The sequence below is a fragment of the Lates calcarifer genome, unplaced genomic scaffold (assembly GCF_001640805.2).
Source record: "Lates calcarifer isolate ASB-BC8 unplaced genomic scaffold, TLL_Latcal_v3 _unitig_630_quiver_968, whole genome shotgun sequence".
Classification (NCBI taxonomy): domain Eukaryota; kingdom Metazoa; phylum Chordata; class Actinopteri; family Centropomidae; genus Lates; species Lates calcarifer.
In genome coordinates this window covers 1-51,296 of record NW_026117860.1, presented here as the reverse complement: position 1 = coordinate 51,296, position 51,296 = coordinate 1, and the positions used below count along the sequence as shown (strand labels likewise).

The following is a 51,296-nucleotide window of genomic DNA, read 5'->3' as shown; positions in this document are numbered from 1 at the left end:
CCCAAACATGGACTTGGCTGCCTGCCCGTTCATCTGGCATCATCCTGGATTATAGACCCCATCTTGCCTGGCAACACCTTGGGATCCCCCCGGGGAGTGGGTAGAGGAAGTAGCTGGATAAAAGGGGCTGGATAATGGAGAATCTGATAGGGTTTGATTAAATCTAACCCTGGATCCTGTGCTCAGTTTGTGCAGTTTTCCCGGACTGCAGCCGGGTAAGAGGAGGGCAGGAATCGATGGGATCCATGACATATACCAGACCCTATACATCAGGAACACACACATGACTGCTCAGTTTGCTGCAAACGAGTGCAGAGAACTTATAAAATCAATATGTCCCTGCTGTATTACTCCTATACAGCTGGTTTGTGCAGAGCCAGAGGCAGAATATACTGCAGCTACATGACGGTTGGTTTGATAGCTGTGGTCAGATGTGGCCCTGAACCAATGACTGTGGTCCCCCCACACCCCCACCTCATGATTAGAAGTATAGATAATGGTTTCCTACAGAAATAGACCTTTTTATTTTATTAGACCAGAAAAAGTCATTTTGTCAGTACCAGACTCATCGACAAAAACAGGAATTTTTACCGAGCAGGACAGGAGAGTTGCTGTCTCAATCGGTTAGATTGTTTGTGTTATTGTGTGGTACTTTTACTTCAGTAAAGTATCTGATTACTTCTTCCACCACTAAATGTCACACAATAACACAAACAAACTAACAGATGGAGGCAGTGGTATTCCAGTATTCCCGTATTCTGCTCTGTAAAATTGCTGATTTTGTCAATGGAGTCTGGTACTGACATATAATGATGTTTATGGGTTCAAAAATATCCGAATTATCCACCATAAGCTGCAGCACCACAACCCAAACTACAGTTCTGTTGTTTGTAGATTACAATAAAACAAGATTCTTCTGATTTGAAACAAAATCAATAGATCAGTGATTGGTGCTACAAATAAATCAACAGATCAGAAAACTGATCTTGTGTCAGCACCAGGTGTGAACTGGGTCCTGTCTTTGTTTTTGACTTTTTCTTTCATCCTCTGGAGACCAAGAGTGTTGGAGTCTGTCTCTGCTGAGATGACAGGAAACTCCTCTGGGACCTGGTTCAGTCCGCTCTGAGATAAAACAAACCAAACTGAAAAGATTTCACTGATCGACCTCAAGGATAAAATCGAGAGGCTTTGGGAGGAAACAGCTTGCTTCCACTTTGCTGCTATTGGTGGAAATGAGCTCTCAGAGTCCTCTTTGATGAACATAAACACACATCTAAATCAGTATCTGACTCTTTAACCTCCGGATGGACGTCTGTCAGCAGGGTTAGAGAAGTATGGACGGTAAACGTGTCAGTGTTCATTTTCAACAAATGACCTGTTAGAGGATGTAAAAATAACAACATGAAGGCAACTACACAGAGGATAAAAAGTAAAGAGTCCTTTATCTTTATCAGCATCAAAGTCCCACTGAGAAAACAGGAATATTTTACCGAACAGGAGGAAACAGGAGCTGCTGGAATACCACTGCCTCGATTTGTTAGTTTGTTTGTGTTATTGTGTGACTTTCAGTAATGGAAGAAGTATTCACGTCCTTCACTGAAGCAAAATATCACAAACAAACTAATAGTGGTCTTCCAGCAGCTCCTGTGTTCTGCTCTGTAAAATTGCTCTTTTTGTCAATGGAGTCTGGTACTGATATATAGCTCTATATATGACTGTTCGATTAATCTAGAACATAACTGTCAGATTAACTGATAAAGACAGGAAATGTTATGGCTGACTGACATGACCGCTGGAGGATGTGACGCCTCTCTCTCCCTCCTCTGAATGTATGAATAAATAAATAAATGAATGAGTGAGTGAGTGAATGAGTGTAACGCCTCCTGCATCGCTGCAGCGCCGCAGGCTGCAGTGCTTCAGACAGATGGCGGTGTCACTCGATATCTGCTTAAAAGATGTCACCCTAAATCCCCTGCCTACACACACACACACACACACACACAGGCAGAGGTGTGTGCATGCGGTGTGTGTGTTTGTGTGTGTTATGCATGGACTTACGGAACCATAAACTACTCAAGATTAAAAGGCAGGAGTGTGTGTGTCCCTGTAGTGTGTGTTTATGTGTGTGTGTGTTAATCTGGTCGTGCAGAGCGAGGTAGATGGTTATGTATGTGTCAGCAGCAGCTCTGAATCAAACCACAGAGAGAGAGGCTGACTGGGTCGGACGCTGTCGGGTGCAGCGTGACATTTATGCCTCGGCCCGTCAGAAACCACGATCCAGCTGCTGCACGGCTCGACGCCGTCTCCTCTTAACGGCACGAAATTCACAATTTTAGTTCAACCAGAAACATCACTGTATGTCACTACCAGACTCCATTGACAAAAACAGGGATTTTACAGAGCAGAACACAGGAGCTGCTGCCTTGGTCTGTTAGTTTGTTTGTGTTACTGTGTGGCTTTAAGTGGTGGTGGAAATATTCAGATCTTTTTTATAAGTAAGTACCACACAATAACACAAACAAACTAATAGCAGTATTCCATTAACTCATATGTTCTGCTCTGTGCTCTCGGTGTTATTTCCACTGCTGTACCCTGTATGTACAGAATAATTATAGACTAGTGTGTAATTATTTTACTTCCTTCCAAAATGACCAGTTGCTACTTCCTTGTTCTCCATAATTAGTCTTATTTGCTTCCTCTGTTTGTAGAAACCAGTGAAGACGACTCTGTAACTCTCTACTTGTACTGATAATGTAAATAAATCCATTAAAAAAAAGCCTCCTGGATGTTGTGAAGCCTTTTTCTTCAGCGTATTAAGCGTAGGTAAATCTGCATAAGTCACACTGCTGTGGGTGTTAACGGTGCAACGGCTGAATCATTAACTGTTACTACAGCTGAAGCCGTGAGTCATCTGGATAAAACACACATTTCTGAGGAGGAAAAAAAACCTCCTGAGTTTTCAACCAGCGGCTGAACATGATTGTTTTATTCTACACTCTGGACACATGCGGAGGATTTTCAGAGCAAACACTGGTGTGTAGTTTTACCTTGTAGCCCATGATGGTGTGTGGTGCTGCACGCTGTGTTGCTGCTGTTGTTGCTTAGAGATGAGCTGCTGCCTTCAGGTTTCCCCTCATTGCCTCTGTGGACGGAAATATAAATATATATATATATATTTACACACACACAGATGAAAACAAGGCTCTATTTTAGAAAGAGACTTCAGAATAAAAGCTCATTATGAGCTGAAAACACAAATTCATCATTTTTGCATCTTTTTAAGCAAAAATGTGCCAGTTTTTCTTTGGTTTCAGCTCGATTTATGATTAGAATCACAGTTGGCTGCAGTCCTGTTTTTCCACACTTCTGTCGAGGTAATCAAACATACAATCTGTTGCTCTCTGGCACCGTAAACATGACAGTTACTTTTGATTTTTACAAACTTTATCTCTTTAATTCAAAGGTGAGACCTCCCACCTGGACTGTTGGACCACACACCTGCAGGACAACTGGACCAAACTCCATTTATTTAACTGATAATCAACATTTATAACTTGTTGCTGTAGAAACTTTTATCAGTGATTTATTAACATCTATAATTGCAGGTGACTTATAGCTCATCAGAAATTGAGGAACCCAACAGCCTTTATTCATTTCATACCAGAATTTATAGCTGCATTATTAGAAAAACGTGTTACTACCGCCTCAAAATGTCATAAAACAGCTTTTACATCAACATTTTACATTAACTGTGTTGTTCTTCCTACATTTGTTCGATTATATGTTTTGTACGCAGGTCAACAGCAAGTCACACTCAATGTAGAGCGGCGAAAATCAGTTGATTAGCTAAAGCAACCGTATGTAACGTTTGCTGAGCAGTGGAAACAGCAGCCTCTGCAGGCAGAGGCAGTAACTGCAAGACGCTAGTGCATTAAATTTTGTTCAGATTCAGCGGTAAACACTGTTAGCAGTGTATGTTCGGAAAACAAAGCCAACAAACACAAAATTCATCGAAGCAGGTTGATAAATGAAACAAATTATTGCCTAGCTACCTTCTTCTGTCTGCGATGTAGTGGTGTAAAAGACTGCGCACTTCTCACAGGAGATCGTATCTGCTCACTGAATTTACGAAGAGCAAGAACAGGTGAAACAGTTAGATGTTGTTGTTTTAATATACTTAAACTAATCTGCAGCTATTATGATAATCAAAAAAATTGCGATTTATCTAAGCAAAATCGTTATAATTCAGGAATCCTTGCTTCTCAAACGTGACTATTATATGGTTTTCTTAGATCTTTATGATCGTAAACTTTAATATGTTCGCGTTTAAAAAAAACTAAACATAAACTGTAGCTGCAGCTCTGACTCTGCAAATTAATTAATAAATTATTCTAGTTATAATTAAATGTTAAAAAGCAGTTTATCAATTGATTTTTGGTTGATTGGAGACGTCTCACTAATAAGTTAAAGAGCTAAAAAGACGGAGAGAAAAATCGTATTGGAGAATGATTTCCTACAATCTGGCTTATTAATGTCTTATAAATAATCAACAGAGCATTAGTTAATTATTTATTAACCATTAATTATTGCTTATAAACCCTTGGAGCCAAATCAGAAAGTGGTGCTTGGTTAATTTTAAATATTATACCATAATAAAATTGAAAATATGATGAATTACATACTGAAATACAGCATTTGATGAATGTAAATAACGCGGTGTAAGATACATTAGAGAAAGGCCATCATTAGAGACCATGCGAGTCACCACAGGATCAGTAAAAGAAAAGATACATGATAGATAATAGATAGATGATAGATGATAGATGATCTGAGGGTTTACGCTGCTCGTCGTTGACCTGTGTTAAGTGATGCTCCTCCGTTACCAGCCCGCCAGCCGCGTCGTTCCTCTGATTTATCGTCGCTACGGTACCGAGCAGGTTGTTGTTCCCGCCGCCGCCATGTTCCCGGTGAGTCCCGTGCGTCGCGGTCCCGCTGTCCGTCCGTCTGCTACGTCTGCTCCGCGAGGCCGCCGTCGGTGTCCGGTGGGACATCGGGAGAAGTGCGGCCAGGAGCTGCTCCCTCTCTATGCGACCGCACAGGCTGCGGCACGTTACCGTCCAGTTAGCGTCAAGGTGAGAAAAGCGTTTCCGGTGACGTTTTCAAAGTAAGAGCCGGATGATGTGTGTCGACTGAAAGAAGCTGCACAAATAAATAGATAATAAATACAATAATTAACACAGTTGTTTGCCCCTTTCAACCACCAGCTGCTGTGAATTACTGAGTTAGAATTACTGACCCAAAACATGTGACCTTGACCTTTGACCCCTGACCCTCTAGGAAGTCTTGAGATATCACTTAAAAGAAGCCCAAAACATTTTTTTATTAAAGAGTAAGATCCTTTTTGCTTAACCAGAAACATCACTAAATATCAGTACCAGACTCCATTGACAGAAACACTAATTTTACCAAGCAGAACACAGAAGCTGCTGCCTCAGTCTGTTAATGCATTTGTATTATTCTTTGGTACTTTTACTTATATAAAGTATCTGATTACCTCTTCCACCACTGAAAGTCATATAATAACACAAACAAACGAACAGATGGAGGCAGTGGTACTCCAGCAGCTCCTGTTTTTCTGTTTGGTAAAATTCCTGTTTTTGTCAATGGAGCCTGGTGTTGATTTATAACGCTGAAAAATGCTAATTACTAATTATTTAAGTGCCTGTAAAGTCACATTAAATAACCACTCAACGCTTTTACAAAAATAGCTGTACTTGTCACTGTGCTGCACGTTTCTTTACGTTTTATTTTGAAGGGATAATCACCTGACATCCGGTTGTCTCCAGGTTAAATCGGGGTAACTTCACAGATCTCTCTGCAGCAGCCAAGACACGCAATCTCTGCAGAGGAGGGAAGATACACAAGAGAGAGACCAGAGGGCAACACCACCGTGTCCTGTAGTAATGACTGATTTATTTTAGTTTCACTGTTATTCAGTACTGATGTTTGAATGATATTAAATTAAATATTCATGTAATTGTTGCTATATATATCATGCATTTCCTTTTTAAACCTACCTACATAAGTCATATTTTGTTTTTATTTATCTGTATTAAATTATATGTATGTGTCTTATTTTTATTCATTTATTATTATCTTTTACATACTTGATAGTATATATTATTTTTCACCTGCTGGTCTGTACATAATGTATAATTAGATTTATTTATCGTTGCTCAGCCTTGTTGTCTTTGTGTCCTGGTAAACCTCGGCCTATAAAGCTGGTTCTGGTTGTGAAACTTTTCTTGCTCGTCTACATCTTGTGGTGTTCTCGTGTCTTTTCTTAGCCTCCTCTGCTCGGTGGACTTCACTTAGCTTCATTTTCACTTCCTCAGTCTGTGGTTGTTACACAAGAGTCAAGGAAGTCAAGTATAAAACACAGTAGAAATCATTTTATTATGGTGCAGCTGAGATCATGCTAATGCTAATGCTAGCCAACTATCAGTGCTAACATGATGCTCTTAATGGACTTTAAAGAAACAATACAACATCAATGGGAAATGCTTACTTACGCTCTTCTTGCATTAGCATGTTGACTTTAACATGTTCAATCAGTGTGTGGTCCTCTCTCTCAAAAAAAGTCTTGTTCCCTGACCGGGAATCGAACCCGGGCCGCGGCGGTGAGAGCGCCGAATCCTAACCACTAGACCACCAGGGACAGTTAACATACGGGCCTTCAACCTCCATTATATAGTAACACTCAATGTTAGCTAGTTAGTACTCGACAGTTTTGGAGCGACTTTAAACGAAGTTATTTCGTGTACGTCAACCGTAGCTCAGCGGTTATAAAGTGCGCAGTATTCCTCCGCTCGTCTCGGAGATGGCTAACCCGGTTACCGTGTCCTGAAGTTAGCTAACTGACCAGCTAACGTTAACAACCGGCAGCTAACGGCAACTAGTGTCGTGTGTTACAGTCGGCGTTGCCGTTAGTTGGCAAGTAGTTGTCAGTAATGCCGCGTGAATTTGACTTTATCTCCACACCTCGTCAGTGTCAGACATGTTTAAGGAGAAACAGCTACAGGTGAGTTTGTTCCACACGCAGGCGTTAAAACACGACTTTCCTCCATTCAGCTACATATTAGCATAACATTAGCTTGAGCAGCTGTTCTCTCCTCTCTGATGTGATGTTGTAGTTAGCAATGAATGCTTAATTGCAGAGGTTTATAAAACATATCATTAAATAACATTAAGAATATTCATTGTTGTTGTGAAGTCTGTTGTTATTCATATACCGGCATATTGCCCGTACAGGAACGGGACCTCGTGGCGCAACGGTAGCGCGTCTGACTCCAGATCAGAAGGTTGCGTGTTCAAATCACGTCGGGGTCAAACCTTTTCTATGTCATTTATCTAGTTTTCAATAATCAATGTTAGTGTTTGATTTATGGAACAACAACTACCCAGTCAATAGTGGACTAGAGTTATTTATCAGTAATTTAAAATCACTGCTGCTGTTATGACAGTAGAAGGAATTATGGTCTGTTTTGTCCGAACATCATATTCAGTTTATTGTCTTAGATGACAAAGAAAAGTATATTTTATCTTTATTTAAGAGGCTGGAACCAGCAAATATTGTAATGTGGGATTATAAAATATTAAGTTATGTGTGGTAGAAACAAGACATCTGTTCATTGCCAGACAATGAATCAACAGTAATGATATTGATAACTGATTAATTGTTATTCTTTAAGGAAAAACATTCACTTGTTAAAGCTTCTGATCCCAAAATTTGCTGGTTCTCTTAGTTTTCTACAGTGATGGAAAGTAACTAAGTACATTTACTTGAGTACTGTATACTGTATGCACTCACAGGGGACATTTTACTTTTGATATTTAAAGCATATTTTTCTGATAAAACTTAACTTAGGTACTATTTACTTATTTTTAGTGTACTTATTGTGTGGTATCTGTACTTTTACTTAAGTAAAACTATAGTTCTTTTAGTTTTGGCCTGTTAGGGTGTCGAAATGATACAACTTGGGATCTGGGAATCAAACATTGATCGATTTATAAAGAAAACAATTACCTGATAACTCAATAAGGAAAAAATAGTCAGTAATTGCAGCACAGAAGCCGAGGTAGAAATAATAAGAGATATGATAAATGAAATAATACTGCATGCTTTCACATGTACAGAATATGTTTTTCCATATTAACATGCAGTTTGAGTAATTAATATTTAAATTAACAGGAAGTGTCTTTATTTTGAAGGTATTTTACAGCTGATCAGAGGTGAGATGTTCTGGAAACTTCTGATGTTAAAATCAACTTTTTTTTTTTGTCCTCGACCTCATTTCTAAATGTGCCGCAGGTTGTTGACGTTGATGCTTTTTAAAGACGGACCTACATTTTCTGTAACCTACATTCTGTCCCACAAAAAACCTGGAAAACCTTTGTCCACTTTGTCTTTTTAGTGTTTAAGAAAGTCCAATAAAAGTCACAGGGATTATTTTATAAACTGACATATTTAAACTAAGATTGAGTTTCTGCATCTTTTCAGAGGAAATCACTGCTAATACCTTATTTTTATCATAAACTGAGACTAATTTAAAGGAACATGTAAAGCTGAAATTAACCAGCAGCTATTTTGATAATCTATTGATTGTTTCAGACATTTTCCATTGCAGGTTCCAGCTACTAAAATGTGAGTTTTTTTCTTTGTAAATCAACTATATTTGAGTTTAGTTGTTTAATTTAGACAAAACAAGCAACTTTTTTTCTGTTTTTATCATTTCATACACTAAACTGTCACTTGATTAATTTCTTGGTCTGTCGTGACACTGGTCAGACTTATAGATAATGAAAATAATTATTAGCTAGAGCCAGAGAAATATTAAAAGAGAAAAGCTTACTGTGTTGTTTTTTTTATTGCATACATTTATTAAGCAAATAAATAAAAAAGCTCTACAGTTTGCAAAAGTCAGAGGTCACAAACACAAATATTTTCTCAGTAAAACTTTTCTGAACAAACACTGCAATCAAATGAATTCACCTTTAACTAGGAACGTACTCTTCATTTAGCTTCTGTGGACACCAGCGAGGTAGGGCTGAACACGTCAGACTAAAGCAAAACAAAGTTAAAAATATATGCGTCTTTTGCAGTTTTTTGTCATTACATCACCTGAACGCATAGCTTAGCATAGCTTAGCATAGCTTAGCATAAAGACTGAAAACAGTGGGAAACAGCTAGCCTGGCTCTGTCCTACAGTAACAAAACTCCAGCTACCAGCACCTCTGAAGCTCGACTGACAACTGCTCAGAGTCAAGAAAAAGTTACATAAACTCCCATAAGATGGAGAATTGTTGATTTTCACTTTGGTCCAGATTAAATTAATGAGATATAATGCGTTATTTATTGAGCCAGGCTGCACAGACACATATGTCAAGATAATACACTTAATGATACACAGGTTCCTCTGGAGAAAGCCAGGAAGCTGAACCATAATGATGCTGCTTTCTTCAGATAACGTCACAAAACAATACTTTTAATAATAATTTTCAGAGGAAAATGGGATTTTGTGGTTTGTTGATGCGTCTGCGCCACAGTGTTATTCTTGATCTGACCATCAGATGGTGCCAAAGTAAGGTTGTTGGGTTTTTTTTAAAACCTAGTGGCTCACAGTGGCTCAATGAATAACTCTGTTGATACTCTATATTTGTCTTCTCACCAACAAATCCCATGAAAACACCAAAACAACAAATTTTGTGTGATATATCTTATTCCTCTCAGCTCTATTTTAGTACCAAAATTATTAAATCAGAGTTGCACTGGGTGACGTGTTCCTTCATTAGTATAAACATACACACTGTTCTGCCCTAAAAACTCACTATGGCACCAAAGGTGGATTAATCCAAAGCAGAAAATAGTCCCCAACAAAAGCATTGGTTTCTTCCTTTGTCTGAAAAACTACAGTTTAGCCTTTTACACCAAATCAACTCTGGTTCTTGAACTGGTTCTGTTCAAGATTGTTAGAATGTGAGATGGTGCATCACACTGATTATCTTTGAGCATTAGCAGTTTATAACCTAATATTTTTTGGTTCCAGCTGGGAACCGACTTTTCAGCTTCCAAGCCATTTTATTTTTGGTTGAAAAGCTCCAAACCTGTTCCATGTTAGGAAATTGCTGTTTTTTTATATTTGTCAGATGTTTTTAAAGATTTACGTCCTCAGTTGCAGCCATAAATGTTATTGGTTTTGGTCTCTTTATGGGACTTGATGATAATAAGTAAAATATAGAATAATACCGGCCTTGTTCTTTAAAGTCTCAATTAAATATGGAAATAGTTTCACCTTATTGACCATTTCCACTCCTTACAATAAACTGTCATGTAAGAAAATAGCTAAAACCCACTAAATCTTTCAAGCTCTCAAAAGGCCATTTTGTTGTGACTCTTACGACATAGGATGAGTCCCCACTTTAACTCCCGGAGCTGGAGCGTGACTTGTGGATGCTGACTTTCTTGCGGGTGTTGACGGTGCAGCGCTCCAGGATGAGTTCTGGACTCGGCCGGGGAGGGATGACCGGAGCCTCCCTCTTCAGCTCGCCCTCTGAACTGGAGTCCGACACCTTGGGGATGTTGTCTGTTGGTTAAAGAAAAAACAAAATGATTAGTTTTGTATGTGCGTTAGGTGGCTTTGTGGGTAGAATTTTGTGCCAAACAAACTGTAGTGTGTCTGTATCAAGAGGTTTTCATTACTCTGGTTTTTCCTCTCCCTCAGCGGGGACTTCGCAACGATCTTGGAGTTCCTGCCCTTCTCCTGGAGGTATCGACGACTGTTCCTTCTGTAGGCGTCCTGGCTGAGCCGCTGGCGAGACTTGTTGTGGATGCTCTTGGCGTTTCTGATGGTGGATCTGAGGCGGCAACAAGGACACACACAGATTCATACAGGTTAGTCTAGATGGTCAGGTTCTCTCAAAACCCTCAAAACCCCAGAATATGTATGCTACAATATGAGTGGATACTTAGAGACTTAGACTTAGATCCCTTTGGGATCAATAAAGTCCGTACAATATGATCTCCCTCTAACTGAGTGATAATCAGCGGCTTAAACTGCTGGAATCAGGCCCAACAAGTTCCAGAGTGATGCTGAACTGTAGATCAGTTAAAAAGGCTTAGAAGTCATTAAAAACCAGCGTTCATCTGATATCCAGCCAGGAAACTGACAGAAATAATAAGAATTATGAACAGAGTTTGGTGTGTTTGTCACAGTCACAGCACTTCCTGCTTCTGAAACCGGGGATCATGGGTAATATACACTGCTCGGACCGTGTTCCAGTTAAGTGAGTAGGACTATTGATACACTATTGATAGTCTTTGTGTTCTGCACATGAAAACCACTTCAACTCAAAAATAATCAGACTCAGGGTCCAGCAGAATTAAATGCCACTCCACCAAAGTCAGATGTAATTTAGTGCAGGTTTTATGTGCATATCTCTCGTCCGTCGGCAGGAAAGAGAAACGAAATCAGAAACTCTGGTGCAACAGAGCAAGAAAGTGAAGACAACTCACTTCCCTTTTTGTCTGAAGTGACACAATAAAACACCAGAGTGGCAACAGAGGAGCTACGTGCAAACCTGCACATTTGTGATTATCAGGTCATTAGTAAATAATTTAGTTTCAGCCGTAATGTTTGAATGAATCCATTGTTTTTAGTGCGGTGTACCTGCGAGGTGGTGGTTTCTGTCCCTTCAGCTTCGTCCTGCCTGCCTCATATTGCTCTTTGTTGCCGGCCCTCTGCAGGAACATGGAGGGGAAATGTCCAGTCTCTTCTCCTTTTCTGCACCAAAAACAAATCAAAATCAATTAGAAATATTCATGGAAACAAATGTAATGAGTACAAGTGTAGAATATGTAAATAACCAGCCCAACACTTTGGTTCAGGGTCAAATATCTTAACTTTTTGAACGGAAGTTATTGTACAAACATTTATGGTCGCAAGAGCGTGAATCTTAAAGTCTGTGGTGACCCTTTCACTTTACCTCTAGATTTTCCCTTTGTAACCAGTTCAGTTTATGTCAAGGTACAACTAAACTACCACAGCAGATACATATTGTAGGACATAAAATCCCTGGCTGTATTATGTTCAAATGAAAATGACACATATCCAGAGATTGTGTTACTGTGCAATCCCAGAATATTACAGCTGTGACCTGAGCTATGAGCCAATACATTCATTCTACAGGGAGTTAAACAAAGAGGGATTTTTGGAGGACTGATGAATATCTGTCCATATGTTGTCGCCACTTTACAACTGGTTTGCAGTTTTTAAGGAAAAGAACTTGGGATATATTCCTCAATGCAACTTTCTTTATCTCGTCAGGATCAGTCTGTTTGCAGCAGCTTGCCTAAAAAAAATCAGAACTACACTGTTAAATGCTTGTCAAACAGCTCCAGAAACCCCCTTCCCCATAACACACTTCTCCTTGTTAGTATAGTGGACAGTATCGCTACCTGTCATGCAGAAGACTGGGGTTTGATTCCCTGATGGGGAGTTGATAGTATTATTTGCAAATTTCAGATTAATAAGAGGCCTTTCACCTGGATCTGTCTACACTTCACCTCAAAGTCCAGTTTCTATGATTAGCTTGCGCTCTCCCAACCCTACCAGAGCCAACCTTGTAGAACTGCTATTTAACATGGAGTGTAGTGTAATAGTAGTAGTAGTGTAGTTTTTGTGTTTATCGTACCTGACAACCCACCAGCCGTCCAGCAGCTTGTGAATGACCTCGATGGTTTCACCCACCTCCAGAGAAATCTCATCCTCCTGCTCGGCCTTGTAGACATCAGTGGTCATGTACAGCTCTCCTGTAGGGAAACACAGGCCTGTTAATAAAGACTGACTGGCTTAAGAATAAGATTAAGAACAACATTTAGGTAAGAAAACTATGTTAACAGCTTGCCTTCATAGTTGGGTTCGGCTTCCTCAGCCTCCTCTGGGTTGTCCAGAGGCTCCAGGTAGGACGCAGGAACCCAGCCTCGTTTAAACTCGCACTGGCAGAACCACCAACCTGAACACGAGACCAGGACCAGAGCAGATCAGAACGTGACGACAGCGACAGTAGCTGTAGCAGCACATACGATCCTCAAGGTTTTGGGTTCTTGAAATTAAAATAAAGTTTGTCACAGTTTTTTCTCACCGTTCTGATTTTTCTCCACGATCTCCACCAGGTCGCCGGTGTGCAGATTGATCTCATGTTTGGACGTCTTGATGAAGTCTGCGATCACTCTGTAGCTGTCCAATATGATGGGGCCAGAAATGTCTGAGAGGTAAAAACACAATATTCTTTTTTAATTTAAGGATACAACCTCTGACATTAACAGGACACTGATCTAGTAGTCCAGTAGCCGGATTTCAAAGTCTTGCTCAGCTTTCCTCGTTAGTATAGTGGACAGTATCTCTGTCTGTCACACGGAAGACCAGCGTTTGATTCCCCAATGGGAAGGAATCATTTATTATTTACAAATTCCCCCCGTATTGGACCTAAAAAGTTTGTCTTATCCTTTTTTCCAACATCAGAATTGGAAGGCTCAGTCGGTTTGCAGGGGTCTAACTCTACCGGAGTTATCCTTTAACTCAGAGAGACAAGGCTGCGCTTAATCTCTAACCACAAACTATAAAGACTTTAAGACTTGAAATATAGTTCTTAGTAACTCAGTCTCTCATTTGAGGCCTGGAATCAGAGAGAAAGAATCTTTTTAAAAAGGAACTCCTCGATCCCAGTGAAAATTATCCTTGACAAACAGTTAAAAATGTCTCTTACCAGACGCGTTGCCTCGGTTCAACTCCCTGGACACCACAAATGTCTCGTTTCTTTTCAGTCTGTGGGGGAAATTTAACAGTTAGATCTGTTTTGAAGTGATGCAACCTGTCTGGTCTAACATATTGGCTGTAATGCGTGTGATACTGACGTGTTCGGGGCAGGTGGGTTTTCGTCCTCGGGTCGGACCTTGAAGAAGTTGGTGAGGTGTTTGCAGCGGGAGATGTGAGGCGGCAGGTTGACGAGCGAGCGACAGTAGTCGGCCAAGGTGCTCTGCCTGGTTTCTGTCGATTTCTGGGTGTCAACCCACCGCGGCGCTGAACACACAGACACATCAATTTATTAAACAGTCGCAACCGTTTTGTTTCTTTAGGAAAATATAAAAAAATGGATGAGTTAGTAGAACCTCAAATGATACAGCAGAAGGAGGTTCTTTACTGAGCAAGTGAAGACATTGTGCAGGTGTTTCTTCTTCCTTACATGTGTCGCCTACGCATCAAAGATCATCCAAGCGTGCAAGAGCTTTCTTGATGAGTTACAAATATTTTCCAAAAACTGCAAAGTTATAATCAGAAATGATCTAGTATCTGGAACATATTAAATGCATCTGTGTAGGTAACTGCTGCTGCTGCTGCTGTTGCATCAGCTCAGAGGTTTGGTTTTTGCTTCTCCTTCTCCAACTTGCAACACATGTTTTTGTAATTAATGTTTCATAAGGAGGAATGTGCAAAGTTTGAGTTCTGTTTTCATGAACAGGAATTGATGTGGTGAGAACACAGACCTGCATCATGTTTAATTTTTTTTTTCCGTTTGTGACACCTGGATTTTTTTTCAAGTGAAAGGAAGAAGTGACTTTAGCTGCAGCTGAAAGAAAACTTTCAGTTGGCTTTCAGTCAAGTGGGAAATGCCCCAAAATCCACATGTTGCAGTAGTTCTCAAAAGCTAATTTCACTTTTAATTAGTGTCTGTTCTGAGCTGTTATTCCTCTTTTCTCAGATTCAGATTTCTCAAATTTTTTCATTTAATTCTATAGTACCTGTTGGTTTTTGGAACTTTGTGGAACAATGAAACTTTTCCTCGAGCTCCACAAATAAACAAACTTAATAACCAGTTTAAGACACTTTAAAGTGAAGCATATTTTATATTTTCTAGTGTCAATTTTTTCTTAAGAGTTAACACAACTTCTCTTAAAGCCTTGAGCTGTTTCCTAGTTCTTCTTTTCTGGTCTCGTCTGGTTTATCTGTGTCTGGTTGTAAACTCAGTTCAGAGCCACATTTGGACACAGTGATTACAGCCTCGCTGTTGCCTTGTTTATCATTGCTTCAACAAACCATACAGAGAAAAAAAAAGAGAAGTGGACATGTCCACATGTGCTCAATAACCACAGGTGCTTCCTGAAAGAACATTACAGCATGCAGAGGGACTTTTAACTTTTTCCCTTGTCTTTAAAAGGCCTCCTCTATGACTTCACACTTATTCTTGATTATCTTTTAATGCTAGTCTGGGATTTAATGTGGTGTCATGGAAGGAAAACGAGCACCAGAAAGTGATGTAAATCGTATAAACAGCTCAAATATAATGAAAATTATTCTTGTTTCTTACCTGGTAATGAAGGAATGATTCTGTCCTTCCTTTCTATTTGACCAGCCTCGATGGGAAACATCTCCTTCAGCGATTTCTGTGACCAAAACAAAAAGTAAATCTGAGTACAGATCCAAAAGCCGCATTTTTGTTTTGTTTTTTACATCAGCTGGGCTTTTACTTTGTAGTGCAGAGGAACTCACGTGTAAGGTGTGCATCTCAGGATACGTCCTGTAGATCAGCTTCTCTGTGAGGTCGCTCCATTTCACCATCAGCATGTACACCTGCAAACACAACAGGAGACTTGACGGTTTTCAGAGGCTAAATCCGCGATTTAAGCTTCTTTGTTTAAGTCCTTGATCACCTGAACTGAACCATGATGCAGGCCTATTGATTATTTTTTCAAAAAAGTCTCAAAATGTGAAGATTTAAGGAGGATTCAGAGCTCACTGAGCAGTTTGTGAGGTGAGGGGTTTGAGCCTTACGTAGTGCTGACTCGGGAAGTCTCGTTTCTCGAAGCCCAGCAGCTCCACATGCCTGACGTAGATCTCCTCCATGACGAGGTACAGACGACCGACAGAGTCAGAACTGAGAGTAAAAGCAGCAGTAGAGAGGCTTATATACTGTGTGTGTGTGTGTGTGTGTGTGTGTGTGTGCACAGTACCATCAACATACCACAAGAGTTACTTCCTCTTCACATGTATTTTTATCCTCAAGCAGAAGACTGGTTTAAATCAGTCACACATATTTTAAATTCAGTCTGTGATCACTGATAACAGATTGGCAGAGTTAAGGGAATTGGAGATGGGGATAAAAGTTGGTGGTGCACATTAACACCCACCCACACAGGTGTGTTTTCATCTAAAGCTGTGATAATGGACGCACAGGTGAGAGTTTTATTATGACTCTGTCCTGGAGACAGCTTTGGGTTTGTCCCATTCTCATGAAGGCGAGATCTTAGCAACGCCTCGAGGGAATGTCTTCAAATTTGGCACAGAAGTTCACTTCGACTCAAGGATGATCTGATCTGATTGGATTTTGGTGGTCAGAGGTCAAAGGTCAAAGTTACAGTGACGTCACAAATTACATTTTTGGCCATGTGATCAAGATATCTCAAAAGCGAATTTTTGACTTTGATTCTTTTTTCTTTATATCCTTTAGAGACACAAACTCAAAGAGTTCAGCTTTGTTTTACTCTGAGCTGTGAGTTGTCAAATACACAAACACACATGACAACACTTAAAGTATCAGAAGTAGAAACTCTAGTAGTCAGTGAGGTATTATGTTCTCGTGTTGTCCGTCCACCCCATTCTTGTGAACGCGGTATCTCTCTAACACCTCGACGGTGGGTATTAGGGTATTAGGCCAGAACTGGGGAATCCCCGTGCTAATTATGTTACAGTTCGGCTGTTTCACCCCTGGTTCCCTTTTAGTTTTCCTCTGTGTTTCCCCTCCATTATGTGGTTTGTTTGACCTTGTTTGTTGTGTGTGTGTGACTTAGATGCAAGTGACAGATCAAACCAGTTATCATTCTGTGAAATTCATTTGTTTTATCAGCAAAACAGACACACAAGCAAACAATACTATTGTCCTCATTGTCTCGTTTACTCAGAGACGGTGAGTTTACGGAATGTCCCTGAACACACCATAGTCACAGCAGTTTCCGTAGTGTAGTGGTTATCACGTTTGCCTAACACGCGAAAGGTTTGAAACTGGGCAGAAATACGCCTTTATGCTGCTCCTAACCTCATCAACGCCACCCGTTCACTGCAGCCAAACTCTCAGTTTCTGCTCTTGCTTATACATCGTCTCCTGTGCTTCTGATTGTGCTATTTAAGTTAAAAACATTATTTGTGGGAATTTGTGGAAATTATCTTTTCTTAGTGAGTTTACCTGCGTTTAAAAAAACCTGCATATACGCACTAATTTTGGATTAAAGAGGGTGTTACATCAGGGTCAGTAGGGGTCAGACAACTCATTTTCACCACATGGCCTTCTGGGAGGATAATCCAAGCGTGAGTTCAGGAGCTTGTGGAGGATTTGTCACAGTCCAAAATTATAAATGCATGTGGGAGGAGAGGCATTTCTCTAAAGCATAGCATTTCTCCAAAATGTTTTGTCTTTTTTTTTTACCTCAAAGGCAGTAAGTGGTCAAATTTGAAGAAATTGCGCAAGTTAAGAATTCCCCTCTGAAGTGTTTCTCAATCGTCTGTAACAAGGAATCACCATGATGACTTCACCCTGCATGTTCACACCAACTCCCATCATTTCACACACAAAAACATGCAGAATATATGTTTGTTTTTAATATATTTTGGCAACTGCTTGTGTGTCGTCACTCGTGGGCTTTCAGAGGGGCTTTCAGCTCAACTTGTAATTTCCGAAACATTTGCAACAGACAAGGAGGAACAAAAACAGTGTAAAAAGAAACACAAACAAACCCACATGGGTAATACTTCCTCAGTGAGCGCGGCACAAGATTTTTTTTGTTTGTTTTGCAGTGAAGGTGTTTATTTCTGGAGAAAACAGATGACTTCCTTCCACTGCCCATGAGACATCCAGGGTCACATTACTGTCACTGAGGGAGCTGATAATGACTCACAGCTTTTATTACTAGTTAGAAACACACACACATCACCTGCTGTGTGTATATTTGTGTTCATATGTTAAATTCAGCATAATTTCTGAGGATGTTTTCCTGGATAGAGCTGTATATATATATATATATATATATGTTCTCTGGATTATCTGGACTTTGGTACCTCGGATTACATATAACTCTTAAATGTTTACCATTGTGTTTTATATTTAAATGAAAAACAAAAATTATGTGTGTTAGCTGTGGTTTGGTGATAAAATGCTTTGTACATCAGTAGTAGTGTAGTGGTTATCACGTTCACCTCATACGCAAAAGGTCCCTGGTTTGAAACCGGGCAGAAACATTAATGCTATTATTAAATCGTTCCCTGTCTTTAAAACTCTGCTGAACCTGAATTATGAGGACATTTCAAATAGAATACAATAGAATAATACTTTATTGATCCTTGACAGGAAATTACTTTGTTACAGCAGCACCAAATATAAATTGAGATTTTTTTTAAAAATTAGTGAAAATTTAAAAAATGGAAATAGAAAACTAATAAAAATAGTTTTAAAAATTTTGAAAGCAGGGAATAACAGGTTACCGCCCTCAGTCTTTGAGTAAGTAGGAAGTAAATGCCCATTGACAATAGAAAGGTTCTTAACCAGTTTATATAGAAACCATTGTTGTGCACAACACAGTGCTTCTCTACAGTATACCTTTACTGCCATCTAGTGGGCACTTAGATAAATACATCACATGTCCAGTGTGACACAGCCTGCAGTCAATAGATAATTAATATTTCTCTGTCTTGCACGTACCACGATTGTAGGGTTTTCCTTAAGAAACTGGTGAAGCAGCAGCACCCAAATGTAAAAGTCCTGAGACGACAAAAGGAAATCGGATGCATTAACACGTATTGAGGAGAAATAACAGAATGTCCCTGAACACACCATAGTCGCAGCAGTTTCTGTAGTGTAGCGGTTATCATGTTTGCCTGACATGTGAAAAGTCCCTGGTTCGAAACCACGTGGAAACATGTCTTTATGCTGCTCATAACCTCATCAACGCCACCTGTTCACTGTAGTATTTAAGTTAAGTTTCTTCCCTCAACACTACAGCTAAACTCTCAGTTTCTGCTCTCGCTTATACCTCGTCTCCTGTGCTTCTGATTGGGCTATTTAAGTTAAAAACATTATTTGTGGGAATTTGTGGAAATTGTATTTTCTTAGTGGGTTTACCTGCGTTTAAAAAAACCTGCATATACGCACTAATTTTGGGTTGAAGAGGGTGTTACATCGGGGGTCAGTAGGGGTCAGACAACTCATAAAACAGCAAATCATCCACAATAATCTTTATATTTCATTAACATGTGTCCTGTCAATGCTTCTTGGACAGATCAGATAACTGTGTTCAAGAAATGTGAATTTTCCGATGCTGCATTTACGTGTAAGGTTGCGGAGTGTTGCAACGCTGCAGTGCCTCAGGAGGAGCAGAGCAAGAGTTTAACCTCCTCTGGTTTAATTCAGGTTATTAAGGGAAGTCAGGGTTGACAAATCTTCTAAAAATCTAATTTGTAATTCGAGATGTAAGGACGTATAATGAATGTAATGCTGTTGTGTTGACTATTAACTTCATCCTGACAATAATTTCAGCTGCAGCCTCAGTACAAAGCTGAACCTGACATCAAGTCAGAATGAAATATATAAGTTAATATAAGTTAAAAATATAAGTTTTCTATAAAGTGGTCTGCACTAATAGTTCCCATCTTTAATACTGAGTACAGTACAAATTGTTTCATTATTGTCCTTCGGGACAATAATGTCCCTCCACTCTCTCCCCCATCCCATTTAAAGGATTGTTCACAATGATAATATACAACACTAATGATGCTAAATCCTGCCATATTCTTTCCATGTGTTTCACTGTGTAAACTATGACTGTGAGACACGTTACAAATGTTCCTTTTATCCACATATCTCTGCCTTCCACTATCTACCTGTTTCATTTTTCTTTTTAGGAAAGGGAGAATGCAAAGAAGTAAATACATTAATAATTTTTATTTTTTATTTTAATTGCAACCAACAATCTCAATACAGCCTCACACTGTGGAGTCAGCCTCTCTCCGTCATGTTGCCAATATTGAGCGTGTAAAATCTCATGGCAGCAGGACTCGGGTAAAAATGATCCACCTTAAGTAGTACAGGTTAATCAGAAGTTACCCCAATAAGTCAGATTCATTCATTTTACAGTCAAACTGTCAATCATGTGGAAAACATGTTGGGTTTACACTCTGCAGTTAAAACCAGCCAGAGATCAGGTTGGTACTAAATAACATCAGCTGCTGTGATCCTGGACTGGACTGATCTCTAACAGGAGGAGACTCTCTCTGCTACACTCAACACAGAGACACTGAGCAACCAGAGGACCAGAACCAAAACCCAGGATACAGAGGTTCAGTGAATGTGGTGTTGAAGGTGTGGAGGTGGATCAGAGAGTCAGAGGAGACTCTGTAGAAGGACAGAGAGCCAGCAGGACAGTCCACATACACTGCTACTCTGTTAGAGACAGAGGAGGAGGAGATGGATGTACCTGTCTTATTGTGACAGAAATAGTAACCATCATCAGAACAGATCAGAGTCCAGGACTGATCGTTCAGTCCAAACCCACAGTCATTACTGTCTCCTTTCCTTCTGATTCCTCTGTAACTCACTGATATATCAACCCTTCCTCTCCACTCGACCTCCCAGTAACAGCGACCAGTCAGACCAGTTCTACACAGCAGCTGAGGACTCTGATCAAATCTGTCTGGATGATCAGGATATGACTGATCCTCCTCCACTCGTGTCACCTTCCTGTTGTTGTCAGACAGTTTGAGGAATCTGTTCACTGTGTTTGTGTCGATTGTGAGTTGACAGGAATCTGATGAAGAGAACAAGACACAACACAGCTGCAGTTATTGATCGATCATTGATTGACAGTTTGATGATGACTTTCTTTATTAGGATCCCCATTAGCACCAACATAAAGTCTCCACTATTCTTCCTGGGGTCCAGACTATTCAGGTCTAATACATTAGTTCTGTAGGAGCACTGTAAGGCACAATGGTCTGCTTTATTTTGAACTACTTGTAATCATTTTTAATCTCGATATTGACCAAATAATGGAACAGTAATCAAGCTGTGACAGTACTAAAGCATTTGGAACATGTCTACATCTGGTGGAAAAACTTGAAACTCATAAATCTCATAACTGACAGACCCCTTCACATTTTTTCACAACATTATTAGTGTGACTCGCCACCTAAACGTGGTGGAGTGGCTTGTGTGTCCCAGTGATTCTGGGAGCAAAAGCTCCTGGTAGGGTTTCCCAAAGGAAAGTAGTCCCAGGGGAGGTACCAGACTAAGAGCGATTCACAAAAACCCTGATAATAGATTATCTGGAGGCTTGAGTACCTCGTCCGGTTTCCCCAATCCGGGCGAGGTACTCAGGAAGTTCCCTGGAAGGGGAACTCCCAGGTGAGCATCTGGTGGCCAAGCCTGAGCCTGACTGGGCCCCATGGTGGTTACAGGTGCCACCAACATGTGGACATTGGGGTCAGGTGTCTTGCATGCCGGGTGGCAGGCAAGGACGGGGATCCAGGCATACCGAGGCCTAGCATTACAGACTAGCTCTGGGGACGTAGAATGTCACCTTGCTGGTGGGGAAGAAGCCCAAGCTGGGCTCTGGAACCAAACTCTTGGAGAGGGGCTGTGGCTGCATGTCTCGGACACTCGGGTGAAGTGAGGGGCAGAGCTGTCAGGTGATCATCATCTGGGGGTGAGTTGGATCAGGTGGCAGGGAAGACTAATGGACAGACCTGGTAAGCTGAAACGTGTAGTGAGAGTGAATTGGGAATGTCTGGTGGAGGCCCCTGTCTGTGAGATCTTCAACTCTCTCCTCTGGACAAATTTTTTGTGCATCCAAATGTACCATGGGTGTGGGAGGAGCCCGGAGAGGCTATGGAGAAGGACTTTCAGTTGGCCTCAAGGAAGTTCTGGCAAACCATTCGCCACTCAGGGAGGGCTTGGCTCAGGCTGTGTTCAGCTGGGGAGAACTGCTGACCTGAACTGGGGATATTGTCAGGCAATGGAAAGAGCACTTTGAGGAACTCTTGAACCCAGCCAATATGTTTTCTGTGGAGGATACAGTTTGAAGACTTGGGGGAAGCCCCATCCATTCCCTGGCAAAGTCACTGCAGTAGTCAAAAAGCTTCTTGGTGGTTGGGCCCTAGTGGTCTGAGCAGGTGGACCCTAGTTTGACTCCCGATCCGGCCGGACCTTTACTGCATGTCATTCCCCTGTTTCCTGTCTCTCTCTCTCACTGTCCTATAAATAAAAAAAACCCCAAAAATACTTAAAAAAAAAAAGCTTCTTGGTGGCAAGGCACCAGGCGAGGATGAGATTCGCCCTGAGATGCTAAAGGCTCTGGATATTGTGGGGTTCTCTTGGCTGACACGGCTCTTCAATGTTGCATGAAGACACAGGAGGACTTAACTTTCAGTTCTTGTAGGCCCTATTACATGCCTTTCTCTCATTATGCCATCAGTTCACCATTTACTCTGTAATATGTCCAGTCACAGTTTAAAGCCATCCTTTAATGCCATCTTTCCAGCTTCAACTGCAGAACAGACTACGTCTTTTAAGAACATTTTAGTTTCACCACAGTCCCTAAATAATTTTGCTTGTCTGTTATAAGTAACAATAAAGTCTGGCAGGGAACAGGAGTCCATGCCTCACCCCAGCCTCATGTAGACTCATCCTGATATTGTTAAATTGAACTCTCTTTCTGGCAATATCAGGTGTCACATCGGGAAATATTGTCACTCTCATGTCACTAAAAAATAACTCTCTCACTGTTTCTTGCCAGCTTCAAGATGGCCTCTTTTGCCTGACTTTGCATTCTCACAATCGTAGGCCTGGGTCTCTTACTGAGCATCAAACCAGTTATATGTGCAATATCATCCGCTGGTTCACATGTAAGCTTGAAACAAGATTTTCACAAAGGCGATGGGATCACCTGTCTTTTTTCAGTCCAAATAGAAAAGGACATGAATGTCTGTGTTAATAATGTGACAGTTTGAAGCTGCTTTGTTTTCATCAATCAAATGAAAAACACACTTACACTTCCTCAGACCTGGTCTCAACCATCGGACTCCACCAGGCTCCATCCTGAAAGGAGGAGGGGGGTCAGACCAGCACATTCTCTTTCAGCAGGACAACATGGACATTACATGGCTCTCATACACAGACTGTTTGATGGTTCTGTTCAGATGGAGGCTTGATGAAGATTTAATCATCTGTCTTCAACATTTGATGTGTGTGTGTGTGTGTGTGTGTGTGTTTTCTCTGTCTATAATGTTTATTGACTGATCTCAGAGTTAAAAAGTGGAAACAAAGCTGAGGTTCAGACGTTGTCCTGTGTACAGAGGAAGTCTAGTGAACCTGCAGCTACTGTATAGTTTTCATTAAGCTGTGACTTTGTGGCTTCATCTTATTTGCTGTGACATTTGTTTGATGTGATTTACTATCTCCTAAACACAACAAAAGATCTGATCATTACAAGATCAGGATCTCAGAGAGGTGAAGCTGATTATTGATAACTGATATAGTAGAGGATAGAGACATGATGGTGTGACCTGATTTTAATTCTGACTGAATTAAAAATGAATGTCTCTGAGCAGTGTAGATTATATTATTATTATATTATGCAATATTATTCTATTGTTTTTGACCCACTTAAAATGCATTGAGACAAATTTAGGAATATACCGTAAATGTCATCAGTGCAGTTGAATAACTGAAAATCTGCAGTAAAAATACAGAAAAATAATAAGGAAATTGTCTGAGTCTAGAAAGTTCTGCCAAAGGTTAGTAAAATCTTCTTTACACAATCCTACACAGGTTAGCTGTTTTAAATGAGCATTAGTTAAAATGGTTGATGAATCCTGACCTGAGCAGTGGGCAGTGGGGACTCTCCAGTCCAAAATACAACACCTTCACTCCTGAGTCTCCTGGATGATTGTAGCGCAGGTCCAGCTCTCTCAGATGGGAGGGGTTGGAGTTCAGTGCTGAGGCCAGAGAAGAACAGCCTTCCTCTGTGATCAGACAGCCTGACAGGCTGAAGAGGTAAAGGCAACATGGTAACAAGGCAAAGGTAAAATGTACTGAGAGAAATTTAGGAATATACTGTAAACATCCTGACCTGAGAGTCTCCAGTGAACAGTGTGGACTTTCCAGTCCAACAGACAACATCTTCACTCCTGAATCCTGCAGGTTGTTGTTACTCAGATCCAGATCTCTCAGACTAGAGGACTGGGAGCTGAGAACTGAGGACAGAGCTTCACAGCTTCTCTCTGAGAGGTTACAGCCACTCAGTCTGAAGAGATGATGATAAGGAATCAAAGAAGAAAGGAAATGAATTTCTCTCCTGTTGAAAAGACAGCAGTGTCTTTAAATTCTGATAATAAATCTAACTCTACATGTTCTGTTTGTACTTACAGAGCTTTGTTAGAGGCTTTGACCACTGGCAGCAGCCTCAGAAGAGCCTCCTCTGAAGCAGAGTATTTCTTCAGGTCAAACACGTCCAGATCTTTCTCTGAGGACAGTAAGATGAAGACCAGAGCAGACCATTGAGCAGGAGACAGTTTATCTGTGGAGAGACGTCCTGAACTCAGGGACTGTTGGATCTCCTCCACTAGAGAACGATCATTCAGTTCATTCAGACAGTGGAACAGGTTGATGCTTTTCTCTGCAGAGGGAGTCTCTTCAATCTTCTTCTTGATGTACTGGACTGTTTCCTGATTGGTCTCTGAACCACTTCCTGTCCTTGTCAGCAGACCTCGTAGGAGAGTCTGATTGGTCTGCAGTGAAAGACCCAGGAGGAAGCGGAGGAACAGGTCCAGGTGTCCATTTGGACTCTGTAAGGCCTTGTCCACAGCACTCTGGTAGAAAAGTGTCTCTGCAGATTTATCTATTCTTGGTTGTTCTCCTGACAGCAGATTGACTCCAGAGTTGATGAAGGTCAGATGGACATGAAGAGCAGCCAGAAACTCCTGAACACTCAGATGGACGAAGCAGAACACCTTGTCCTGGTACAGTCCTCTCTCCTCTTTAAAGATCTGTGTGAACACTCCTGAGTAAACTGAGGCTGCTCTGATATCGATGCCACACTCTGTCAGGTCTGATTCATAGAAGATCAGGTTTCCTTTCTGCAGCTGCTCAAAAGCCAGTTTTCCCAGAGACTCAATCATCTTCCTGCTCTCTGGACTCCAGTGTGGATCTGTCCCAGATCCTCCATCATACTTGACATTCTTCAGTTTGGACTGAACCACCAGGAAGTGGATGTACATCTCAGTCAGGGTCTTGGGCAGCTCTCCTCCCTCTCTGGTTTTCAACACATCCTCCAGAACTGTAGCAGTGATCCAGCAGAAGACTGGGATGTGGCACATGATGTGGAGGCTTCGTGAGGTCTTGATGTGGGAGATGATCCTGCTGGCCTTCTTCTTATCTCTGAGCCTCTTCCTGAAGTACTCCTCCTTCTGTGGGTCGGTGAACCCTCTGACCTCTGTCACCATGTCAACACACTCAGGAGGGATCTGATTGGCTGCTGCAGGTCGTGTGGTTATCCAGAGGCGAGCAGAGGGAAGCAGGTTCCCCCTGATGAGGTTTGTCAGCAGCACGTCCACTGAGGTGGACTCTGTAACATCAGTCAGGATCTCAGTGTTGTGGAAGTCCAGAGGAAGTCGACACTCATCCAGACCGTCAAAGATGAACACAACCTGGAACTCTTCAAACCTGCAGATTCCTGCTTCTTTGGTTTCAGTAAAGAAGTGATGAACAAGTTCCACCAAGCTCAACTTTTTCTCTTTCAGCACATTCAGCTCTCTGAAAGTGAATGGAAATGTGAAGTGTATGTCCTGGTTGGCTTTGTCTTCAGCCCAGTCCAGAGTGAACTTCTGTGTTAAGACTGTTTTCCCAATGCCAGCCACTCCCTTTGTCATCACTGTTCTGATTGGTTCATCTCTTCCAGGTGAGGCTTTAAAGAGGTCTTCTTGTCTGATGGTTGTTTCTGGTCTGTCTGGTTTCCTGGATGCTGTTTCAATCTGTCTGACCTCATGTTCATCATTGACCTCTCCAGTCCCTCCCTCTGTGATGTAGAGCTCTGTGTAGATCTGATTCAGAAGGGTTGGGTTTCCTGCTTTAGAGATCCCCTCAAACACACACTGGAACTTCTTCTTCAGGTTAGATTTAAGTTTATGTCGACAAACTGCAGCAGGAGATCCTGAATTAACAAAGAAACAACATCAATAAGTGATTTATAAAGTATATATGACAGTTTAATCCTCCTAAAGAATGCATATATGAACATATTTCCCTCCATGTGTTGAGACGTCAGTAAACGTCTCATTTCTCCATCATGTTAAATCTTTAGAGAAATCCTCTTACTGCTCTGCAGACAGTCAGCCAGCTCCTCCTGCTTCATTCTCCTCAGGAAGTTCAGTGTGATCTTCAGAAACTCCTCTCTGCTGCTCCTCTGCTCTTCATCCTCACCGTCCAACACCTCCTCATCCTCCCTCTGACTCTCTAAGCATTCTGGGTAATCTGGACTCAGAACCTTCTGGATCTTCTTCAGCTCGTTCTTCACAAAAGTGACGATGTTCTTCTCCAGCAGCTGGAACAGAAATCTGAATGACTCCATCAAACTAAAATCATGGAGCCAAACATCAGATCCATGTTGGACACACTGACAATCCACTGGTCTAAAAAGTGCAGCATGGAGATTATTGTCAACACAACAGATGTAAAAGTAGTTGTTGTCCATGTACAGACCATAAATATGGAGTCCAGGTGTGTTTGATGCTGCTGGGCAGACTGACCACTGGGAACCTCTGAGCTCTCCTGGTCCACTCTGTGGAGGAATCATGAAGAATTAGCTCACATTATGTCTGTCCACACAGAGACAGACACAAGCTAAAGGTCCATCAAGTCATATTTGGATGCGAAGAGTGAATCAGACGACTCCCTGTAGTGGTAAAGGTTTACTAGTCCTGCTGATCCCACTGAGAATCAACAGCTCAGTCTGCAGCTGTTTGTAGCTTTCAGCTCAGTGTTTGGCTTCACCACTCACTTTGGTTTAGTCCCAACAGCTCTCACCAACCCTCCATATAGCTCTCCCTCCCTCACTCAACACTGCTGAAGTGCCCTGAAGCAAGGCACCTACAACCTCCAGCTGCTCCAGTGGAGCTGCTCAGTGTCTGCTTGTATCAGACTGGTTGTACTGGGCAGCTCCCAGTATGAACAATGACAATGAAGCAGTAAAGTTTCACTGAGTAAAGTTGAAACATGAATCAGGAGCATTGTAAGGGATCAGTTTACTCCATCAGAGGTGTTTGTCAGATGGTGGAACAGCGTCTGAAACACCCACCTCCCTCAGTGATTGGTCAGCTGTGTGGAGGTCAGAAAGTAGGCGGGGTTTCAACTTCTCTCTCAGCTCTTTTTTCATTCTTCACACAAACTGTTTCTGTCTCTTTTCATGTCAACGACTGAGGTGGACACTATGAATGTCTTCCAGGAGAGACTGTCTGAACATGGGAGGAGTTATCTCCATATTTAAACCACATCACGTCTCCCCCCTCTCTATGACGGCCGGAGTTTTACCTCCACCTTCCAGTGTGGACGTTCACAACAGATAGAAACACTTTGATTTCAGACGTGGTCCAACAACACGTCGTACAAACTAGTTCTTTTCTAGAATAACCTGAGTCTTACTGTCAGTTACAGCTTACATCTGATCAGCTGATGGATGTCGCCCTTTAAAGTCAATGTCCAAGCCCTTTGAGTTGTCGCTCTTTAAAGACAGACAGCTGGGTTCAGGAGAGTCTGGTCTCTGCTGCTGGATCCTGAAACTAAAACAGAACTGATGAATCTGCATGTTGGATAAAAACTGATGGAAAATATGTTCAAACACAAAAACTAACTTTTACTGTGAAATGTCTTTCTGTCAGTTTGAAATTCTCACCTTCCATCAACAGACTTTCTAAAGTTCTGAGGACGATCCATTGACCAGTCGCTCTTCATGGACAAACAGCTGGGTCCAGGTCCAGGTCCAGGTTTAGCAAAGTCTGGTCTCTGATTCTTTGGGCTTGAACACAACACACACAGAGCAGTGAGTGTGAATAATGATGGTGCAGTGATGTGAGTGCTGAGCTCTGACATGGAGAAGAGTCATGGACAGTTAGAGATCCTCATCTCACCTCTGAGCTTTGGTCTGGCTCTCATGTTCCCCACACAGAGTGGTTTTAGAGGGAGGGACTCCCTCCTCTCTGTCCTCACTCTGATTCATGCTGCTCCATTCACATCCAAGATTGAATATGCTGTCAGTCCACTAGATGGCGCCAAAGTGTCTCCTGCAGAATGACTCATTATTATCACATTAGTAGAAGCAGGAAATGAAAATCCTCGAGTAAAGTACAGAGACTGAGACAGGTTAGTGTCAGAATGATTTGTGGAAGAACAACAACAGTGTGAAGGTCTTCAGCCCCTCTGACTGCCACACTGAGTCCACATCAGTCCTGTAGAGTCCATCTAATCACACAGAAAGTCAGAGCTGTTCTCCAGCGGCTGTCCGGCCGAGCTCACACCGACTTTAGTGGCTCAGACAGCGAGAGAGCAGCGGCTCCTCTCCGTCTCCTCCACAGGCTGATTGAGGCGGGAAAAGCTGCCTTCAGTCATCAGTAAGTGGAGCTACACAGTAATAACGACTCAGTGTTCAACTACTGACATCAACTGACTCTGCTTCTACTCTGATTCCACCGCTTCAACTCCACATCTCCACATATGGGTTAAAGACGCAGCCGTTAGTTGTGAGTGAGTTGAAGAAGCGAGCGGCAGATTTCTGCTGTTTCCAGTGGAAGCAGCTGACAGCAGCCGCCACTAACAACATGAGCAAGACTCATTCAACAGGAAAACACTGACACATGTCGCTTACATTACCTTTAGATGGAGGAAAGACGCTGCGCCACGATCAGCAGAGAAAGTGAAAGTCAACTTTAACCCGGAGAAGGGGCGGAGAAGGCGGCCGCTGATGTAAAAGTCCATGTGGTTCATCAGGAGGTTTTCAGAACGAACAGGGTTCAAGTTCTGCTTTACTCACAGAAACATGCTGTTTTCCTCAGAGCATTTTGCTGTAGGATGTTTTCATATTACACTAGAAAAAATGAAGGTTAACATTTAACCCTTTAGAACAAGCAGACACATTAGGCAGAAAAAATGATCTTTTATGACTTTATGACTTGTCCGTAGAACAGATGTGTTAAGAATATTATGAAATAATGAAAGGTACAATAGTACTTTCAGGATATTTCATTGAAAAACAAGCTGAGGTCTGAATCATTAAACACATAAAATCAACACTGACCTGCCTGAATAGATTATAAATAAAACAATTGAACTGTAAATAGAATTTACAGTCACTATACAGTACAGTTTATTCATAAACAAACATTCTCTGGTTCCAGCTCCTCAAATGTGAGGATTTTTATGATTTTAATATCTGTTATATTATGAAACATCAAAGATGTGGCATGTTAACCTAAATGTAAGGTTCGTTTTCACAGCCACCATGATACTGTACTTCACAGACCAAATCCTTCAGTGACAGTTTTTATACAAGAAAACACTTTGACTGTAAACTGTGTTGTTTTCCCTCTGATGCTCCACTGTCTGTCACTGTAACAGGAAACAGGGTCTCCTTACCCCTGGAAACAGAAAACATCTGAAAACATCCTATACAGATCATTGATACTCTGGTATCTTAATGTTCAGGTTATCTGAAATCTCTCTGAAACCAGTTACCTCATAGTAACACACTGTTCCACCCATCAACAGGTGGAGGTAACATGCCAGGATATCCCGCAGAGTCCCCAACAAAGGCAGCGAAGAAGAAGAAGACTGGAGGAAGTGAACATGGACGATTGAAAACCAGCTTTGGAAAAGTTTAGTGAGGAAGAAAATACACGTCTGTGGACACACACAGTGAGTTCTGGTGAGTAACACTGAATGTGAACAGACACTTTGAGTGTTAAGAAAACCTGACACGTTGTTGTATATCTCTACCAGACTCCATTGACAAAAACAGGGATTTTACTGGGAGCTGCTGGAATACCACTGCCTCCATCTGTTAGTGTGTTTCTCTTATCATGTGACTGTCACTGGTGGAAGAAGTGTTCAGATACTTTATATATCTGACAGTAAGTTTTTATCTCATTGTCATTTCTGTCATGTAGATTAGAGGACTTGTTGTTTCAAATACAGATCGTCTGTATTTTCAGCAGCAGCATCTCAACACACAGTGCCACATTCAGAACAAAATAAACTGTAAAAAGGTAACAACAGGTCCACAAACAGCAGGTCTCGTACAGACTGAAAATATCACAGGAAATACTGAAGGGAATCTCCTCAAATGTGGCTACAAACGTTCACTTGGTCATCAAAGGACGTCTTCAGATGTCTTGTTCGAGCAACAGGTTTATGTTGAACTCACAAGCCGATCATTAAGGCTCTTATGTATATAAAGATAAGATAAGATAAGATTAATTTTAAAAAATCATTAAATGTACAGACTCAGCAGGCTTCATGCAAAAAACAGCTGTATAAACAAACTTGTTGTTAAGTAGTTAGTTTAGAGATTTAAGAGAATTTGTGGCATTAACCAGTTTGCTCTTGGGTCAAAACAAAATTCAGGGGTGGAACAGACCTTTTGTACAAGTCCTGAACAGACAGACACCATTCTTCATGGAGGAAAGACTCTCGTTTGACTTAAAGGATTGTCCACGTCAAAGTACGTCCACTAAAGCGTTTGTTAGTTTTTGAGTTTGACAACATTATGGATAGGATTCCTGGAAACACAGCAGACCTTAAACTTCCATCCCACTCAGAGTTTTTACTTGTTATTCGGAGCTGGACCAACTTCAAACTCTTGGTTTACACATGAGCTCAGATTCCTTTGATGTTTGAACTAGAAGATTTATCCTCATCACAGCTTTGGCTTCACTGCCTGTAGAGCTGCCGACTAAAAGTCAAAGAGTCGATGCTTCTGTTAAGAAGACTGGTTACAGTTTTTTAGCTGCCTCACAGTTCACACACGGAGCAGGCTGTGAACTTTACAACCAGAAATCTGTGGAAGTAGAGACGTGATGGAAACAGAGGGCAGAGCGACACTGGACAGCCTGATCGTCAGATCGTCTGTATGGAGGAAAAAAACAGGAGCCAAGAGTCAGATCTTCATTTTTGAACAGACAAATGTGATTGGACTGAGTCTGGTCGTCAGTATGAGCCCCGAGACTCCACTGCTGTACAGAAGAAGGAAGTGGCTGAAGTGCAGACAGGACTGTATCTTCATCATGGTTCACATTTTCACTGTGACCAGAGAGACGACCACAAATAACAACCAATATCACAAATGATTCTGTATTTTCAAAACCAAAGCTTCATCTTATTGTAAATAAGATGTTGATAAAATAACAAACAAACAAACCAGTGTGTATCTTTGTATTTACAGTAGAGTCCAGATATGGAGCACATAAGGACGTCACACTATCATTTAAAGATGAAAAACAAGATGGACGTCAAGTGAAAGAGATTTCAACCTCCCAGTCATTTACTGTCAGAAAACAACAACAACTGGACTCTGTTCATTTGATTCATTTTACAGTCAAACTGTCAATCATGTGGAAAACATGTTGGGTTTACAGTCTGCAGTTAAAACCAGCCAGAGATCAGGTTGGTACTAAATAACATCAGCTGCTGTGATCCTGGACTGGACTGATCTCTAACAGGAGGAGACTCTCTCTGCTACACTCAACACAGAGACACTGAGGAACCAGAGGACCAGGACCAGACTCTAAACCCAGGATACAGAGGTTCAGTGAATGTGGTGTTGAAGGTGTGGAGGTGGATCAGAGAGTCAGAGGAGACTCTGTAGAAGGACAGAGAGCCAGCAGGACAGTCCACATACACTGCTACTCTGTTAGAGACAGAGGAGGAGGAGGAGGAGGGAACACATGTTACACACTTTCTGTGACAAACAGAGTAACCACCCTCAGAGCATCTCAGACTCCAGGACTGATCGTTCAGTCCAAACCTACAGTCACTGCCTTCTTTCCTTCCAATTCCTCCATAACTCACTGATATATCAACCCTTCCTCTCCACTCGACCTCCCAGTAACAGCGACCAGTCAGACCAGTTCTACACAGCAGCTGAGACCACTGATCAAATCTGTCTGGATGATCAGGATATGACTGATCCTTTCTCACTCGTGTCACCTTCCTGTTGTTGTCAGACAGTTTGAGGAATCTGTTCACTGTGTTTGTGTCGATTGTGAGTTGACAGGAATCTGATGGAGAGAACAAGACACAACACAGCTGCAGTTATTGATCGATCATCTGATCATTGATTGACAGTTTGAAGCTGCTTTGTTTTCATCAATCAAATGAAAAACACACTTACACCTCCTCAGACCTGGTGTCAACCATCGGACTCCACCAGGCTCCACCCTGAAAGGAGGAGGGGGGTCAGACCAGCACATTCTCTTTCAGCAGGACAACATGGACATTACATGGCTCTCATACACAGACTGTTTGATGGTTCTGTTCAGATGGAGGCTTGATGAAGATTTAATCATCTGTCTTCAACATTTGATGTGTGTGTGTGTGTGTGTGTGTGTGTGTGTTTTCTCTGTCTATAATGTTCATTGACTGATCTCAGAGTTAAAAAGTGGAAACAAAGCTGAGGTTCAGACGTTGTCCTGTGTACAGAGGAAGTCTAGTGAACCTGCAGCTACTGTATAGTTTTCATTAAGCTGTGACTTTGTGGCTTCATCTTATTTGCTGTGACATTTGTTTGATGTGATTTATTATCTCCTAAACACAACAAAAGATCTGATCATTACAAGATCAGGATCTCAGAGAGGTGAAGCTGATTATTGATTATTGATTGTTGATATTTTAGAAGACAGAGACATGATGGTGGGTCATAGATGAAAAGAGGTTTTAAAACATCATCATTTTGTCTTTTTAAATTCACCTTGTTGCAGAACCACAGGGGTCTTCAGGGGTCCTTTTGATGATGTCACGGTCACTTGACTATCAGTTTTCAATATGATTTTATAATGGCTTCTTTATCTTGTTACACTGAATGATTTCTAATGAACTGTGAATCTGGTACAAACGTCTCCTGTTTATTTCAGTACTTAAGATAAACAGCGAGACTTTGTCCTTTTAATATAACACAGCCAACACTCATTCAGAGATGCCAAGAAAACAAATATACTTTAACTTTGTATTTTATGTTTATTAAAAGATGTAATGGTAAAATCAAAGTGCGGACCATTACACTGAATGGCAATTTTGCAATTTGGAACATTGTTTCTCCCATATTTTAACATTTTGTTTTCCCCAAATTTATCTGAAACATTAAAGTAGATACTGTAGTTTTATTTAATATGTTTTATGAATATAAAACCACTTTTATAAATGTAATTTAATCTGGACACAAATTGGATGCGTCATGTCGTTCACCCTGGTGCAACCTGATTTAATTCTCTTTTATTTTCTCCTTGGTTGGAGACACTGGGAGATAAATGTCTCTGAGCAGTGTTGACGGTGTTATTGTTGTTTGTGTGATATTATTAGAGAGTCAACACCGAACATGTCTCTGAAGTCTTTAGGATTGTTGTGGTGAAATCACTCAGTCACTGGTTCAGGAGCAGTTAAACCAGCTGCAGCTGAAATGTTTCCAAGCTGCTTTGTGCTGATACAGCAGGAAATAAAGTAATTAAAAACATCTGTAGTGGTAATAAAGCTGAAACTCCTGCTCAGGTCACAGAATACAGCTGACAACAGCTGATTTCATCACTGTGACATCTTTTCTCCTCAATATGACTCAGTGAGTCATAATGAGAGACTGAAGTAATAATTAGGAGAAAACTCCTCTGTTGTTGTTGAAGTCAAAGCTCTTGTGTAGAGATCTGTCATCAGCTGTGACAGAGAAAATGTTTCCAGCTCTTCCTCCTCTATCAGACATTGTCTGTGGCTGCAGCAGGCCTCTCCATACCTGAGAGTGTCCAGTCTCCAGTCTGGATCCTCCAGTCCAGCAGACAGCAGCTTCACTCCTGAGTCTCCTGGATGATTGTAGCTCAGGTCCAGCTCTCTCAGATGGGAGGGGTTGGATCTCAGAGCTGAGACCAGAGAAGAACAGCCTTCCTCTGTGATCAGACAGCCTGACAGGCTGCAAGAGGTAAAGGCAACATGGTAACAAGGCAAAGGTAAAAATGTACTGAGATAAATTTAGGAATATACTGTAAACATCCTGACCTGAGAGTCTCCAGTGAACAGTGTGAACTCTCCAGTCCAACAGACAACATCTTCACTCCTGAATCCTGCAGGTTGTTGTTACTCAGGTCCAGATCTCTCAGACTAGAGGACTGGGAGCTGAGAACTGATGATATCTCCTGACAGCTTTTCTCTGTAAGACTGGTTTGATTCAACCTGATAAAAAAAGGAAGGGAAACATGACAGAAAGCAGGAAGAGGTTTAATATCTGAATCATGTACAGAACAATTGTACAGGGAACATTTTTCCTGGTGGAGTTTACAAATTCCTGTAATTTAAAAGGCCAGTAGCATGAACTGGCAGTATGAAGCTCAGTGGTGACTTGTGTTGGTATCTGTGCTCTGAACCGTCCAACATGTTCCTTCATAAATAATGTAATCTGACCTGAGAGTCTCCAGTGAACAGTGTGGACTCTCCAGTCCAACAGACAACATCTTCACTCCTGAATCCTGCAGGTTGTTGTTACTCAGGTCCAGATCTCTCAGACTAGAGGACTGGGAGCTGAGAACTGAGGACAGAGCTTCACAGCTTCTCTTTGAGAGGTTACAGTCACTCAGTCTGAAGAGATGATGATAAGGAATTAAAGAAGAAAGGAAATTAATTTCTCTCCTGTTGAAAAGACAGCAGTGTCTTTAAATTCTGATAATAAATCTAACTCTACATGTTCTGTTTGTACTTACAGAGCTTTGTTAGAGGCTTTGACCACTGGCAGCAGCCTCAGAAGAGCCTCCTCTGAAGCAGAGTATTTCTTCAGGTCAAACACGTCCAGATCTTTTTCTGAGGACAGTAAGATGAAGACCAGAGCTGACCATTGAGCAGGAGACAGTTTATCTGTGGAGAGACGTCCTGAACTCAGGGACTGTTGGATCTCCTTCACTAGAGAACGATCATTCAGTTCATTCAGACAGTGGAACAGGTTGATGCTTTTCTCTGCAGAGGGAGTCTCTTCAATCTTCTTCTTGATGTACTGGATTGTTTCCTGATTCGTCCATGAACCACTTCCTGTCTGTGTCAGCAGACCTCGTAGGAGAGTCTGATTGGTCTGCACTGAAAGACCCAGGAGAAAGCGGAGGAACAGGTCCAGGTGTCCATTTGGACTCTGTAAGGCCTTGTCCACAGCACTCTGGTAGAAAAGTGTTGATTTGTCTTTAAACAGTTTAGACCACAGGGAGGTTGGTTGTTCTTCTGACAGCAGATTGACTCCAGAGTTGATGAAGGTCAGATGGACATGAAGAGCAGCCAGAAACTCCTGAACACTCAGATGGACGAAGCAGAACACCTTGTCCTGGTACAGTCCTCTCTCCTCTTTAAAGATCTGTGTGAACACTCCTGAGTACACTGAGGCTGCTCTGATATCGATGCCACACTCTGTCAGGTCTGATTCATAGAAGATCAGGTTTCCTTTCTGCAGCTGATCAAAAGCCAGTTTTCCCAGAGACTCAATCATCTTCCTGCTCTTTGGACTCCAGTGTGGATCTGTCCCAGATCCTCCATCATACTTGATGTTCTTCAGTTTGGTCTGAACCACCAGGAAGTGGATGTACATCTGAGTCAGGGTCTTGGGCAGCTCTCCTCCCTCTCTGGTTTTCAACACATCCTCCAGAACTGTAGCAGTGATCCAGCAGAAGACTGGGATGTGGCACATGATGTGGAGGCTTCGTGAGGTCTTGATGTGGGAGATGATCCTGCTGGCCTGATCCTCATCTCTGAACCTCTTCCTGAAGTACTCCTCCTTCTGTGGGTCAGTGAACCCTCTGACCTCTGTCACCATGTCAACACACTCAGGAGGGATCTGATTGGCTGCTGCAGGTCGTGTGGTTATCCAGAGGCGAGCAGAGGGAAGCAGTTTCCCCCTGATGAGGTTTGTCAGCAGCACGTCCACTGAGGTGGACTCTGTAACATCAGTCAGGATCTCAGTGTTGTGGAAGTCCAGAGGAAGTCGACACTCATCCAGACCGTCAAAGATGAACACAACCTGGAACTCTTCAAACCTGCAGATTCCTGCTTCTTTGGTTTCAGTAAAGAAGTGATGAACAAGTTCCACCAAGCTCAACTTTTTCTCTTTCAGCACATTCAGCTCTCTGAAAGTGAATGGAAATGTGAAGTGTATGTCCTGGTTGGCTTTGTCTTCAGCCCAGTCCAGAGTGAACTTCTGTGTTAAGACTGTTTTCCCAATGCCAGCCACTCCCTTTGTCATCACTGTTCTGATTGGTTCATCTCTTCCAGGTGAGGCTTTAAAGATGTCTTCTTGTCTGATGGTTGTTTCTGGTCTGTCTGGTTTCCTGGATGCTGTTTCAATCTGTCTGACCTCATGTTCATCATTGACCTCTCCAGTCCCTCCCTCTGTGATGTAGAGCTCTGTGTAGATCTGATTCAGAAGGGTTGGGTTTCCTGCTTTAGAGATCCCCTCAAACAAACACTGGAACTTCTTCTTCAGGTTAGATTTAAGTTTACGTCGACAAACTGCAGCAACGTGTCCTGAATGAACAAAGAAACAACATCAATAAGTGATTTATAAAGTATATATGACAGTTTAATCCTCCTACAGAATGCATATATGAACATATTTCCCTCCATGTGTTGAGACGTCAGTAAACGTCTCATTTCTCCATCATGTTAAATCTTTAGAGAAATCCTCTTACTGCTCTGCAGACAGTCAGCCAGCTCCTCCTGCTTCATTCTCCTCAGGAAGTTCAGTGTGATCTTCAGAAACTCCTCTCTGCTGCTCCTCCTCTGCTCTTCATCCTCACCGTCCAACACCTCCTCATCCTCCCTCTGACTCTCTAAGCATTCTGGGTAATCTGGACTCAGAACCTTCTGGATCTTCTTCAGCTCGTTCTTCACAAAAGTGACGATGTTCTCCTCCAGCAGCTGGAACAGAAAACTATCTGAATGACTCCATCAAACTAAAATCATGGAGCCAAACATCAGATCCATGTTGGACACACTGACAATCCACTGGTCTAAAAAGTGCAGCATGGAGATTATTGTCAACACAACAGATGTAAAAGTAGTTGTTGTCCATGTACAGACCATAAATATGGAGTCCAGGTGTGTTTGATGCTGCTGGGCAGACTGACCACTGGGAAGCTCTGAGCTCTCCTGGTCCACTCTGTGGAGGAATCATGAAGAATTAGCTCACATTATGTCTGTCCACACAGAGACAGACACAAGCTAAAGGTCCATCAAGTCATATTTGGATGTGAAGAGTGAATCAGACGACTCCCTGTAGTGGTAAAGGTTTACTAGTCCTGCTGATCCCACTGAGAATCAACAGCTCAGTCTGCAGCTGTTTGTAGCTTTCAGCTCAGTGTTTGGCTTCACCACTCACTTTGACGGCCGGAGTTTTACCTCCACCTTCCAGTGTGGACGTTCACAACAGATAGAAACACTTTGATTTCAGACGTGGTCCAACAACACGTCGTACAAACTAGTTCTTTTCTAGAATAACCTGAGTCTTACTGTCAGTTACAGCTTACATCTGATCAGCTGATGGACGTCGCCCTTTAAACTCAATCAACCAGTTCTTTGACCGGTCACTCTTTAAAGACAGACAGCTGGGTTCAGGAGAGTCTGGTCTCTGCTGCTGGATCCTGAAACTAAAACAGAACTGATGAATCTGCATGTTGGATAAAAACTGATGGAAAATATGTTCAAACACAAAAACTAACTTTTACTGTGAAATGTCTTTCTGTCAGTTTGAAATTCTCACCTTCCATCAACAGACTTTCTAAAGTTCTGAGGACGATCCATTGACTTGTTGCTCTTTGTGGACACACAGCTGGGTCCAGGTCCAGGTCCAGGTCCAGGTCCAGCAGAGTGTGGTGAGTGCTGCTGCTCTGGGCTTGAACACAACACACACAGAGCAGTGAGTGTGAATAATGATGGTGCAGTGATGTGAGTGCTGAGCTCTGACATGGAGAAGAGTCATGGACAGTTAGAGATCCTCATCTCACCTCTGAGCTTTGGTCTGGCTCTCATGTTCCCCACACAGAGTGGTTTTAGAGGGAGGGACTCCCTCCTCTCTGTCCTCACTCTGATTCATGCTGCTCCATTCACATCCACATCAGCTCACACACACTTTCTACCTTCACCTGGAGAGGAAACACTAATCATTCATCTGCTCATCAACTCAGATCATTTCTCCTGGAGAAATCTCAGCTGCTCCTCCACTGATCTTCTTCTTTCCTCTTTCATATCAGAGTCAGTTGAATGCAGTCAGACAGCAGTGAGGCAGAGGAAGCTGCCATCAGCTGCTCTACTTCTATCAGTCCACTAGATGGAGTCATGGAGCTGCAGTCAGCAGCAGCTCAGCTCACACACATTCATGGACGATCATTTACATTCACTGACACACAGAAGGACTGTTGTTGGACCAGAACAGAAACTACAAACAGTTTCCAGTTGTTAAAGTCAGGCTGAGGATAAACAGACACAGTAATTATTATAAGTTTCTTACTGAGAGATTCTTGTGGCTGAATAAACAGTGTGGACAGGTTTAGAGAAACAGTCTGATGCACTGAGGTGAACAAATAAAAACCACAGAACAGCTGTGAAGGTTTCTTCACAGTGAGTTAAATAAAAACTGTGAGCTCAGTCACACAACAGGAAGTTTCTAGAACACACTGTGGTTTCACCCAGCAGTTAGAGGAAGTGAAAAAAAGTGCAACGTTATTTCCTGGTTTAAAGACACATTTGTGACGCAGTCTATAAATCCTACACTGTGATAATTCTCTGTTATAAATATGTAATGGAACTTGTTCATAAATGTGAAGGTGTCTTTTAGTCTGTGTGATCCACAGTCTGACTCTGGATCACATGTAAGGACCAGATGAGGCCACATAAAGAGCAGAGCCAGGTTTACTGTTCTTTCTGAAAACGGTCAGAATGATTTCTATAAGAACAACAACAGAGTGAAGGTCCTCGGCCCCTCTGACTGCCACACTGAGTCCACATCAGTCCTGTAGAGTCCATCTAATCACACAGAAAGTCAGAGCTGTTCTTATTCTACCGCTTCAACTCCACATAAAACTCTGTTACAGTAACATCACAACAACGTCTGATTAACCGGAGGTAACGACAGGTAACGATAAAACATGAAAAACAGCTACATCACCTTCAGATGGAGAAAATGATCTGCGACAAGATGCTCGGTAAAAGAGAAACTAAACTAAAGAGGCTCAGATACTGTGTGTGTGTGTGTGTGTGTGTGTGTGTGTGTGTGTGTGTGTGTGTGTGTGTCATGTGGTTTGGGTGGGGGAGGGGTGGAAGGACTCTCATGTACACACATATAAATGGTGAAATAATTCACCTTTAATAACTAATAACTGTTTCCTGGACTGACTCGGGCTCCACCTGTGATGGAGGCAGGTCAGGTAGGAAGGGCTGGAACAGGAGCAGATTTTCACAATAAGATGAGATTTTACAGGATGATTGTGACTCATTGAACTGATTGTAGTTGTAGTTGTATGTATAGTGATATCAGACAGACAGTCAATCAGAAATCAAAACAGAAGATTTGAGTTTTCCATTTCCACTTATACTTTTTTGTTATACTGTTTGATAACAGATCAAATTTGCAAGCTAACACTTTGTTATATTTCATGACTTTAAAGTCCATGAAAGGACAGTTTACGGCGTGTTCTCGATTAAAGTACATGGCAGTAGTTTCCATAGTGTAGTAACTGGGTAGCAACACAAACTTTTCACTGTGAATCTTACAAATTTGTAAACGTATCAAACCAGAAATTATCAAGCATTTTAGATGTGGTCACGTGATTATTCTCACCTCTCCTTTTTAGTATAGTGGACAGTATCTGTCTGTGATGCTTAAGCCTGGGGTTCAGTTCCCCAGCAGGGAGTTATAGCAGTAGTTATGACTTTCATTGGAAGTAATTTTCTCTCACATTTCACATGTCAAATGGACACATTTTCCTGTATTTTAAAAACTTTGAAGTAATCTTCAGTATGCTCTAAAATGTGTCAAATTTTTATCACCTGCAGTTGACACAAAGTTTCAACAATCCGCTCGACAGTTGGATGTGGTCAGGTGCTAGTCCTCACCTCTCCTCGTTAGTATAGTGGACAGTATCTCCGCCTGTCACGCGGAAGACCGGGGTTCGATTCCCCGACGGGGAGTCTTTTCTATCGCCGACTTTCTCGTTGCCCTGAAGGCAATATGTGGTCACGTTATCCGACAGCCCGTAAACGCAGCACGAAAGCTGCGCAGTCCTACGTACGTTGCGTCTTTGTCACGTGACTGCGTCAACAGAAACAAACATGGCGCCGCGAAATTGAGCAAAACTCTGCCGTGAGTGTTTTTAAACTAAATGTTGTTTGTTTTATTGGTGTTTTCGTCAGCTGCTCAACTCGTAAACAAACAAACAAACGATGTTTGTTCAAGTTAAACGGTTGTTTAAACAGCAGAGCGAAAAGACGAGTTTTATTGACAGTTTTTAGTGTCTCGTCTTCAGTTTGTTTCCATATGAACCGATGATGTTTTCGCGGTGTTCAGGCTAATTTCTTAACTTTAACAGAAGATACTTCTCAGTGAGTGACTCTTTAATTTCGAGCTGGACTCTTTAAAGTGTGATTTTAATGTGATTTCAGTCGCTCTGTGCCTCTGACTCTGCTCTTTGAAAACTTTCAACACAGACGTCCGTTTGTTTTGAGGTCCACTCTCGAGACGCCGGACAGATGAGAGGAAGAGGAGCACAGCCTTCATCATCATCTTCAGGTAAACCAGGTAAATACAGCTGAGAGAGGTGGAGGCAGGTGAGCTCTCAGGAGATGTTTAATTAGTGTGAAGTGTAAGGAGTTAGTGGTCTTTTAAACCGTGTTATTGAAGCTGTGATTTAACAGTGATTTTTTAAATTTAAAGTGAGTTGTTTTTATTTATTTAAAGCAGAACAAACAGAAAAACTGATGCCACTTCTTACTGCTACAACTTAAAATATTTCAGTGTCTACATAAAGGTTTAGTAGGATCCTCTCAGTGTCCGTTTATTAGGAACATTTAGGCAAAGTTAATGCAGCTTTTGTGTCACAGAGGTTTGTGACGCTGTTGAACTGTGTGAAATCAGTGAGTAACTGCTGTATCACATGGTTTTTAAATGTGACACTTGAATCTCAGTGTGTTTCTGTTGGTTGAAGTCACTCAGGATCAGACCAGGATGGCTCTGAGGAAGCAAACAGCCAAGGATGTGAGTGACGTTCCCTCTGAGAGCCGACAGATCGACGAGGACACGCAGGAGGACGAAGCCATTGACGACGCAGACGCCAAGGTAGAGAGCTGTGAGGTAAATACAGACGTCTGAAGACCCGTCACTCTGGTGGGGTAATGAAAGCTGCATCTCTTAGACTTGTAGCTCAGGGATTTGTCTCTATCTTTTATTTTTTATTCACAGTCCAACCAGTTTTTCCCTGATAATATGAAAATAGTTTGTAGCGTTCTCCACAAATGTTTTTTGTTAACATACGTTTTTTGCAAACAGGTGAAAACAAAGGTTTTTTGTTAATAACGGTATCAAATCTTAACTTCTTCCAGGACGAGCTCTCATCATCTCTTCTGTCGCCGGCATCAGCGAGACAAAAACGCATGAGAGAGAGGGAAAACAAATCAAAAACCAAAGGTACGAGGGAATCAGAATGATTTCAAAACATTAACTTTGACTTTTCTTGTTTTTATTTTATGCAGCGTAAATGTTGTTGGAAACAGTGTCCATGTAACTAGACAAAGAGTTTGACTTTTGACGGAGTGACGTTGTGTCTGTTGTTTCCAGAGATGACAGAGGAGGAGATGATGGACCTGGCCTTACGTCTGAGTGAACAGGAAGCCAGTAACACGGCGCTCAGGCTGCAGCAGGAAGAGGAGGCCATGATGAAAGCCATCCAGGAGAGCGTGAGTCAGTTTATTAGGGACACCGAGGTAAAACAAACACAGTCTGAAGCCCAGTTTGGATTGAATTTAACTTCTCTGTAAGAGATGAAGAGTGAAACGCAGCAGAACAGTGACACCTAGTGGTTTGTAGGAGTAATAGCAGCCGACAAAACAACATTTAACAGGATCAACCTACAAACAAGATTGATCAAAACAACAGCATCCAAAATGGTACCAGTCAGAACTTATCTTCAAATGTAATTATGGCTGTTTTATTTATTTATTTCTCTTTTTCTTGATTGTTTTTTTGTTGTTTGGACATAAAACATCACAAAACTGTGACAGTTTCCTAAAGCTCAAAGTGTCATCGTCAAAACCCAAAGATGCTGCGTTTACTGTCATAGAAAACATAGGAGAATTGAAAATATTGGGTCGTCAACGCCTTGAAGGAATTTCTTCACATTTGGTTCAGACGTTCACTCGGACTCACAGAACTGACAAGAATTTTGGTGTTCAGAGGTCAAAGGTCAACGTCACTGTGACCTCACAAGACACATTTCTGCCCATGACTCAAGGATTCAAACACTAATTATGACAGAATTGAAGACAAATGTCGAACAGGGTAAAATGAGGAAGCGATGACGTTTTATATCCAAATGGTCAAACCTCTTTCTCAGCTACTCTCCTCTCTCCCTGCTCGAGTTACATGTGAGTCGTCATCCTTTGCGTGGTTTTCTTCTTCTTCTCTCGTAGATGGTCGGCCAGACGCAGCAGTGCCCGCCGTCCCAAAGTCAAAGCCTCCTCGCCGAAGCCTCGCTCAGGCTCTGCCCTCGACGGAAACTCCTGTACTCAAACGGGAAGAGGACGTCGGCCGTGGATCAGGGAGCGTCGGAGGAGACAGACCTGAACCGAGGTGAGTCGCTGCAGACCCCTGAACGTCCTGCGAGGCTTGGTGGGTAGATTTAAAGCAGGAAACATCCACTGTTACATTTGTGTTTTATTCCCAGACGTGAAAGGAACTGGAAGTGAAAATAACAACAGGAATAAAAAGCGGAGAAGGAAAGAAGGAAGTCCTCTGCTGGAGATGCCGGACTTGTCTCAGACTCAGGCTTCACCCTGCAGCTCAGAGTCAGAGTTAGTGCTGCTGGACTCTCCACAGGTTTGTCAGAAAACATCTCTCACTCTTTATCTCCTTTAAAACTAACAGACATCATCATTTATTAATCTGCTGCTGTGTTTTATTATCAGTCACTTAATTGTTAATCTATTAAACTATTTTTCCTCTGTAATTGTTAGTCTCAAGTGTCCATATTATTATTATACACACAATATATAAAGTAGCAACTAATGATTATTTTCATCATTTTATTGCCAATAAAATACCAGCAAATAGTAAAATTAATTTAAAACACAAAAATATTCAGTTTATTCTCATGTGTAATAAAGAAAAACATCAAATCTTTGTGTTTGAGAAGCTGGAAAAGTGAATTTTTTGCTTTAAAAGGATTATTAAAAGGATTATTATTTGAGCAGAATAGTTGCTAATTTAAGATTTTTGATCAACAACTAATTAAACTGCTGAGTTGTTGCAGCTCTGCATGTTTACTACATGACCTTTGTTTTCTCTCTGAATCAGAGCTCCGATTCGACTCAGATCGACGACTGTCAGCTCCGTAAATCCCCCGTCTTCCCGTTGACCGGCTGCAGAGCCGAGGTCCACGTCCCCCGGTTGAACCAAGGCCTTCTGGAAACCTGCAGAACCTCAGGGTTTGTGTTGTGCTCTCAGGACAGTCAGACCTCGACCCAGAAGCCACTGCCTGCTCAGCCCAAGAGCCCGACGTTTCCCAAAAGCTCCGGTCACCTCACAGCGTGTCCTAAAAGTCCTGACTTCTCAGAGACCGATCAGGGCGACGATGCAGAGACACAGCTGAGTCCTGAGTATCTTAAAAGTCCCGTATTCGGCCGGAGTACTCGGTCTGAGACGTCTCCAAGTGCCTGCAAACCGCAAGTCTGCAACACAACCTGTGAAAACTCAGGGTTCACGTTCACCTCTCAGGAGAGTTTAACCTCCACCATCAGGTCCACGTCCTGTCGGCCCAAGAGCCCGGTGTTCCCGAGAAGCCCCAGTCGTCCTGAGGACCCCCTTCCTCCGTCAGTCCGCAAAAGCTCTGTACTCCCAAAGACTGACCGAGGACCAACTGGGGAGAGTCAGGGTCGCTCTGCCAGCCCGGTGTTTGGCAGGACAGGACGACAACTGAAGACTCATCTCAACAAGGAGAAGGTTCCCGCCGCCATCAGGGATCCTGCTCAGAGTCTGACACAGGTGAGTTAAGGAAGCATCTGGATCCTTTACTCAAGTACTAATAACTCACTGTTAAAATAAAAGTCCTGCTTTGGAAATAGGCATGGTAACTCTCAGTTACTGATTTCAAGGTATAGTAGTAGGTTTGAAAAAGTCAAGGCTTCAAAACCACTAGCATTTTCCATTATACCATTCCTACAGAGAAAAAATTCAAGGTGTTGCTGTCTTGAAATGAACGTATGGAACAGCTACGAGAGTTAGCATGTCTAGCATCAGTGAAATAAACACAACAGACTTTCTACTGAGATAGATGATAATTAACTAGCTGACATCAGCTTGTTTCCTCACTAACGTTACACACATACCGACCCATGCCTGATTGAAAACATTACTTAACTAAAAATATAGAAGTGTAAATTGAGTTAAAAGCGAAAGTAGTCAAAGCAGGCATAATGAAGCATTTTTAACATTGTAGCTGACTATTTTATACACAGCCACGCCTCCACGAATGAAAATCATGATGGATCAATCTGCTAAAATGTGGCACAAAACTCAATTACTCTGAATTCACAGGCTAATTATCTACAACTGGTTGGTGGAGGCGTACAGCCACAAGGTGGTACATCTAATTTTATTTTTCTCTGGCTGAGAAAAGTAAATGGATGTAATCATCATCATCATCTCAATGTGAATGAAGGTCTCAGTGGTGAAATCTTCAGTGGGGAAGACGTGTCAACATATGGAAACAGCTTCTCAGTGAAGGTGTGTGTGAAGGAGTGAATGTGTGTGTCAGTATCAGGATCAGAGAACGACAGTTTTCCTCCGTCCCAGTCCAGATTCAGTCTGATCCTCTGGAACTTCCTCTTCACTGGGAGAATAATGGATGGAGCCGATGGTGATACTGCTGAGTATTTACCTCCGCAGAACCTTATTTTCCATATTCCAGACCAGATGACTCCCTTCCTCTGGACAGACTCTGCTAACACACCCAGTCTCCAGTCTGTATTGTCTCCAACCTCGACGTCCCAGCTGTGAGTCCCTGAGTTAAACCCCTCAGAGCCCAGGACAGACCAGTTAGAATCAAACCTCTCTGGATTGTCAGGAAGCTGTTGTTTCTCTCCTCGTCTCAGACTGGTCAGATCCTCAGACAGGATCAGTCCTGGACCAGCAGTGTTTGGATCCAGAACCACAGGACTGTAGGAGACCATGTCCTTCATCTTGTTCCAGATGTTGAAGGTCAGGTTGCCCAGGTGTTTGGCCTGGTCTATCAGAGCTCCTGAGAGCAGCTGGTGATCCTCCAGCAGGGGGCGCTGCTGGACTCTTTCCACTGCAGCCTTGTAGTTGTTGAGGAATGAGACGTCTTCAGCTCTCAGCTCGTCCTCTGTGGCTCTGACTGTGTGTGAAAGAGCTGCTATCTCTCTGCTCAGAGCCTCCATCTTCTCCTTCATCATCTGACTCTTCTGCTCCTCTTCCTCCCTCAGTGCAGCCATCCTGGCCTCCTCTTCCTCTTCTAGAAACTGGTGAAGCTTCTTAAACTGCTCCTTAATCTGCCTCTCTGTGTGTCGGGCCTGGACCTTAATGTGTCCTGCTGTTTGATCAAACTTCACTTTAACTCGTTCAAAATCCTTTAACTTCTTCTTTAAGGGCTCCAGAGTTTCCTGAAGTTCCTTCTTGTGTTGTCGTGCAGCTTCATCGATGGGTCTGAAGCTGTGTTTGTTGTGATTTTCTGAATCTCTGCAGACGACACACACTGGCTGCTGATGGTCCAGACAGAAGAGTTTGAGTTTCTCAGAGTGCAGACTGCAGAGAGCCTCTGAAGATCTCTGATCTCTCTCCTGTAAGAAGGACTCACACTGGTTCTTTAACTCGAAGTTAGGAGGTGGTATTTCCATTGAAGATCTTCTCTTACAAACTGGACACTCGTGGGTTTTTTCCTCTCTCCACCAGCTCTGCAGACAGTCTTTACAGAAGCTGTGGCTGCATGACAGGATGACAGGATCTTTAAAGATGTCATGACAGACCGGACAGCAGAGTTCCTCCTTTAATCTGGAAGCCATTTAGTCTCACAGCAGGCAGACAGGAAACCAGTCAGTCACGCCCTGCTCCCTGAGAGTTTACTTTCACTTTGAGTCTTTGTTCTTGTAAAACTGTGTGGAGTTAGCAGCAGGTTGAAGTTGTAGTATTTCCAGTATTCCCAGTTCTTCCCTCCTGTAGCTGTCCTCCGTGGTTTTTGACTATAGGTAAACCTTCGTCTTGTCTTGTCTCTCAGCGCGTCTCTGTCTCTTCTCAGTGACACAGAATAAATTCTCTGTTTCCTGGTTTGTCTGGGGTGAGTCAGGCTGAGGGAGGAGTTTCTTTCAGAGCAGGAACGCAGAGATTGTGAAATAGCTCTTCTGTTCTGTTACCTGTTCAGTTTGCATTTAAATGATAAATGTGTAAAACTAGACTTAAAAATTAAAAGATCATTAAATCGAATTTATACTTCCTTCTCTTCCTCAGGTCTTAAAATCATGAATTCCTTGAAATTTTGCTCAAACATTCACTTCAGTTTCAAAGAGAAACTGATTAGTAATCTGGAAGCCATTCAGTCTCACAGCAGGCAGACAGGAAACCAGTCCGTCTTTCCCTGCTCCCTGAGAGTCTTCTAAAAGTGGTGGTATTCAGCAGAAGCAGTGGTTTAGTCTGTAGTTGGATTTTAACGTCTCCGACTCTTCTCACTGATGCAGAACAAATCTTCTGTTTCCTTGTTTACCTCAGGTGAGTCAGGCTGAGGGCGAAGTCTCTTTCACAGCAGGAACACACGGGATTGGATGGTTTTCCTATCTGCAGTCGGAATAAAAGTCTATACCCTCTTGTTATCAAATATCACGTCCTCGAATGCTAAACAGTGCACCTTTAGTAAACAGTGCATTTCACAGTGTTCATAACAGTTACTCCGTAGGTCTGGCTCTGATTCAATACTGCACACAGGTTCACCTGGACTCACAGATGAACTGATTTATTGTGGTCAAGGGTCACTATGACTGAAGGTTTGGCCGTAACTCAAGAATTCACACGCTGATTAACTACAACTGGACTGGTTGGTGGAGACATACATCAGTGTTTATGTGTGTTTTAAAAGATTTTTCTGTGATAGTGAAGAATGGATCATGTGGATTCAAACATCCTTTCATTTCAATAGAGCGTGATGACATTTTGGTGCATTAATATAACAGAGTGGCAGGACATCGACCTCTGACGAGGAACTGGAGCTACGTCTGTTGTGAAGAAGTGGTTTGGTTTTAAGAAGTCAGACCTCCAGCTGAAGGCGGCAACACAACCAGTTTGTTTCTCCCGCCTGAAGTAAAACCACAGATTCGGCTTCTGACGCCTGAGTTTTCATTTTGAATATAAGTATAGTATATATATCCAGACACTCTGTAAATTCCTTCTCGTTTCTTTTCTCTTTCTTCTTTTGAACGTAGGACAACAAGATCGATCGCAATCAAGTCAGCAGCCTCAACAAGACTAATACGTCGTCAGGTAAAGTCAAACATCACATGCTCTGCTTTGACGGTGAGACTCTGACATTTCTGACATTGCTCTCTGGTTTTAGATGACGATGTACAGGAGCTGAACGCGACATCTAAAGACTGTAACTCTTTAGAGGAGAAGGAGCTGACCAGTGATATGACGCTGCTCTGGTCGGACGAGGACGAGGACGTCACGGTACAGGGGCTTTCTCACCGTCACAACATCAGCTCATAAACCTGTTAAACTTATCACTCTGTTTTTATCGTTCCTCTCTCCGTCTGTTGCAGCCGGTGGGTTCTCCGAGCCCGGTCTTTCCAGAGGAGAGACCCGTCCATCAGGCGACAGTCGGGCTGCATCTTTGAATCATGTAACAGCAGCTTCTCCAGGGACGAACTGCAGGTATAGAAAACACCAAGGTTATGATAAAGATCAGTTTGTTTATCACACATCAGGCTGATCATCTGCTCCAACTCTGTCCAGCCTCAGGTGCGTCTCACGCCGGAGTCTCAGCACGTTAAACAACCGGAGCCCAAACAAAGACGTCTCGCCCGGACCTTCTTCCTCTTCTGCGTCTACCTGTGGACAGCAGCATCAGGGGCGGTGAGAAGGGCGGTGGACCCACCTGGGGAACCTGCAGGCGGGCCAATGGTCCACTACTACTGGGGGGTTCCCTTCTGTCCACGAGGCCTGGACCCAGATGCCTACACACAGGTGATCGATAATGTGTCGACGTCAAACTGAGTTCTTAATCTCTCCCATCAGTTTATCTGGTCATTCAGACTTTCTCTCGTCTCTACTCTCAGGTGATCCTGGCTCAGGATGGACGTGTACAACAAGAGTCTGAAGCAGGCTCAGAGGTGTCTGCTGAGGAAGGCTGAGTGGGGGGAGGCCATCCTGCCCAACCAGAGGTACGATAGTGACTTTAACCTGGGCACTGAGCATCTGACTGGAAGAAATACGCCGTAAACCTGACATTGTGCACTGTATGATGCTTAGAGTGTTGAGAGTTGGACCTCACAATATATATATATATATAGATATAGATATATATATAGATATATATATCTATATATATATATATCTTCAGAGATTACCTGAAGAGACAGAAGAAAATAAACCTAACGTTTAGTCACATTACCAATCAATCTCTCCCTTGTTCAATCGCTCATTACTCCCTGTACAATAGATGATAGTTTACTTAAAAGTGGGCAATATATTGAGATTTCACACGCGGAAGAATCACAGTCATAGAGCTGCACAAGGCTCATATAAATGTCATGCACTGAGTTGCATTTGGCAGCTGTTTAATTAATAATTAATAGCTGTTTTCAACTTGCATCAAAACCCTAACATGTACGCACATAAAAAAGTTTGATTAGAAGAGTCGACTTCTCATGTCAGATTATCAAAGCTTATCAATCCTTCACATTTTTCAGTCCTAAATATAAATAGAACTGTTTTTAATAAGCTTGAACTTCTGTAACTTAACCAATATAAATATGTGCTGATAGGGGAAACCACTTCCATGTGTCATTAAAACAGTTTCCACGATGGCTTGGACCTAAAATTCACCAAGAGAAGATGCTGTTGTGCCTAATGTTTGAAATCACATCACTGAACAAGAACACTTTTTTTCCCCTAGAAATCTCCTTCACTTGAATCTCCTGGCTGAATCACCTGAACACCACGTTCCTCGAAGGTAAAACTCTTCTTCTTTGAGTCCAGTTCAAGAGGAAATGCAGAAAAGGGTTCACTCACTTTTTCTTGCCACTGATGTTGATAGTACTTTACTGTTTTCTAGTAAGTCTGAGTCTTTGGCTTTACATAAGTCTGCTTCATTTTGTCATTTTCCAGTTTGAACTCACTGTAGACTCAGAAACCGTGAACACCGGCTTCATCCTTTAGTGTAGCAGTACCATCTTTTTGCCACTAGTGTCAGTAGTGAGCCGGGTTACATACAGCTGCCTGACAATAAATTCTGAATACAGAGTTTGGTTGGAGTTCACCCGACCCGGTTTAACTCTGAAATAAAAGCCGTCACTTCAGAACAGAAATGAACGTGTAGATGTGTGAAACTCATTTTCAGACGTGGTCTCCGACTCAGAGGCAAAAAACTGTGTGACGCAGACGAGGAAGAAGAGGAGAGAGGATGGAGAGGAAGAGCAAGAAGAGAGAGAGAAAGAGAAGGAAAAAGAAGAGGAGAATAATGAGGAAGGAGAGATACAGGTGGATACCGACGACTGTGAGGTTTGTCCAGGTACTGAAGCATCTTACTTTCTAATATTTGTTTTATTATTTAATTCTACTTCTCATTAATCATGTGTTAAAGGACCAGGACACTTTAATACACTGTTACGGCAATTTAGAGTTTTGTTTTTTATTTCAACAGAGGTTTCCTACTTTTTACTCCAGGTAGTCTTTTATTACATTTCCCAGAATGCCCTGCACCGGCTCCGTCAGATGAACTTTAACACAGTTAACTCTACAAAACTGGATGTTATCACTTCATATATCTGTTACTTTAAGCTAATGTTTATAATATTGATAATAATGATAATATATTCATTATTGGCATCCAGTGTGGAGGCAGCGACTGAAGATTATAATTTAAATCTTCAGATTCTCAACAAGTGATGACACATTACTAAAGACAACCGATCTTAGGTGGTCCTCTGCTTTTAATAACAGAAACTCAACTGAGCAACAATGACGACGACGACACGCAAGATCTGACGATGGCCGTCGACGCCGGAGTCGTGGTGAGTTTTTTAAAATACTAAGAGGTGTTGAAGTGATGAAGAAATTGGCCATGGTAATTATGACGTCTATTACCCAGTCGCTTTTTTGTGAGGGAACCAGGCTGATGCTAACTTCAGGGTTGGACTACAGAAACACATCATCCCTGCAGGACTCTTATCAGATCAGATTTTGTTTTTTGGCGGATACCTGATATTAAAGGTCTCAGATCAGGGTGACATTTTATAGAAAAACATGTTTTTTAATAGGAACAGATGCAGTATAGAGGGGCCTTTGAAATGAGACATAAAGCATGTTCTCAGTCGAAGTTAAATCATCGTTCACTAATGATGAATCAGTAGTTAAAATGATATTAACTGCGCCGTCATCAGCTCTAAATAAACTCATAAATATTTCTTCATTCTTTGTTATTACGATGGTGATTTACAGTCTG

General features: G+C 42.0%; 5 protein-coding genes and 3 non-coding genes across 14 annotated transcripts; 3 read left to right on the top strand and 5 right to left on the bottom strand.

Annotated features, from left to right (window-relative positions):
• Positions 1-6,646: 6,646 nt before the first annotated feature.
• On the bottom strand, positions 6,647-6,718 carry trnae-cuc (transfer RNA glutamic acid (anticodon CUC)). The gene has a single exon. It is a non-coding gene; the product is annotated as a tRNA-Glu (tRNA).
• A 599-nt stretch (positions 6,719-7,317) lies between these two features.
• trnaw-cca (transfer RNA tryptophan (anticodon CCA)) lies at positions 7,318-7,389 on the top strand. Its single transcript has one exon. It is a non-coding gene; the product is annotated as a tRNA-Trp (tRNA).
• Positions 7,390-9,072: 1,683 nt separating this feature from the next.
• Positions 9,073-16,042, bottom strand: LOC108879330 (neutrophil cytosolic factor 1). The gene is made up of 11 exons (XM_018670574.2): positions 15,888-16,042; positions 15,606-15,686; positions 15,424-15,499; positions 13,973-14,138; positions 13,825-13,883; positions 13,201-13,323; positions 12,964-13,071; positions 12,751-12,868; positions 11,727-11,840; positions 10,760-10,914; positions 9,073-10,643 (listed from the first exon to the last, which is right to left on the bottom strand). The coding sequence occupies exons 1-11, from the start codon at positions 15,957-15,959 to the stop codon at positions 10,480-10,482; spliced, it is 1,236 nt and encodes a 411-aa protein (XP_018526090.1). The 5' UTR covers positions 15,960-16,042; the 3' UTR covers positions 9,073-10,479.
• A 3,994-nt stretch (positions 16,043-20,036) lies between these two features.
• Positions 20,037-29,149, bottom strand: LOC127142135 (NLR family CARD domain-containing protein 3). Of its 2 annotated transcripts, none has more exons than XM_051069133.1 (11): positions 29,017-29,149; positions 28,278-28,430; positions 28,043-28,165; positions 27,810-27,929; positions 26,854-26,932; positions 26,470-26,695; positions 24,523-26,305; positions 24,227-24,400; positions 23,975-24,142; positions 23,147-23,193; positions 20,037-20,905 (listed from the first exon to the last, which is right to left on the bottom strand). In XM_051069133.1, exons 2-11 carry the CDS (start codon positions 28,364-28,366, stop codon positions 20,382-20,384), a joined length of 3,333 nt encoding a protein of 1,110 aa, XP_050925090.1. In that variant the 5' UTR covers positions 28,367-28,430; positions 29,017-29,149; the 3' UTR covers positions 20,037-20,381. The 2 variants fall into 2 exon arrangements, with proteins under 2 accessions (XP_050925090.1, XP_050925091.1); XM_051069134.1 differs by having other exon boundaries at positions 27,810-27,923.
• A 2,326-nt stretch (positions 29,150-31,475) lies between these two features.
• On the bottom strand, positions 31,476-39,630 carry LOC108879328 (NACHT, LRR and PYD domains-containing protein 3). 2 transcript variants are annotated; one of them, XM_051069131.1, is made up of 12 exons: positions 39,530-39,630; positions 38,370-38,507; positions 38,126-38,257; positions 37,893-38,012; positions 37,447-37,525; positions 37,056-37,284; positions 35,094-36,891; positions 34,798-34,971; positions 34,396-34,569; positions 34,136-34,309; positions 32,531-32,577; positions 31,476-32,417 (listed from the first exon to the last, which is right to left on the bottom strand). In XM_051069131.1, exons 2-12 carry the CDS (start codon positions 38,456-38,458, stop codon positions 31,882-31,884), a joined length of 3,552 nt encoding a protein of 1,183 aa, XP_050925088.1. In that variant the 5' UTR covers positions 38,459-38,507; positions 39,530-39,630; the 3' UTR covers positions 31,476-31,881. The 2 variants fall into 2 exon arrangements, with proteins under 2 accessions (XP_050925088.1, XP_050925089.1); XM_051069132.1 differs by lacking the exon at positions 34,396-34,569.
• Positions 39,631-39,721: 91 nt separating this feature from the next.
• LOC108879329 (uncharacterized) lies at positions 39,722-48,836 on the top strand. 5 transcript variants are annotated; one of them, XM_018670570.2, is made up of 12 exons: positions 39,722-39,788; positions 41,068-41,158; positions 41,565-41,710; positions 41,959-42,043; positions 42,194-42,312; positions 43,045-43,204; positions 43,299-43,450; positions 43,928-44,614; positions 48,058-48,115; positions 48,189-48,301; positions 48,394-48,505; positions 48,587-48,836. In XM_018670570.2, the coding sequence occupies exons 1-11, from the start codon at positions 39,774-39,776 to the stop codon at positions 48,466-48,468; spliced, it is 1,701 nt and encodes a 566-aa protein (XP_018526086.1). In that variant the 5' UTR covers positions 39,722-39,773; the 3' UTR covers positions 48,469-48,505; positions 48,587-48,836. The 5 variants fall into 5 exon arrangements, with proteins under 5 accessions (XP_018526086.1, XP_050925092.1, XP_018526087.1 ...); XM_051069135.1 differs by lacking the exon at positions 39,722-39,788 and adding an exon at positions 40,615-40,723 and having other exon boundaries at positions 41,068-41,149; positions 48,587-48,835; XM_018670571.2 differs by lacking the exon at positions 39,722-39,788 and adding an exon at positions 40,616-40,723 and having other exon boundaries at positions 48,587-48,835.
• On the top strand, positions 40,480-40,551 carry trnad-guc (transfer RNA aspartic acid (anticodon GUC)). The gene has a single exon. It is a non-coding gene; the product is annotated as a tRNA-Asp (tRNA).
• Positions 44,621-47,206, bottom strand: LOC127142136 (E3 ubiquitin-protein ligase TRIM39-like). The gene has a single exon (XM_051069137.1). The coding sequence runs from the start codon at positions 46,648-46,650 to the stop codon at positions 45,271-45,273; it is 1,380 nt and encodes a 459-aa protein (XP_050925094.1). The 5' UTR covers positions 46,651-47,206; the 3' UTR covers positions 44,621-45,270.
• Positions 48,837-51,296: the final 2,460 nt, after the last annotated feature.

Coding starts and splice junctions, on each gene's coding strand:
- LOC108879330 (XM_018670574.2), bottom strand. CDS start 15,959: ATGGAGGAGATCTACGTCAGGCATGTGGAGCTGCTGGGCTTCGAGAAA. Junction 13,884..13,972: donor AACCCACCTGCCCCGAACAC/GTCAGTATCACA, acceptor TTTCCCCCACAG/ACTGAAAAGAAACGAGACAT. Junction 10,644..10,759: donor GAGGGAGAGGAAAAACCAGA/GTAATGAAAACC, acceptor TTTAACCAACAG/ACAACATCCCCAAGGTGTCG.
- LOC127142135 (XM_051069133.1), bottom strand. CDS start 28,366: ATGAATCAGAGTGAGGACAGAGAGGAGGGAGTCCCTCCCTCTAAAACC. Junction 26,696..26,853: donor ACCTGGACTCCATATTTATG/GTCTGTACATGG, acceptor TTTCTGTTCCAG/CTGCTGGAGAAGAACATCGT. Junction 24,143..24,226: donor TGTTCACTGGAGACTCTCAG/GTCAGGATGTTT, acceptor TTACCTCTTCAG/CCTGTCAGGCTGTCTGATCA.
- LOC108879328 (XM_051069131.1), bottom strand. CDS start 38,458: ATGAATCAGAGTGAGGACAGAGAGGAGGGAGTCCCTCCCTCTAAAACC. Junction 38,258..38,369: donor AGCCAGACCAAAGCTCAGAG/GTGAGATGAGGA, acceptor GTTGTGTTCAAG/CCCAGAGCAGCAGCACTCAC. Junction 34,310..34,395: donor TGTTCACTGGAGACTCTCAG/GTCAGGATGTTT, acceptor TACCTCTTGCAG/CCTGTCAGGCTGTCTGATCA.
- LOC108879329 (XM_018670570.2), top strand. Junction 41,711..41,958: donor CCAAGGTAGAGAGCTGTGAG/GTAAATACAGAC, acceptor AACTTCTTCCAG/GACGAGCTCTCATCATCTCT. Junction 48,302..48,393: donor ACGAGGACGAGGACGTCACG/GTACAGGGGCTT, acceptor CGTCTGTTGCAG/CCGGTGGGTTCTCCGAGCCC.
- LOC127142136 (XM_051069137.1), bottom strand. CDS start 46,650: ATGGCTTCCAGATTAAAGGAGGAACTCTGCTGTCCGGTCTGTCATGAC.